The sequence below is a fragment of the Phasianus colchicus genome, chromosome 19 (assembly GCF_987193195.1).
Source record: "Phasianus colchicus chromosome 19, bPhaCol1.hap1.1, whole genome shotgun sequence".
In the NCBI taxonomy this organism is placed as follows: Eukaryota; Metazoa; Chordata; class Aves; order Galliformes; family Phasianidae; genus Phasianus; species Phasianus colchicus.
Window position 1 is genome coordinate 2,250,221 of NC_143454.1, and position 69,345 is coordinate 2,319,565.

At 45.6% G+C, this 69,345-nt stretch overlaps 3 protein-coding genes, 1 long non-coding RNA gene and 1 pseudogene across 37 annotated transcripts; 3 read left to right on the forward strand and 2 right to left on the reverse strand.

Moving 5' to 3' along the window:
• Positions 1 to 15,413: 15,413 nt before the first annotated feature.
• Positions 15,414 to 20,385, reverse strand: LOC149915434 (uncharacterized). 2 transcript variants are annotated; one of them, XM_090121368.1, is made up of 3 exons: positions 19,636 to 20,219; positions 18,571 to 18,655; positions 15,415 to 17,189 (listed from the first exon to the last, which is right to left on the reverse strand). In XM_090121368.1, the coding sequence occupies exons 1-3, from the start codon at positions 19,716 to 19,718 to the stop codon at positions 17,070 to 17,072; spliced, it is 288 nt and encodes a 95-aa protein (XP_089977494.1). In that variant the 5' UTR covers positions 19,719 to 20,219; the 3' UTR covers positions 15,415 to 17,069. The 2 variants fall into 2 exon arrangements, with proteins under 2 accessions (XP_089977493.1, XP_089977494.1); XM_090121367.1 differs by lacking the exon at positions 18,571 to 18,655 and having other exon boundaries at positions 15,414 to 17,189; positions 19,636 to 20,385.
• A 2,896-nt stretch (positions 20,386 to 23,281) lies between these two features.
• Positions 23,282 to 27,480, forward strand: LOC149915435 (RANBP2-like and GRIP domain-containing protein 8). Its single transcript, XM_090121239.1, has 5 exons — positions 23,282 to 23,476; positions 25,098 to 25,196; positions 25,961 to 26,113; positions 26,764 to 26,994; positions 27,374 to 27,480. Exons 1-5 carry the CDS (start codon positions 23,402 to 23,404, stop codon positions 27,410 to 27,412), a joined length of 597 nt encoding a protein of 198 aa, XP_089977365.1. The 5' UTR covers positions 23,282 to 23,401; the 3' UTR covers positions 27,413 to 27,480.
• Positions 27,410 to 43,886, forward strand: LOC149915436 (E3 SUMO-protein ligase RanBP2-like). 15 transcript variants are annotated; one of them, XM_090121235.1, is made up of 18 exons: positions 27,410 to 27,534; positions 27,821 to 28,013; positions 28,604 to 28,694; positions 30,180 to 30,358; positions 30,448 to 30,623; positions 30,928 to 31,051; positions 31,306 to 31,464; positions 32,180 to 32,317; positions 32,405 to 32,542; positions 32,751 to 32,930; positions 33,018 to 33,101; positions 33,590 to 33,728; positions 33,902 to 33,999; positions 34,518 to 35,754; positions 37,092 to 37,265; positions 37,981 to 38,115; positions 39,034 to 40,753; positions 42,134 to 43,007. In XM_090121235.1, the coding sequence occupies exons 1-17, from the start codon at positions 27,485 to 27,487 to the stop codon at positions 39,189 to 39,191; spliced, it is 3,453 nt and encodes a 1,150-aa protein (XP_089977361.1). In that variant the 5' UTR covers positions 27,410 to 27,484; the 3' UTR covers positions 39,192 to 40,753; positions 42,134 to 43,007. The 15 variants fall into 15 exon arrangements, with proteins under 15 accessions (XP_089977361.1, XP_089977362.1, XP_089977363.1 ...); XM_090121236.1 differs by having other exon boundaries at positions 30,928 to 30,970; XM_090121237.1 differs by lacking the exons at positions 27,410 to 27,534; positions 27,821 to 28,013 and adding an exon at positions 29,458 to 29,665 and having other exon boundaries at positions 28,606 to 28,694.
• Positions 43,887 to 50,849: 6,963 nt separating this feature from the next.
• Positions 50,850 to 67,633, reverse strand: LOC149915437 (uncharacterized). 19 transcript variants are annotated; one of them, XR_016458855.1, is made up of 6 exons: positions 65,967 to 67,633; positions 64,945 to 65,058; positions 63,822 to 63,899; positions 59,899 to 59,942; positions 58,652 to 58,824; positions 50,984 to 51,207 (listed from the first exon to the last, which is right to left on the reverse strand). It is a non-coding gene; the product is annotated as an uncharacterized LOC149915437 (long non-coding RNA). The 19 variants fall into 19 exon arrangements; XR_016458853.1 differs by lacking the exon at positions 50,984 to 51,207 and adding an exon at positions 57,093 to 58,006; XR_016458852.1 differs by lacking the exon at positions 50,984 to 51,207 and having other exon boundaries at positions 57,093 to 58,824.
• Positions 55,102 to 57,083, forward strand: LOC149915438 (olfactory receptor 4M1-like; annotated as a pseudogene).
• Positions 67,634 to 69,345: the final 1,712 nt, after the last annotated feature.

Consider the following 69,345-nt stretch of genomic DNA (forward strand, 5'->3'; position numbering starts at 1 on the left):
TCCCTGCACACAGACAGCAGCCCTGGCAGGAACGCAGCGCTGTGGCAATTTGCAGAGCTTAACATGCAGTTCCATCAGCGCATTGTGTTTTCGCACTCAGACGTTACTGGCTGCCGAGCGGAGCGGCTGATAAGGCCATAGTGAGCCACTTTTTCCTAGCAGTGTATGTGGGACCCGAGGAAAATGTCCTCGCGCGTGTTGAGACAAAAGATAAAAGTATTCTACTGGGACTCTGGTGCTTCTCGTGAGGCACAGTCATGGAGGCAGAAGGTAGAAGTATTCATTTGTGTCCCCATGCAAAGTTATTGAGGAGGAACGAGGCTGTTCTCCCACTAAAGCTGAAAGTTTCAGAACGATCACTCATGGATTCCTTTTGCTAAACTCATGCGCTGGTTCTTAAACTGATGTGCTAATCCCTACTGCTGAACAGAGCAACCCACATCAATCCCCCCTTTTCCTTTGAGGATTACGATGTTCACATCCTAATCCTCACCACCTTTGACCTTTCATACTTAGAGATACATCTCCACAGTCCAATCACACTACAAGGAAGGATGCATACATACAGCGATTACACACACCATCCCCACAAACAACTTCTTTAACCAGTGCAATTTGGGAAGCCAGGAAGTCACGCTGGTTTCAGCTCACATCGTCTTATGTTGTGCAGTATTTCACTTTGGTGCCATATCTTATCTCCATCTGCTTCAATTCTACCACTCTGACCTACATGAACACAACAATATCATTTATTGCTGCATGAACTCCTTCTTGTGCATTTAACAAGATACCTGAAGCCCTTCTACATTGCAATACCACCCAGGCCAAGCTCTGGACTTTTTCCCTTTTCTTCTTCCCTTCTGCACCTCTTCCCCTCTCTCCTTCTTCCTTTCCTTTCCTTCTTTTCCCTTGTCCCCTTTTTTTCCCCTTTTTCCATTTCCCTCCCCACTCTCCATCCCTCCCTCCCTCTCTCCCTCCCTCCCTTTCTTCCCATTCGTCCCTCCCCCCCTCCCTCCTCCCCCCTCCCTATCAGCCTGGCTCTCACGCTGTTGTCCAGATGCCCGTCTTCCTTTTCCCACGCCTCCATGCTCTGCCCACATCCCCCTGTTTGGCTGCATCTCCCTACGGATGTCCCACCCCACAGCCCCACTCACAGCCGCCATCCCCAGAGCTCTGCCCTCCCCCAGTCGCTCCCCCACCTCCCCAGGAGATCCCTGAGGGCTCTCCGTTCCCCCCCTACCCTTCTTCGCCCCCCGCTGCCCCTCGAGCCCCACTCGGGCTTCAGGCCGTGCGTGCAGGCCGCGCTGCCACGGCGACAGCGCGCCCTCCCTCCTTGCGGCGCGGGAAGCCGTCCCCGCGGCGACAGCGCATGCGCGGCGGCGTCTCCATAGCGACAGCGCCCCGGCGCGGCCGTTGCTCGAGCGACGCGCCGTCCCCGCTCCCCGCGGAGTGACGTCATCACGCGGCGACCCGAGGACGCGGCCATGCGGAAGCGGAGCGGGGCCCCGCGCTGCTCCAGCGCCGCGGCGCAGCCCCGGGACTCCGAGCGCCGCCTCAGCTTCTACGAGTGGGTGTTCGGGGGCGGCGGGGGCACCGGGGGGCATCGGGGCTGGGGCCGTCCTGTCTTGGCCGCGTGGGTCCTCTGCTGCTCAGGGCCTCTGCTCGGCGGCGGGAGGTGCCCTGTGCCCCCCGCCCTTCCCCCCCACCCACGGTGTTTCACTGCCTTCCCCCCACCCCCCACCCCCCCCGCCGCGGGTCGCCCACAACCTCCCGAGTCCCTCAGTCTGACCGCTGGGCTTACGCTCTCCCCCCCCGTTCCCCGCCTCCACTTCCCCCATTCTCATCGCTGGAGTCCTCTTCCACCCGTCCCCTCAGTTCCTCCGTCACTGTCTGCCCCTGTTCCCCATTCTGACCCCCAGGCTTCCGTGTCTGTCTCTCACTGATCCGTTGTGTCCCCATTCTCTCCCCCGACCCCCCCAAGTCTTCGCATTTTCTCCCCTAGATTCATCCCCCTCCCCCGTCCATTCTATCTGACCCCCAGAATTCCCTGTCCCCTCAAGTTCCCCTGCTCCAATTCCCCCATTCACATCATAGAATCTCCTACCATTCCCCAGTCCCCTCTGTTTGCACCCCCAGGGTCCCCTGTCTTCCCTTCCTCCCCCTGCTTCTGACCCCATTTTCTGACCCCTACAGTCCCCTGTACCCCCATGCCCTCCTCCCTGCCCTCTGGAGTCCGTTCCCCTATGTTGACCCCAATTTCCCCCAACTGGACCCCCTTTACGTCCCATAGAAGCCCCCCCACGACCTCCAGTTCTCCCCTCCCACCCCTCCCTCCACCCCCAGAACCCCTTTCCACTCATGTGGTCTGCCTCTCCTCCTTACCCCCCCCCCCCAACTGGCACTCTCTCCTCCCAGACTCCCTTTACACCCCACAGAAGCTCCACACAACTCTCCAGTTTCCCTCCTCCACCCCTCCCTCCATCCCCAGACCTCCTTTCCACCCCACAGAAGCCTCACTAGCTCATTTCTCCCCCTCCCACCCCCTGCTGAACCCCCCTTATCCCCCGTTGGAATCATGCAAAAGGATCTGCAGGAGAAGTCCTGGAGAGGTCTGGGGGCATCCAGGGGGTTCCAGACTCATCCAGAAGGGTCTGGAGTTATCCCAGAGTGGTACTGGGGCATCCAGAGAGTCACCCAGGTTGATCCCGTGGGCCCCTGGAAAGATCTGTAAGCTCCCACTAGGAGTCCAGGAGCACTGAGAAGTCTCTGGTTGTGAGAATCTTTCTTTGTTTTTTGGCTCAAAGCTTGCTTCCTGAGGTATTTCTTGTGATAAGACTCTGATTGATTTGTTGAGGAGGCAAGAGATGGGTGCTACCGTGTGACAACTGGCATCCCTCTGGGAACATTTGAAAGCCCCTTCCTCCAGAGTTGCTTACCTCTGGAAGAGAGTGCTCAGAAGTGCTTACTGGTGGAAGATCTGGCCTGTGACTAAATAGCTCCAGCCTTGTATGGGAAAATTGGGGAACGATACCATCGTGTCCTGTGAAAAACAGGATGCAGATGGGCATCCCTGCTCCCTCTTATCTGCTGGCAAGGCCCGGAAGGTGGGAACAAAGGAATTTCTGCTGAGATCCCAGAGCCAGAAACTGCCACTCCAAGGAGAGCTGACTCAACCACTTTGGATTTGAGCTGTCACTCCAAAGACAGCTGACTCGACCACTTTGAAAGCATTGAAAAAGGGCCATCATCACCATGGTCACCGTCATCGTCGTCACCATCAACAACAATGCCGGATGACCCACCACTACTGAAGATGAAAGGCTGAACTACGAACCACGCTGGATCCATGGTGGTGACTATGTCCCTCTTTCTTCCTATAAAGACTCCTTGCTTCTTCTTTCCTACCTTTTCTATCGCCCTCCTTTCCTTCCCCATTACCCTAATTCATAATAGCGTCCGTCCTCCCCTTCCCCATCTCCCTAATTAAGATCTGTAATAAACTTGTCGGACCAACATTTGAACCGTTGTTTCTTAATCTCACGCCAGGTATACAGATATTAAAAGAACCTCCTCTCCCTCCTATAAATCGGAGTGAGACACTGGTCGGATCTGAAGATGTCCCAGTAGAGTCTGGTATGGTGCAGGGAGTCCTCATGAGGGTCTGAATGGTCCTGGAGTCATCCAGAATGGTTTGGGGATGTTCCAGAGAGGACTTGGCGGGTCCGGGGGGTCCTCACGTTGATCCATGGGGTCTGTGGATTCATCCAGAAGGGTCTGGAGATGTCCCAGAAGGATCCTGTGGGGTCCAGGGAGTCCCAGGTGTGTCCAGGACATCCTCAGAGGGATTCAGAAGGGTCTGAGGATGTCCCTGAGAGGACTTGTAGGGTCTGGGGGGTCCTTAGGTGGGTTCCAAGGGACCTGTTGTCAACTGAAAGGGTCTGGAGATGACCCAGAGGGGCACAGGGTGACTGCTGTCACCGTCATTGGGTGTCATTGGGTGTGGGCATCACTTGGGTGTCACCGTTATCACCATCTTTGAATGTCACCGTCATTGGGTGCCTCCAGGTGTCATTGGGTCTCACCATCAACAGCTGTCACCATCACTGGGTGTCACCATTGTGACTGTCTTCAGGTGTCGCTATCATTGGGTGTCACTGCTTTTGGGTGTCTCTGTTGTCACCATCGCTGGGTACCACTGAGTGTCACTGTCCTTGGGGTGTCACCATCATTGGGTGTCACTGTTGTCTCTGTCATTGGGTGTTACCATCACTCTGGTGACACTGTTAAAAAGGTGACTGCATGTGACCTCAGTGTGGAACAGCTGTGGCACAGTGTCCCCATCACTGGCTGTCACTTTTGTCACCATCACTTTTGTATCACCATCACTTGTGTGTCACCATCTCTCGGGTGACAGCATTCCCTGTGCTCTGACCACCACATGGGGGCAGGCACAGGTGGCCCCACACAGTCACCGTGCTGTCACTGAGCCTCACACTGTCCTTTGTCACCCCTCCAGGCCTGCCTACAGCCGGACCCAGTGACACCGGCGCCCTCTGGTGCTGTCACCATCGTCTGTCATGAGGACAGGGATGCACACAGTGGTGAACTCTGTGCCACCACCAGAGGGGACCAGGGGTGACATCAGTGTGGAACAGCTCTGACGGGGTGTCATTGTCATTGGGTGTCATCCTCATGAAGAGGGGACAAAAGGACCCCCCTGGGGACATTCTGTCGAAGTTGGGGACAGCGTGAGCAACTTGAAGACTTTCCAGGGGAAGTGGGGACACCGCATCATGGTGTCACATCCCCAAAGTTGGGGATGCCTCCAGAGTGTGACGCCCTGAAGTTGGGGACTCCCCTATGTCATCCCCACAGTGTCACACCCCAAAGCTGCGAACAAATCTGTGTCACCCCAATGGTGTCACACCCCAAAGTTGAGGACACCCCCACAGTGTCACACCATGTAGTTGGGGACACCTCTCTGTCACTCCAATGGTGTCATACCCCAGCATTGGGGACACTGCCACAGTGTTGAACCCCAAAGTTGGGGACACTTTTATGTCACCTTGACAGTGTCACACCCCAAAGTTGGGGACAGTCCCACAGCTGGGGGCGCCCCCACATCCCCCCATGGTGTCACATTCCAAAGCTGGGGGGCCCCTTCTGTGTGTCCCCCACCACAGACCACACTGTTCCCATGGGGTGGGGGCAATATATATATATATATGTTTTATACGTATACATATGTATAACACATATACAGACCCTCATCTCCATCCCATACCCATATCCCAAATCCATCCCATTATCTACAGCCCATCCCATAACCATCTCCCCTTTTCCCATCCCGTATCTCATCCTCTATCCATATCCCAGACCATATTCATTCCATGTGCACATCTAATCCCAAGTCCATACCCCCGTATCCTATCCCAAATTGATCCCATATCCATATCCCAAAATATAAAGAAACACAACCAACAGAACAGCAAAGAAACAGGATTTAATGTCATGGCAAAGCAGAGATGACAACTGACAAAAAAAAAAAAAGAAAAAGAAAAAACAAAAAGCAAACAGAAAATAACACACAAAAAACACTAAGATGCCATGAAACTACAAGCTGGAGGCATTGGCTCCAGGCCAGGCAGAGCACCAGCACAGAGCACGTCACAGCACAGATGACATCAGCCGGGCCCCTGGAGCCTTTATGCTGTCACAGTGCGTTTCCATGAGGACGGAGGGCCCTGCCCAAGGCAGCTGGGTGCAGGCACCTCCTCTGTGAGCTGCGCTGCCCGCAGCCGCTCGCCGTGCCCTGTGCCTCAGAGCAGCCCCAGCAGCAGAGAAGCTCAGCCTCATCCCGCTCTGGGTTGTGGCGAAGTGTTACCGTTTGTGTGATTGGTGAGTGCTGAGTTACCCTCTTGGGTTTGGCTTTCGGCTTAGGGCTTCCCAGATGGGGTTCTGCTTCAGGGTTACGTGTCAAGCGTTCTGCATTCGGGTCAGCTTTAAAGGTCACCCTTTTGGCTGAGGGCGAAGCGTTAAGGCAAACGGTTTGGGGTTTGTGTTACCGGTTTCTCTCTGGGGTTAGGCTTGTTATCAGTTTGGGTTCGGGGTTGTGCCGTTACGGAAGGGTAAAGGGTTACCGTGTTGGAGAAGCGGTAAGAGTGATGGGTACCCATTTTTGGTTTGGTTTAATGGTTGCCCTTTGAGGTTTGGATTGGGGTTTAGGATTCAGGGATACCCTTTTGCATTAGGCACAAGATCTACCTTTTTTGGATGTGGCTAGTGGTTGCCATTTTGTGTTAGTGATAAGTATTAAGGGTGACACATTTCTGGCATGTATAAGAGTTACCAGATCCACAGAAATTCGTAGCAATATTCATAGGAAAAACAACGATGGAAAGAAAGAAACTGCAAGGAAGAAATCAACAAAAGTAGAGAAAACATTGGAAAGCAGTAGGAAAAACGGAGGGAAAAAAAAGCAAACAAAACCTATGACATCCAAGGGAAAAATGACACAGTAAAGAGAAAAAAAGATAAAAAGGAAAAACAATAATAAAAAAGAAAAATCCAACAACAAAAAAAGAAACAAAAATATCCAAAGCAAACCCAAAAAGGGAAAAACAAAAAAAAAGCAAAGACAACAATATACAATGGCGAATGTAAGGATTTATACAGACAAAGACGGGGAAAAAAAAATGCCAGCAAACAACAGCTAAATGAGAACGCAAAAAAAAAAAAAAAAGCCAAATACATTAAAAAGGGGAGCAAAGAGAATAAAAGGGAAGAAGCAAAGTAGAAAGTAGGAAAAGCAAAGCAAAGCAAGAAAACCAAAAAGCCAAGGAAAAGAAAGAACAACAAAACGGAAAGCAAACCAAAGGAAAAAATAAAAATAAAATAAAAATAAAAATAAAAATAAAAATGAAATAAACTTTGGAAACCTAAGCAAAGAAGCAGTAAAGAAAACGAAATCAAGTGAACAAACGAGAGCAAACCAATGCGACCCAGCGGAAAAAGAGACAAGAAACGGAAACAAAAAGAACCCACAGCAACCAACAGAAGAGCAAAGAAATCTGCTCCTCCATTGGATGGCTAAGCAAAGATGACAAGAGACTGTGGTGCAGCCAGAAGCAAACCATCCGTGCCTGGGAGGAGGAAAGGGTAGCTACTGGGCATGCTGCGACCTCCACCAGAGATGCACTTTCTCAGCTAGCGCCCGTGCAGGAGTCCGCGGCTGCTAATGAGGACAAACCATCTCTCTGGAGGAAGGGAAGGCGCTCGTGGTCATGCCGAGGAGGAGGTAAGGGTAGCTACCGGGCACGGATGTGCCGGCCATCTGATGAAAGCCTCCAGTCCATGTCGAGGCATGAGGCAAGGACACCCAGGAGGCGGGAAGCCAGCTGAGCCACTGAGGAAGCACCAAGCAGAGGAGGAAAGCCGTGGGAGCTGGCTTGAGTTAAACAAGTCAGCAAAGGAAAGATAAAAATGAAGAATCCAGAGGACTAATGTCAGGTAAGTAAAGGCAATGTAAGAGGAAGCAGGCAGGCACGGGGACAAGGAAGGAGGAAGAATGTAATGAGAAAAAAAAAAAAAAAGAGGAGCTCATGGAATGCAAAAAAAACTACATTGAAAAGAGGAGAAAAGAAAAGCAATACTTCTAGAACAGAAAAAAATAATGCAAAGGCATGGTCTGGAAAGAAAAAGAACCAACAACAAAGGAAAAGAAACAGCAGAAAGCAAAGCCAAAGGAGCAGTAAGCAAATGTGAAAAGGAAAAGAAAAGTAGCAAAGTAAACCAAGGGAAAAAAGGACAAACAAAAAGCTAAGGCATAGACTGCAAGAATATGGCAAAGCAAAGAATTCAAGGAAACACTTGAGACAATAAAAAAGCTAACAAATTTAAGGAGAGTACATGGAAAAAAAAAAAGAAAAAGAAAAAAGAAAACAAACAGGAATAAAAGAGAAGCAGCAAAGTAGAAAGCAGTAGGAAAACTAAGTGGAAAAAAAAGCAAACAAAGCCTATGACATCCAAGGGAAGAAAATACCCAACAGAAAATAAATAATAACTAACAAAACGAAAGAAAAACAGGCAGGAGAAAAAAAAGACTAAGAAAAATCAAAGCAAAACTACGAAAGGGAATGGAAAGAAAAGGCAAAGACATACAATGCTGTATCATGGCAAAGCAAAGGATTCAAACAAAAAAAAATAAGCAAACTAATGCAAGAGGAAGTAAACGGAAAAAGAAACAGAAAAGAAAAAGAAAGGGAATAAAAGAGAACTAAGTAAAGCAAGCAGAATGAAAGGCCATGCAAAGGAAAGGTAGGAAGGAAAACCAAGAGCAAAGGAGAGCAAAGCAATGGAAAAAAGAATAAAATGAAAAGGAATATTCAGGAAAAAGAGAAAAGAAATGGAAAGAAAGAAACTGCCATGAAAATCCAACCCAAGTGAAGAGAACAGTGGAAAGCAAAGGAAAAAAAACAACAGGTAAGAAAACTAAGCAACAACAAAAGAAAGCAAACCAAAACAGAAAAGTAAAAACTAAATAAAAAGGCAAAGAAAAAAGAAAAAGGGAAGAAAACAGAAAACCTAAAAAAAAAAAAGAACAAATAACGGTTCAAAAAAAACCCAGAATACAAAAAGAGACAAAACAGGCAAAACATGTAAAAGAACAAAAGGACAAAAAATGAAAACACACACACACACACACAATGATATATTAAAAAAACAACAAAAAAAACCAAAAAAAGCACAAACAGAAAAACACACACAAAAACAAAAAAACCCAAGAAAATAAAAAGCAAAACCAACATAAATTAAAAAACCCCCAAACTAAACACCAAACATACAAAAATTGCAACAAAAACACACAAGCATAAAACAAAAACCACAAATAAACAGAAAAAAATTAAAAAGAAAAGCAAAAATTAATCATAAAAAACAGAAAAGCAAAAAACAAAAGCACAAAAAACACACAAGCACAAAAAACCAAAAAGATGTAAAAACGAAAAAAGAAAAAAGCAAAAAATAAACAAGCATAAAATAGAAACAAAAAAGCAAAAAGGAACGAAACAAAAACCACAAATACAGAAAACAAGAAACCAGAATGAGCACAAATCACAAATCAAAAACCAAAACCAAAAAAAAAACAGAATACAAATACCAACAATGCACACCACAAATACAAAAGTTACAATAAAACACACAACACAAAAATTACCATAGAACACACACACAAAATGAAGAAAAAAAAAACAAAATGAAAAACAAACAGGAAAAAAAAGAACTAAGCATAAAAAAAAAGAAAAGCAAAAAGAAATGGGCAAAAATGACACAGTAAAGAGAAAAAAAGATAAAAAGGAAAAACAATAATAAAAAAGAAAAATCCAACAACAGAAAAAGAAACAAAAATATCCAAAGCAAACCCAAAAAGGGAAAAACAAAAAAAAAGCAAAGACAACAATATACAATGGCGAATGTAAGGATTTATACAGACAAAGACGGGGAAAAAAAAATGCCAGCAAACAACAGCTAAATGAGAACGCAAAAAAAAAAAAAAAAGCCAAATACATTAAAAAGGGGAGCAAAGAGAATAAAAGGGAAGAAGCAAAGTAGAAAGTAGGAAAAGCAAAGCAAAGCAAGAAAACCAAAAAGCCAAGGAAAAGAAAGAACAACAAAACGGAAAGCAAACCAAAGGAAAAAATAAAAATAAAATAAAAATAAAAATAAAAATAAAAATAAAAATAAAAATAAAAATAAAAATAAAAATGAAATAAACTTTGGAAACCTAAGCAAAGAAGCAGTAAAGAAAACGAAATCAAGTGAACAAACGAGAGCAAACCAATGCGACCCAGCGGAAAAAGAGACAAGAAACGGAAACAAAAAGAACCCACAGCAACCAACAGAAGAGCAAAGAAATCTGCTCCTCCATTGGATGGCTAAGCAAAGATGACAAGAGACTGTGGTGCAGCCAGAAGCAAACCATCCGTGCCTGGGAGGAGGAAAGGGTAGCTACTGGGCATGCTGCGACCTCCACCAGAGATGCACTTTCTCAGCTAGCGCCCGTGCAGGAGTCCGCGGCTGCTAATGAGGACAAACCATCTCTCTGGAGGAAGGGAAGGCGCTCGTGGTCATGCCGAGGAGGAGGTAAGGGTAGCTACCGGGCACGGATGTGCCGGCCATCTGATGAAAGCCTCCAGTCCATGTCGAGGCATGAGGCAAGGACACCCAGGAGGCGGGAAGCCAGCTGAACCACTGAGGAAGCACCAAGCAGAGGAGGAAAGCCGTGGGAGCTGGCTTGAGTTAAACAAGTCAGCAAAGGAAAGATAAAAATGAAGAATCCAGAGGACTAATGTCAGGTAAGTAAAGGCAATGTAAGAGGAAGCAGGCAGGCACGGGGACAAGGAAGGAGGAAGAATGTAATGAGAAAAAAAAAAAAAAAAGAGGAGCTCATGGAATGCAAAAAAAACTACATTGAAAAGAGGAGAAAAGAAAAGCAATACTTCTAGAACAGAAAAAAATAATGCAAAGGCATGGTCTGGAAAGAAAAAGAACCAACAACAAAGGAAAAGAAACAGCAGAAAGCAAAGCCAAAGGAGCAGTAAGCAAATGTGAAAAGGAAAAGAAAAGTAGCAAAGTAAACCAAGGGAAAAAAGGACAAACAAAAAGCTAAGGCATAGACTGCAAGAATATGGCAAAGCAAAGAATTCAAGGAAACACTTGAGACAATAAAAAAGCTAACAAATTTAAGGAGAGTACATGGAAAAAAAAAAGAAAAAGAAAAAAGAAAACAAACAGGAATAAAAGAGAAGCAGCAAAGTAGAAAGCAGTAGGAAAACTAAGTGGAAAAAAAAGCAAACAAAGCCTATGACATCCAAGGGAACAAAATACCCAACAGAAAATAAATAATAACTAACAAAACGAAAGAAAAACAGGCAGGAGAAAAAAAAGACTAAGAAAAATCAAAGCAAAACTACGAAAGGGAATGGAAAGAAAAGGCAAAGACATACAATGCTGTATCATGGCAAAGCAAAGGATTCAAACAAAAAAAAATAAGCAAACTAATGCAAGAGGAAGTAAACGGAAAAAGAAACAGAAAAGAAAAAGAAAGGGAATAAAAGAGAACTAAGTAAAGCAAGCAGAATGAAAGGCCATGCAAAGGAAAGGTAGGAAGGAAAACCAAGAGCAAAGGAGAGCAAAGCAATGGAAAAAAGAATAAAATGAAAAGGAATATTCAGGAAAAAGAGAAAAGAAATGGAAAGAAAGAAACTGCCATGAAAATCCAACCCAAGTGAAGAGAACAGTGGAAAGCAAAGGAAAAAAAACAACAGGTAAGAAAACTAAGCAACAACAAAAGAAAGCAAACCAAAACAGAAAAGTAAAAACTAAATAAAAAGGCAAAGAAAAAAGAAAAAGGGAAGAAAACAGAAAACCTAAAAAAAAAAAAGAACAAATAACGGTTCAAAAAAAACCCAGAATACAAAAAGAGACAAAACAGGCAAAACATGTAAAAGAACAAAAGGACAAAAAATGAAAACACACACACACACACAATGATATATTAAAAAAACAACAAAAAAAACCAAAAAAAGCACAAACAGAAAAACACACACAAAAACAAAAAAACCCAAGAAAATAAAAAGCAAAACCAACATAAATTAAAAAACCCCCAAACTAAACACCAAACATACAAAAATTGCAACAAAAACACACAAGCATAAAACAAAAACCACAAATAAACAGAAAAAAATTAAAAAGAAAAGCAAAAATTAATCATAAAAAACAGAAAAGCAAAAAACAAAAGCACAAAAAACACACAAGCACAAAAAACCAAAAAGATGTAAAAACGAAAAAAGAAAAAAGCAAAAAATAAACAAGCATAAAATAGAAACAAAAAAGCAAAAAGGAACGAAACAAAAACCACAAATACAGAAAACAAGAAACCAGAATGAGCACAAATCACAAATCAAAAACCAAAACCAAAAAAAAAACAGAATACAAATACCAACAATGCACACCACAAATACAAAAGTTACAATAAAACACACAATACAAAAATTACCATAGAACACACACACAAAATGAAGAAAAAATAAACAAAATGAAAAACAAACAGGAAAAAAAAGAACTAAGCATAAAAAAAAAAGAAAAGCAAAAAGAAATGGGCAAAAATGACACAGTAAAGAGAAAAAAAGATAAAAAGGAAAAACAATAATAAAAAAGAAAAATCCAACAACAGAAAAAGAAACAAAAATATCCAAAGCAAACCCAAAAAGGGAAAAACAAAAAAAAAGCAAAGACAACAATATACAATGGCGAATGAAAGGATTTATACAGACAAAGACGGGGAAAAAAAAATGCCAGCAAACAACAGCTAAATGAGAACGCAAAAAAAAAAAAAAAAGCCAAATACATTAAAAAGGGGAGCAAAGAGAATAAAAGGGAAGAAGCAAAGTAGAAAGTAGGAAAAGCAAAGCAAAGCAAGAAAACCAAAAAGCCAAGGAAAAGAAAGAACAACAAAACGGAAAGCAAACCAAAGGAAAAAATAAAAATAAAAATAAAAATAAAAATAAAAATAAAAATGAAATAAACTTTGGAAACCTAAGCAAAGAAGCAGTAAAGAAAACGAAATCAAGTGAACAAACGAGAGCAAACCAATGCGACCCAGCGGAAAAAGAGACAAGAAACGGAAACAAAAAGAACCCACAGCAACCAACAGAAGAGCAAAGAAATCTGCTCCTCCATTGGATGGCTAAGCAAAGATGACAAGAGACTGTGGTGCAGCCAGAAGCAAACCATCCGTGCCTGGGAGGAGGAAAGGGTAGCTACTGGGCATGCTGCGACCTCCACCAGAGATGCACTTTCTCAGCTAGCGCCCGTGCAGGAGTCCGCGGCTGCTAATGAGGACAAACCATCTCTCTGGAGGAAGGGAAGGCGCTCGTGGTCATGCCGAGGAGGAGGTAAGGGTAGCTACCGGGCACGGATGTGCCGGCCATCTGATGAAAGCCTCCAGTCCATGTCGAGGCATGAGGCAAGGACACCCAGGAGGCGGGAAGCCAGCTGAGCCACTGAGGAAGCACCAAGCAGAGGAGGAAAGCCGTGGGAGCTGGCTTGAGTTAAACAAGTCAGCAAAGGAAAGATAAAAATGAAGAATCCAGAGGACTAATGTCAGGTAAGTAAAGGCAATGTAAGAGGAAGCAGGCAGGCACGGGGACAAGGAAGGAGGAAGAATGTAATGAGAAAAAAAAAAAAAAAAGAGGAGCTCATGGAATGCAAAAAAAACTACATTGAAAAGAGGAGAAAAGAAAAGCAATACTTCTAGAACAGAAAAAAATAATGCAAAGGCATGGTCTGGAAAGAAAAAGAACCAACAACAAAGGAAAAGAAACAGCAGAAAGCAAAGCCAAAGGAGCAGTAAGCAAATGTGAAAAGGAAAAGAAAAGTAGCAAAGTAAACCAAGGGAAAAAAGGACAAACAAAAAGCTAAGGCATAGACTGCAAGAATATGGCAAAGCAAAGAATTCAAGGAAACACTTGAGACAATAAAAAAGCTAACAAATTTAAGGAGAGTACATGGAAAAAAAAAAGAAAAAGAAAAAAGAAAACAAACAGGAATAAAAGAGAAGCAGCAAAGTAGAAAGCAGTAGGAAAACTAAGTGGAAAAAAAAGCAAACAAAGCCTATGACATCCAAGGGAACAAAATACCCAACAGAAAATAAATAATAACTAACAAAACGAAAGAAAAACAGGCAGGAGAAAAAAAAGACTAAGAAAAATCAAAGCAAAACTACGAAAGGGAATGGAAAGAAAAGGCAAAGACATACAATGCTGTATCATGGCAAAGCAAAGGATTCAAACAAAAAAAAATAAGCAAACTAATGCAAGAGGAAGTAAACGGAAAAAGAAACAGAAAAGAAAAAGAAAGGGAATAAAAGAGAACTAAGTAAAGCAAGCAGAATGAAAGGCCATGCAAAGGAAAGGTAGGAAGGAAAACCAAGAGCAAAGGAGAGCAAAGCAATGGAAAAAAGAATAAAATGAAAAGGAATATTCAGGAAAAAGAGAAAAGAAATGGAAAGAAAGAAACTGCCATGAAAATCCAACCCAAGTGAAGAGAACAGTGGAAAGCAAAGGAAAAAAAACAACAGGTAAGAAAACTAAGCAACAACAAAAGAAAGCAAACCAAAACAGAAAAGTAAAAACTAAATAAAAAGGCAAAGAAAAAAGAAAAAGGGAAGAAAACAGAAAACCTAAAAAAAAAAAGAACAAATAACGGTTCAAAAAAAACCCAGAATACAAAAAGAGACAAAACAGGCAAAACATGTAAAAGAACAAAAGGACAAAAAATGAAAACACACACACACACAATGATATATTAAAAAAAAAACAACAAAAAAAAAACAAAAAAAGCACAAAAAGAAAAACACACACAAAAACAAAAAAACCCAAGAAAATAAAAAGCAAAACCAACATAAATTAAAAAACCCCCAAACTAAACACCAAACATACAAAAATTGCAACAAAAACACACAAGCATAAAACAAAAACCACAAATAAACAGAAAAAAATTAAAAAGAAAAGCAAAAATTAATCATAAAAAACAGAAAAGCAAAAAACAAAAGCACAAAAAACACACAAGCACAAAAAACCAAAAAGATGTAAAAACAAAAAAAGAAAAAAGCAAAAAATAAACAAGCATAAAATAGAAACAAAAAAGCAAAAAGGAACGAAACAAAAACCACAAATACAGAAAACAAGAAACCAGAATGAGCACAAATCACCAATCAAAAACCAAAACCAAAAAAAAAACAGAATACAAATACCAACAATGCACACCACAAATACAAAAGTTACAATAAAACACACAATACAAAAATTACCATAGAACACACACACAAAATGAAGAAAAAAAAAACAAAATGAAAAAACAAAGAGGAAAAAAAAGAACTAAGCATAAAAAAAAAGAAAAGCAAAAAGAAATGGGCAAAAATGACACAGTAAAGAGAAAAAAAGATAAAAAGAAAAAACAATAATAAAAAAGAAAAATCCAACAACAGAAAAAGAAACAAAAATATCCAAAGCAAACCCAAAAAGGGAAAAACAAAAAAAAAGCAAAGACAACAATATACAATGGCGAATGAAAGGATTTATACAGACAAAGACGGGGAAAAAAAAATGCCAGCAAACAACAGCTAAATGAGAACGCAAAAAAAAAAAAAAAAGCCAAATACATTAAAAAGGGGAGCAAAGAGAATAAAAGGGAAGAAGCAAAGTAGAAAGTAGGAAAAGCAAAGCAAAACAAGAAAACCAAAAAGCCAAGGAAAAGAAAGAACAACAAAACGGAAAGCAAACCAAAGGAAAAAATAAAAATAAAATAAAAATAAAAATAAAAATAAAAATAAAAATAAAAATGAAATAAACTTTGGAAACCTAAGCAAAGAAGCAGTAAAGAAAACGCAATCAAGTGAACAAACGAGAGCAAACCAATGCGACCCGGCGGAAAAAGAGACAAGAAACGGAAACAAAAAGAACCCACACCAACCAACAGAAGAAAGAAAGATAAAAATGAAGAATCCAGAGGACTAATGTCAGGTAAGTAAAGGCAATGTAAGAGGAAGCAGGCAGGCATGGGGACAAGGAAGGGCAGAAAGAAGGAAAGGAAGAAATCTAAAAAATTTAATCAAGGTTAAAAATATATATATTAAAAAAAAAATCAGAGCAAAGGAAAAAAAAGAGAAGGAGCAAACAAGAAAGCCAAGGAAAGCAAAGCAAAGAAAGAAAACTAAAAAACAATGATCAAATTTGGAATGAAAAACAAAAGAGGAAACCAAGGGAATGGAAAAACAAAAAAAAGGAACAGAAAGAAAAAAGTAATCAAAGTGAAAGGAAGCACAGAAAAATCTTTTGAAAAGAAGGAAGATGAAAAGGAATTCTCATAGAAAAAGAACAATAATGGGAAGAAAGAAATGCAAAGAAAAAAAAATGACAAAATGAAGAAAACAGTGGAAAGCAAAGAGAAAAACGCAGTAAGGAAAAATAACGGGAAAAAAAAGCAAAGAAAACCAACAACAGCCAAATCAACATAAAAGAAATGTTAAAATGTTTTAGTAAAAATACAAGAGAAAAAAAAGACATGCAAAGCAACAACATCCAAAGCAAAACAATACAAAAGAAACAAACAAAACAAATGTTTGGTTAAAAAACAAAGAAAAATAAAGCAATAAAAAAAGAGCAGAAGAAAAGCACAGAAAAAAAAAAAAGACATGCAAAGAAAAATCAAAACCATAGAATGCAATATCATGGCAAAGTAAAGCATTCAAACAGAGAAAGGGAAAGAAAAAAAAAACCTAACTAAAGCTAAAAAGAGTAAATGAAAAAACAGTGAGAAAAAAATAAAAAAGCAAAGGAAAGAGAACCAGCAAAGCTGAAAGGAAAACAAAGCAAAGAAAGAAAACTAAAAAGCAGTGCAAAGGAATGCAAAGGTACTCGTGACATTGAGACAGAACTGCAACAGCGCCAAGCACAGAAGGAAAGCACGGGAACAGGCTTGAGTTAAACAAGTCAGAAAAGGAAAAAGGACTCAACAGAACATAAAGTAAATTTAAAAAACTAAAAAAAAAGATAAGACAAAAGCAAAGGGAAGAAGCGGGAACAAGCAGAGTAGAAAGTAAAGCAAAGCAAAGAAAGAAAACTAGAAAGCAATGCAAAGCAATGTGAAGCAGAGGTGAAAAGGAAGAACAAAAGAGCAAACCAAAGCAAAGCAAGGGAAAATAAACGAAGCCTCAATTTTGGCAGCTTGATCTTCCTGACGGTTGTTTTGTTGTCCTTCATTGGCCCGACTGCTGAGCACATGAGCATCGCCATGGCACACCTTTACACCCGTATTCTTTGTTTGGGCAGCAATGTCTTTCCACAGCTCAGCAACCCAAATAGATTTAGCCCTATTTGGGCCGCCAGTTGTTTTCTTCCCACTGCTGGAACCACCCCCATAAGGCGCTTGCCACCATCCATGAGTCGTGTAAAGATGGAGCACTGGCCACCTCTCCCGTTCAGCAGCATCTGAGGCCAGCTGAACAGCCTTTACCTCTGCACATTGCCTTGATTCTCCTTTTCCTTCAGCGGCCTCTGCAGCTCGTCGTGTGGGGCTCCACACAGCAGCTTTCCGTCTGCAACGCTTCCCCACAACAGGACACAATCCATCTGTGAACAGAGCACATTTCTTTACATCCCACATCGTAATCTCAATCTCCAATCCCAATCCCGTATCACTAATCCTATATCCCACATCCCAATCCCACATCTTAATCTCAACCCCGAGCCATATTCCAATCCCGATCCCATATCCCAGTCCCACCTCCCAATCCCACGTCCGTAACCCAGTGCCATTCTTAATCTCAATCCCAATCCCACATCCAAATCCCACATCAAGTGCTGCTTGCTCCTGCAGCTCGGAAAGCAAATGGGACCCTGGGCTCCATCAGAAGAGGGGTGGCCAGCAGGGACAGGGAGGTGATTGTCCCTCTCTACTCTGCACTTGCGAGGCCCCATCTGCAGTACTGTGTGCAGGCCTGAAGCCCCCAGGACAAGAAAGACACAGAGCTGTTGGAGAGGGTCCAGAGGAGAGCCACAAAGATGATCAGGGGGCTGCAAAGACAGGCTGAGGGAGCTGGGCTTGTTCAGCCTGGAGAAAAGAAGGCTGCGAGGTGAGCTCATTGCAGCCTTTCAGTACCTAAAGGGAGCCTACAAACAGGAGGAGTCCACTCTTTGAAAGGGGAGATAACAGCAGGACAAGGGGAAATGGTTTGAAGTTGAGGCAGGGAAGATTTAGGTTGGATGTCCGGGGGAAGTTCTTTCCTATGAGAGTAGTGAGGTGCTGGAACAGCTGCCCAGAGAGCTTGTGGATGCCCCGTGCATCCCTGGAGGTGCTCAAGGTTAGATTGGATGGGGCCCTGGGGTTTGACTCTGTGGGGGTGCCCCAACGCTGGGGTGTGACACCATTCGAGTGACAGAGAGGTGTCCCCAGCTTCATGGCGTGACACTGTAGGGGTGTCCTCAACTTCGGGGTGGGACACCATTGGGGTGACACAGGTTTGTTCGCAGCTTTCGGGTGTGCCACTGTGGGGATGACATAGGGCTGTCCCCAACTTCACGCTCTGGGAGTGTCCCCAAGTTTGGGGATGTGACACCACGATGCGGTGTCCTCACTTCCCCTGGGAAGTCCTTGAGCTGCTTCTGAATGCCTCCGAGGATGTCCTGGGCACACGTGGGACCCCCTGGACCCTACAGGATCCTTCTGGGACATCTCCAGACCCTTCTGGATGAACCCACGGACCCCATGGATCAACATGAGAACTCCCCAGACCCGCCAAATCCTCTCTGGGACATCCCCAGACCTTCTGGATGACTCCAGGATCACTCAGACCCTCATGAGGACTCTCTGGACCGTACCAGACTCAACTGGGACCATCTTCAGATCAGCCCGGGGACTTCTCAGTGCTCCTGGACACATAGTGGGAGCTCACAGATCCTTCCAGGGGCCCACGGGATCAACCTGGGGACTCCCTGGACACCCAAAACCCACCTGGGACATCTCCAGACTCTTCTGGTTGAGTCCTGAACCCCCTGGATGCACCCAAACCTCTCTAGGACTTCTCCTGCAGATCCTTCTGCATGATTCCAAGGGAGGATAAGGAGGGTTCAGCGGGGGGTGAGAGGGGGAGAAATGAGCTAGTGAGGCTGGGGATGGAGGGAGAGGTGGAAGAGGGAAACTGGAGAGTTGTGTGGAGCTTCTGTGGGGTGGAAAGGGAGTCTGGGGGAAGAGAGTGAGGGGAATGAAAAGAGGAGAACAAGGCTGACCATATGAGTGGAAAGGGGGTCTGGGGATGGAGGGAGGGGTGGGAGGGGAGAACTGGAGGTTGTGGGGGGGGCTTCTTTGGGACATGAAGGGGGTCCAGTTGGGGGAAATTGGGGGCCAACATAGGGGAAACGGACTCCAGAGGGCAGGGAGGAGGGCATGGGGGTACAGGGGACTGTAGGGGTCAGAAATGGGGTGAGGAGCGGGGGGAGGAAGGGAAGACAGGGGACCCTGCGGGGTAAATTGAGGGGACTGGGGGATGGTAGGAGACTCTATGGATCAGAATGGGGGAATTGGAGCAGGGGAACTTGAGGGGACAGGGAATTCTGGGGGTCAGATAGAATGGACGGGGGGCAGACAAATCTAGGGGAGAAAACGAGAAGACTCGTGGGGGGGTGAGATTGGGGACACAAGGGATTAGAGTGGGAGACAGACAGACACGGAAGCCTGGGGGTCAGAATGGGGAACAGGGGCAGACAGTGACGGAGGAACTGAGGGGACGGGTGGAAGAGAACTCCAGCGATGAGAATGGGGGAAGTGGAGGCGGGGAACGGGGGGGGAGAGCGTAAGCCCAGCGGTCAGACTGAGGGACTCGGGAGGTTGTGGGCGACCCGCGGCGGGGGGGTTGGGGGGAAGGCAGTGAAACACCGTGGGTGGGGGGGAAGGGCGGGGGGCACAGGGCACCTCCCGCCGCCGAGCAGAGGCCCTGAGCAGCAGAGGACCCACGCGGCCAAGACAGGACGGCCCCAGCCCCGATGCCCCCCGGTGCCCCCGCCGCCCCCGAACACCCACTCGTAGAAGCTGAGGCGGCGCTCGGAGTCCCGGGGCTGCGCCGCGGCGCTGGAGCAGCGCGGGGCCCCGCTCCGCTTCCGCATGGCCGCGTCCTCGGGTCGCCGCGTGATGACGTCACTCCGCGGGGAGCGGGGACGGCGCGTCGCTCGAGCAACGGCCGCGCCGGGGCGCTGTCGCTATGGAGACGCCGCCGCGCATGCGCTGTCGCCTCGGGGACGGCTTCCCGCGCCGCAAGGAGGGAGGGCGCGCTGTCGCCGTGGCAGCGCGGCCCGCACGCACGGCCTGAAGCCCGAGTGGGGCTCGAGGGGCAGCGGGGGGCGAAGAAGGGTGGGGGGAACGGAGAGCCCTCAGGGATCTCCTGGGGAGGTGGGGGAGCGACTGGGGGAGGGCAGAGCTCTGGGGATGGCGGCTGTGAGTGGGGCTGTGGGGTGGGACATCCGCAGGGAGATGCAGCCAAACAGGGGGATGTGGGCAGAGCATGGAGGTGTGGGAAAAGGAAGACGGGCATCTGGACAACAGCGTGAGAGCCAGGCTGATAGGGAGGGAGGGAGCGAGGGAGGAATGGGAAGAAAGGGAGGGAGGGAGGGAGGGAGAAGGGGGAGGGAAATGGAAAAAGGGGAAAAAAAGGGAAGAAGGGAAAAAAAGGGGAGAAGGGAAAGGAAGGGAAGGGAATGTTGGTTCTGCATTTGATATTAAAATGTAGCAATTGGTTTGAAGAAGTAGAACATAATGCATTTGTATTCTGTAACTTATCCTTGTTGATCTAAGAAGTAAAATACTGTATATGTTAGCGGCATGTTTTAGAAACATAATTACTGAATTACCTAACAAATTCTTCCTCACAAAACTGCAGTAGATTTTCAATGTTCTGAACAATGTGGGTGTGGAGAGCATGATTGAGACCTGGCTGGCTGAGAAAGGCCACACAGGCAGTATTCGGCTAATGAGACGAGAGTCCTTGAGCAATGTAACAGGATGTAAACAAGGCTAACGAGGAGAGAGTCCTTGAGCAAACTAACAGGATGTGTAGGAAGGTAGGAGAATGTAGAAATAAGAAAGATGAATGGCGTGGTCTAATCACAAAAAGTACAAAGAAGGGCTGGGGCAACAAGTAGCTGAAGAGCCTATCAGGAGCTCGGGCTTTGCAATGTGTATGAGCTTCATTAGCGCCAACATAAATGCACGCAACCTTCTGATTAAAGTTGAGACTTTCTGATCAATTCTGTGGTCGTGTGTTTGTCTCCCGCCGAGCTCCGACAATGCTTGCGCATTGGGATGGCATGTAGCTCAGGTAGTACCCCTTCCTCCGGGGTGGACCAAGGATTCCCAAGGGATGCAATGTATGGTTGCCCTGTACCAGGAGAAAACAGCCTGGGAAAATGAAGCCTGAAAATCACTCTCCCTGTTGTTTCCCCGGATATCAGAGATAGATGACAAAATCCCTCCTGCATTCTCTATGGCCATACAGCTTGTCTCTCAAGGCAGGGTGTGAGGGCTATCAGGCCTATAGGGAATTTCTCACTGTGCAGTGGAACCTTGGATGTTACGAAGGATTTGGCGGGGAACTATTCAAGGCTGGGAATCCCCAGAGCGGATCTCTGGTGGCATTGCGGTGGGAAGATCTTACGGTCCACTCTCCCATCTCATTGGGGAGGTACCTGTGCACTTGTTCAACTGGCTATACCGTTCACTCTGGCATTTGAGAAGGATCTATCACACATTCGCAAAAGGAACAGAAGGAGCCTAGGGGCCCCATTTGATGATGATACAATATATAAAGACTCAATTGGGGTGCCCAGAGGTGTCCCTGATGAATTTAAGGCTAGAAATCAATTGCTGCAGGATTTGAATCTCTATTCTGGTGGGTGACAATTAACAAAAATGTAGATTGTATAAACTACATCTATTACAATCAGCAGAGATTTATAAACTATACAAAGGAGGCAATAAAGGGAATTGCAGAACAATTGGATGCTACAAGCAGGATGGCCTGGGAGAATAGGATCGCCCTAGACATGATATTAGCTGAAAAAGGGTGTGTGTATGTGATGCTGGGCACCCAATGCTGTACCTTTATCGCAAATAACACAGCCCCAGCTAGCACAATAACTAGAGCATTACGGGGGCTTACTACTCTTGCCAGTGAATTAGCAGAAAACTCAGGAATAGGTAATTCCCTCACTGGGTGTTTGGAGTCCTGGTTTGGCAAATGGAAAGGGATGATTGTGTCCTTATTTACTTCTTTGACTGTGGCAGCAGGAGTCCTGACGGCCGTCGGTTGCTGTATTATCCCCTGCGTGGGGGGATTGGTGCAGCGATTAACAGAAACTGCGCTGCCTCAGCAAACAGCAGTGGAACCACCACCGCGCTCGGATAAAATGATGATATTAGATGAAATGGAGAATGAAGAAAATGAAGAAGTTTTTAGAATCATACCTTTAAAAAAAGAAAAAAAGAAAAAAGAAAAAAAGGAATTGCAGAAATCAACACTTTGAAAGAAAAAGAGGGGGGAATTGTGGGAATGGAATGTTGTTTCTGCATTTAACATTAACAAGAGCAGCTGGTTTGAAGAAGTAGAACATCATGCATTTGTATTCTGTAACTTATCCTTAGAAATAGTTGATCTAAGAAGTAAAATACCGTATATGTTAGCGGTATGTTTTAAAACATTATTACTGAATTATGTGATTAATTCTTTCTTGCAAAACTGAATAGTTGTTAAATGGTCCAAACAATGCGAGTATAGTGTGTTAGGGATTAGAAAACATATTTTAGAGTTGTTCTGTTAGATAAGAAACTGCCAGCAAGAGAAAAACAGATGTAGCAAACATCAGAGAAGCCAGGGCCTCTACACAAGGCCGGACTGTCTCACTCCGTGAGAAGTTGGGATGTGACAGGCAGGCGCCAAGATAGCACAGAAACATAAGCTCTTAGTTGTTTAATTACCCCTAGCATTTGTGCCCTTTACACTGGTCACTGTTCTGGTCATCCCTCTGTCCTCGCACAGAGATAAGCTGGGAAGGAGGACAGAGGGGAGTGTCTTGGAGCCCGCCTGCGGCACCCTGAGGTTCCCACAGAGTGGGACAGCTCTGCTTCGTGCAAAGGCCCTGGCTCCTTGAAAGCGTGTTCAATGTGTTTCACTTCTGCTGGCCTAACGAACCACCTCACAGCGGGTTTCCCAGCTCAGAACACTACACCCACATCGCTTAGGACATCTAGAGCCTACCGCAGCTTTGTGAGAAAGGATTTCTCACGTAACTCGGTAACTGCGTTTCTAAAACACGTTACTAATGTGCGCACGGAACTTCTACTTTTCACATCAGCTGTTTCTAAGGATGCGCCACAGCGCGCTTCTTCAGATCAACCGCCCTTTCCAATACCCGACGCAGAAACGACGCTTCCGCTCTCCGCGGCGCGTCGCTACGGGTGAGGAGAGCGGCTCGGTACGCCTCACCGCGCCGAGCTCCGTAAGACGCGCGAGGGCAGGCCGGCCGAGGACGGGACCGGCGGCGCGCGCAGCCCCTCGCGGCGCCCGGCAGCCCGCGCCGAGCGGCCCGACGTCCCGCGGCTCAAAGCGCCGCCGCGCGAAGCGCGAACCGGCCGCTCGGCGCCGCGCATGCGCCGCCCCGCCCCGCGCTGTGACGTCGCGCGTCGCCGCGGTCGGCAGGGAGGGCGTTCCGCCGCGTGCGGCGGGGAGCTCCCTTAGCGGCGCGCGAGCGCCGGCCTTCCGCCGCTCCCTCCCTCTCGCTCGCTCCCTCTCCCGGCCATGGCACGGCGCACGAAGCCCGAGGTGGAGCGGTACGTCGCCTCCGTGCAGGCCGCCGCCTCCTCTCCCAGAGCGGTGAGTGCTGCGGCCCGGCCGGCGCCGCCGGCGGCGCTCCCTCGGCCTTCCCCGGGCCGCGGTGGGGGCCGCTCCCCGCCCGCCCCGTCCCTCCGCCCCTCCCGCGGGTGCCGGGCCCGAGGGCGGGCTCCTCCGGCGGGGAGTCGAAGCCGAGGGAGGCTGCCGGCGGGCGGGCGCGGAGTCGCCTCCTCGGAAACGCGGTTCGCCGCAGCTGCGCGCCTCGGAAAGCCGCTGAGCCCTCGGCGGCTTCGGAAGGAGCCCGGCGGCGGGGCGCAGTTCGGCTCCCTCCCGTTCCGTGGGCACGGTCCCCGGGCTTCCGGCCTTCCCTCTCTCGAGGAGCCGGAATAGGGAACGCGTGCCGTTCGGCTTTGGGTTCGTTTGGCCGCTGTGCGGCTGCTGTTGCCGTGGGTGCGACAGCGTTGTGAAACGCCGGCAGGAAGAGAGGGAGAGGCGGGGGGAAATAGCTCTGCTGCCTGCGTTGGTGGCTGGGCAGCCGGGTGATCCCCTGCTCTCTGGAACGACTGGCTGTGGAGCGCGATCGGTGATGGAAGTAGCTGCTGGTTTTCCTGTTGCGTTGATTTTGGAGAGGAGGGTTGTGCGAGGCTGCTGGCGTTTCTTTTGAAATTCCTTTCCAGCCCCGTTTACGAGGAGGCGGGGCAGGTGAGAGAGGAAGGTGACAGAAGCATGGACAGGAGGAGCTTGATGTGTGGCATTTGTTTTCTTCTGCAACGTAGATAGGTTGCAAGAGAAACAGCTTGTATGTAGCTGACCCCATTCTCCTCTCTTTAGTCGGAAGTGTGCTTGTGAAAAGTAACAAGTGTGAGGACTTGCTTTGCTACTAACCTCAGTTTCGCTTTGGTAGCCTTTGCCAGTTACTGGGAAGAAATGTTATTTTCTTACTCCTGTGTCTTTCAAAAACAAAGCCCAGAGTACAAGGAGTGAACTGGAACTGATAACTGTGAAGACACTTTAGGAAGTATTATGCACCCTTGGAAAGAAGGGTCTCCCTACTCAATTACTTCAAAAGTACTGTATATTTAAAATGTACCTTTTGTTTTTTTTTCTCCAGAGATCGTCAAAAGGATTCTTTTTTGCTAAGCTGTACTTTGAGATAAAAGAATACGAACTTGCTAAGAGGTAATAAACGTTACGTATGTTGTTCTGTTCTTTAAAGTGTGATGGGAAAGCTAAATGAGGTAGAGTGGAGAAATGAAGACCGTTGTCATGCTGTTTTAAGGTAGCAGCAAATGGGAGAATGTGGTGCCATTTAAATCTTCCTAAAACGGCAACTTAAAGCATGGGTAGTTACGTGGTGCTGTAAAAACCCATCCGGTAGAAATGTCTTGTATGCCATCGTGTTACGTCCTTCCTACAGTTTCTGTGAGCTACTGCTTTATTTAATGAAGGCCAGTGCTTGCAGGCAAATATGCAACATCTGTACGTGTAGCAATAATGTTGTGCCTTACTTGAAGATCTAGATCAAGCCCCTTGAACTAAATACAGCTAACTGTCCTGTATGACAGATTAAAGTCCCACGTTAGCTGCAAGGTGTGGGGGGACTTGTAATACTGAGGAATACTGATCCTTCTGGTTTTTCTTTCTTTATTTATTTACTCTGTAGATATACATCTATTTATCTCAGTGTCCGAGAGAGAGATCCCAAAGCTCACAGATCTACGAGGCTCAGGATAACACGGAAAAAGCTTTTGGGTGTTACAAGGTAAGCACCTCCCTCACCTCCCTGATGTCCTGCTTTATTCCTTTGTAAATGGACTTGATCTTTGTGCTTCCTGCTCTGATAGTCTTCTTCCCGCTGCCCTTTGGACTAAGAATATGTGAGCCCTGTAGAATTCTGCAGTAGGGATTATGGTGACAGCAGTAATCCGTCTGCTACTGAAAGACTGGACTGAGAGTGTTTTTCAGTTGCATTGTTTGTTTTCTTGTTAGCGGTGGGCTTTTTGTTTGTTTGTTTCCTCAGAGGTAGAGGGAACGGGGCAAATACAGTTCTGATTAGGTAAGCATATAAATGTGAACTTCACAGTCTGTGTTTCATTATTCAGGCACCGGGGAGGGAGAGGATACACACAAAAGTCTTGTTGCCAGCACAGTGACTGAGTGCCATCAGTCTTTGTGACTTAATTCTGTTTTCCGGAAGCCTCCGTATTAGGTTAGGCTAGAGATACCCCTGGTCTGGCTGTCTGAGTAGAGCAGCAGCGGGTGGTAGAGGAGCTGGTTTTGACATTGTTTCTCTTACGGTGTTCTGAATTCCAGCAGTTGTCTGGGTGTTACAAACCAATGGTGGCCTTTCAAAAGGGAGGCTTTTCTTAAAGCAGTGAGAAAGTATTTATTGATAGTTCTAATTTGACTTGCTGGGTCTGTTTAATGGGGGACATGTTTGACATGTTTTCTTTCTTGTTCTATGTTGACTGCAAGATCAAGTTACTAGTAACCTTTTTTCTTATGTGTATGCATGGGGAAAACCAGTGTTCTGTGGAGCTGAATCCAATGCAGAAAGATCTTGTACTGAAGATTGCAGAGTTACTATGCAGTAACGACATTGCTGATGGAAGAGCAGAGTACTGGGTTGAGAAAGCTGCCAGGCTCTTCCCTGGGAATCCTGCTGCTTACAGATTGAAGGTAAATTCCAGCTTCTGATCTCTGTTCTGTGCCTAGAAGAAACTTTAGTTGCGTCAAGCGAAGGGAAAACCATGGTAGTAATATTATCCAAGAGGTCAAGATTAGATAGGTTAAGTATTGTCTCTATTACATGACTACACTGCTTTCTAGTTTTTTTTAATTTGAGTTGAAAACTGTCAAGTGTAGGAGATGCTGTTATTCCCTAATACTGTGTAAATGCTTTCAGTCATACAATCTCACTTTTGTACAGGTGTTAGTTTTCTGGAGCACAACTGCAACGAAATTGAAGTCTTGAGAGGCTTGTGCTTTGGGATTTTTTGTGTGGTTATGTTATTTTATTTTATTTTTTTAGACAAGCTGTTCTGTATTGACGTGTGGCATCTTTGAACCAGGTGGTTTGACAGTCTTAACTTAGCATCTAACTTAGCATCTACAAGATGCAAACTCTAAAGCTTTGGGTTTTGGTTTTGTTTTTTTTTTTTCCTCACTTCTAAAATGTTTGTCAAACTCTCTGTAGCACCTACCAGCTTTCCAGAGCAGTTTGAGTAATGTAGTCTGTAATGGCAATGAGAAAACAGTCAGGTAACGTAGTTGCTGAAGAGGCTCTCGTAGAGAATGAAATTTTAACGTGTTGCCTTTGTATGTGATAGGAGCAGTTACTGGAGTGTAAAGGCGAAGATGGCTGGAATCAGCTCTTTGATATGACTCAAACCGAGCTCTATGCGAGACCAGACGATCCCTACCTTAACATCAGACTGGTTGCTCTCTACCGTTCAAATAATAGATTAAGAGATGCTGTGCTTCATTGTCAGGAGGCGGAGAAGAAAATACCTGTAGACTCCAGCTTGGAGTGGTGTTTGTGCGTCGTAAAGACATTTGAGGTATTTAATCATGTTTTGATCCTGTCATAATCTCCCATGTCCTTGAAACCGGTGTTATTCTCTTAGTATCGTTACAATGGCAGCTAATTCTCAAGTGGCTTAACTCCTTTAAATGTAATGTCTGCGGAAACAATGATTTATTTAGGATTTTCTTAAGCCTTAAAGAGTTATTTAGTTTCTAGCTGAGGTACTAAGTTAAATACAGCAGCTCCATCAGGGAGGGAATTGCTGAGGCAAATAGTTCCTGGAACTTTGCTGCTGAAGAATACGTTAACATCTCACCTGGGAAACTGGATTATGTAGCAAGAAGTTCTGGAGAAACTCTTGCCTTCATAGAAGGATCGCGGTTCCTCATTCTGTGATGAACTTTATTCTTCAGGAATATCTTGAATCAGTACGAGACTTGGAGGCTGATTAAAAAAAAATAAATAAATAAAATTGGAGAGCTGTCAAGAAGGATCATCTGCTGGCCTATTCTAGCTTGGTTAAAATGATGCTTGCTTCTAGAGATGTTCGAGAAAGCAGAGGGGCCCTTGAAAGGTACTCTTTTAACTGTTCTGCTTATTTAAAAAAAGAAGAAAAAAAAAGAAAATTGAATATTTTTTCTGGGTCACCGAACTTCTAGCAGGCATCATTTTCAGTGAGTAGCTGTTTTATGGATGGAAGAGGAGTTTCTCTGTACTAACTGCAAAGAGCAAATGTTGCTAGGCTTGATCCGCAAGCTGTGTCTGAGCTAAAGGCCTCAGAGAAGACTCAGTGATAGGGGTCTAGTATAAATCCTGGGAGACCAGGACTTGGTTGAAAATGAATCTTTTCTATGTTCCAGTTTTGATCGTGTGCTTCACTCTGTGAAGCCGTGTGCGAATGGACCTGATGAGCTGTCTCGTACCTTCCTTGAAATGAAAGGACACTTCTACATGCACGCTGGAACTTTCCTGCTGAAAACGGCCCAGAACAACGAGGCACAATGGAGAGATGCATGTGAACTCGCAGCATTGTGTTATCTGAAAAGTTTCCACGTAAGTCACTGTTCAGTTTGTGCCTGTAATTGTTGCAGTTCTTGGATGCTCTCACTGTCCGCGCACTGAATGCCTGCATTCCAAAAACTAACTGCTGTTTTTAAGGCTGTCTCCTGGCCAAATCTTACCCTTCCATACTTGTTTAAAAGATTTCAAGTATTGTGAAGAAAATCTCATCTGTTTCACTTGTCAGAAGTAAAATGACTCTTAAGGGCTAATGAGTGTGTTTCCTGTAGGCTATTCCCTTCTCTGTAGTGCAGCTAAAATAACTAATATTAAGGTTAGTGGTATGGGGGGGAGGGGAATGACCTGAGTAGCTCTCACATACTAATTGCGTAAGCAGCAGAGCTTGATCAAGCTTAATTCTTTGCTTTATGGAATAAAATCAGTTTTCCCTTTTGCACAAGTGCTTGCATTCAAAACATCGCTTTCTCTTGTGTGCTCTTACAGCTATTTGCAATTGTTCAGTTACTCACCTTGTGTCCTTTTCAGGAAAGAAACAAGCTTGTTTCCTAACTTTTAAGACTAAATGAGGGTGAGTTGTTTTTTGTTGAGAAGAAGCTGTAGCAATTCTTTTCTTTCTTTGCCAGATTCCTAAACCAAAGTCAAAACTAATAAGAGGAGATTGTGCTGGGCAAGATGCGCTGGAAATGTTGGCCTGTGACCGAAAAAGCCAGTCTGGTAATAAAAACTAAGAATTATAAATGTTCCGTAGTTCCATTTTATGAGCAGTTAATGGCTTGTTAAAGAGCACACTTGGCGTCTTGGAACATGCTATCAAACGTTCTGTATTTTGGCTACGTATGAAATACAAAAGAGCGGTTTGATCCTGACACGTAACGGGCTTTTTCTTTTTATCTCCAGGACATTAAGATAGAATTTAACTTTCAGTGTCTCCTAGTCTGCTGGTTTCTGCCTACTAATATACTATTTGTAAGCATTGCTAGTCCCAAGTATAAAAGAAAATATTGCTCCTTTCCTGTCACTTTTGTTCCCTTCTTTGTTCCAACAGGTTTGGTTTGGTGCATTTTTTTAAAATTTTTTTGGTGAAGCCGAGGTAGTTGTTTTCAGTCTTCACTATCCTGTGGGCTCTAGATGAAAACAAAGAAAACACCAGGCATCAGGCTGAATTGTTCCTGAATAGATGAGACTGACAGCTACTTATTTTGAAGACAATTGCAGTGTCATTATAATAAAAATACACAGTAATTCTGGAGAACTGGATTTGAAAATGCCTTGGGACTGCTGTCAGCCCATATGCTAAAAGGGTGACTTAATTATAGGGAGAGTGTAAGTTAGAAATTTGTATTTGTAAATTTGATTCCTAAATATCATAAGGGGAAATCTAGATTCCCAGCCTAAAGCAGCAGGAACAGCCCACTGCATCAAATATTGTTGTCCTTGTTTAAGTTGAGTGTTCTTATGTGACATTACGTTTTTCTAGGTCATATGTTGCTGAACTTAAGCCACGGCAAGGAAGACTTCTTGAGAGATTGTGGAAACTTTTGCAAACAGAAGTGGTTTATTTACATTGTTTGAAAGCCTGTTTGGGAGTGGAGCTTCTAAAGAGAGGTCTTTTCTCAGCACAGATGATATGGGAGATGTCAGTCCCCAAGCACCAGAGCAGGGAGAACTGAGTAAATACGATATTGGTAAGAGATGCTACTTAAACTCAACGTAAGCATGACTCTGTATTAGAGGTTCTTCTACAAGTGCTTCATCTGCAACAAAAGACAAGTATCTGTAATAGCTGCTTGTGGTTGCCCTAATCAGAGGGTGCCTTGCAAGAAGTTTCACTTTCAGCTGTAGCTGAAGGGCAGTATCATCATGCCAGGTTCTGAAGAATTTCTCACATACTTCCTGCTTCCACACTGTTGTCTTCTGGTCTGCTCTGACTCATTTCCAATTGAAGCTGGAAAGTGCTTGTATGCTGGTGAGTGCTGATAGGAAGGCCCACATTATTTATGTGTAATCTATGAACACAGGTGACAGGCATAAAAATGAAATAATTCCAGGATGAATTGTGAACTAATGATATCTTCCCATTTTTTGGGCTTAACTTGATGATGAAGTCTGGCTTTGAATTTGAGCATAACAGGAATAGAATGATACCTTTCCTAACTAGGATGCAGATCCTAGCTTCTTACAACCCTTGTTTTTGCATAGGTGCTGTTCGGATGCACAGTGGTAGTCTCCAGCACCTTGCATGGCTTGGCTTGCAGTGGAATTCCATGTCAGTGTTATTCCCACTGCGCAGATCATTACAACAACTTTTTCACTTGCCCCAAGAGACATCAAGACTGGAAACAGATGCTCCTGAGTCCATTTGCCTGTTGGACCTTGAAGTAAGCAAGCTTCCTAAGTTCTTAAATGCATTTAAATGCCTGTTTTTTGCTACCTAATACCTTCTGTTTGTTTATTTTCACCAAAACAGGTTTTTTTACTCGGGATGGTGTTCACTAGCAACTTAGAACTGCAAGAGAAGTTTAATACTCAGCGTGGCACACATCAACCTCTGTTCTTACCGTTGCTGCTGTGCAAACAGTTCTGTACTGAGAAGCAAAGATCCTGGTGGGATGCTGTTTGTGCTCTTATGCAGAAAAAAACAAAGTAAGGCTTCTTCAGTTTGGAAATATTGGAACCAACCTTCTAGATGGCTTCTGAATTGATTCCCATAGGTTGCGTAAAACTAGTTCCTTTTGTTTGACGTCCTTTAAATGTTAAATGTTTTTTGCTGTAGGGGTGTGAGATGCTGAAGAACTTTATAAAAATGGGCTTTACATTTCTGACAGTGCATTTGTAAAGAAGAGCTAGCTTAGGACTGAAGCTGCTTGTTATGTTCATCAAACAAATGACGTGTGAACAGAGGAAAAAGAGGGAATACTAATTGAGGAATATTTCTTTTGATATTCAGAGCAGACTCGGCAACCAAACTGAAGCTTCTTGTACAGCACGGAGTAAGTACTGTGCGAGCCCTGGAGAAACACGGCCTTCAGCCTGCCTTAATTATACATTGGGCAAGAAGTCTGCAAAAAACAGTACGTTAAGATTATCTGTAAATAAGTATCATCTGTTTTTCTCTAATTTTGCAAACTTAATAGACTAAATAAAATCAGATGAGAATGTAGTATTGAGAACTGCTGCTACTAATTTTGATGGGATGTCATGCAAGGCAGTTGCTCTAGTCAAATACTCTTACCTCACTACTCTCAACTGCATCAGAGAAGAATAAGTATGAATAACACTCTATTTAAATATTCTGCGATAGTTTGAATTTCTCTTTCTTCAACAGGGCGTTAGCCTTAACTCCCACGACCAGAAAGAATATATTGGAAGAAGCATCTACTACTGGAAGAAAATTTTGCTTAGCTTGAGAACTATCAAAAAGCACAGAAGTATTCCTGAACCTGCGTATCCTCTCTTCAGACATTTCCATAGTGTGGACATCCAGGTACTGATGGATTATTCAAAGATGAGAGTAAGAGGGGTTGTATGTCAGAGGCTTACATATGAATTGTTAGCTGGTTGGTTTGTTTTTTGTTTCAGTTGGCTTTGTGTGTTGATGGGTTGTGGTTGGTTTTATTTTTTTTGTTTTTTTTGTTTTTGTCATTGTACTGCTACGACTACTGAGATTTGGTAGTATCTTTCTGTTGAACTTCTGAGTTTTAAAACTCTGATTGGAAGATACTGAACTGCCTTAGTACCTCCTCCTATTTGACTGCTGTATGGGAACTGCTGAGTCACGGCCTGAACCTCTGATTAATCACCTGAGGTGAGCAATGAGTCAGCCCTGGGAGCACAGGTGAAAGCAATTCACCTGTGCTGCAGGAAGGGGTGGAGCCTGGCTCCACCTCTCCTAGACCCATTTAAGAGCTGACTACCAGTGGGGAAGGATCTCTCTCTCTCTCTTCAGAAGATCCACTCCACTGGAGTTTCCTGAGTGAGCCCACGATATGGGTAAGCCTCCTATTTATTCTCTTTGTCTCGCTGTGCCTAACTCTCTTGCTTATTTCATTGTTGTAACATCTTAATATTATTTGATTATATAATATTCCTTTATATAATTTTCATTGATTATACAACTACTTACTAGATGCTTACAGTCACTGACTGTTCCAAGTGTCTACACTGTGTCATGTGTGACATGTCTTTTGCTTTGGTTGTAGGTCTTCCAGGTTGCAGCCTATGAAGAAGAGGCACGTGTAGTTTTTGCAATGCTGGATGCAGCTGAAGGCAAAATTGATGATGCTTTACTAGCGTTTGAAGCTATTAAGAATGTGGTTTCGTACTGGGATCTTGCCATTGTAAGTTTGTAAATTGCATTACCTCAAAATGCTTTTCTATTACTTACATTCTGACTGATTATTCCTAATCCATATGCTGTTACTTAGCTTTATCAAAGAAAGGCAGAAGAGGTTGAGAGTGATGATACGTTACCAGAAGAACGCAAAGCCTATCTTGTTAAAAGAAAGCATTACCTGATGAAGATCATTGACGAAAGCTCCTCTGACCCGTCAGTAGCTGACAAAGTAAGTAAAAGAATTAATGCTTGTGTGAGTTGTTGTCTTACGTTAATGTTAACAGATATAGGGCTTTCCTGGGGGAACAAAAACAACAAAAAACACCCAGAATTTCTGTGCAGAAAGCCTTGCAAACTGTTCAGCCGTAGATCAGAGCACAGCCTCTTGCTCTGAGGAAGAATTGCGATCATGACTTGCATTTCAAATACATTTCTAGCTGCCGGTATCTGTTAAAGCTGTAATGGAAATGCTGAATGCAGTGATCCAGGAGCTTGGAGAGAATGGTGAAGAGGGAAGTCTTGCCTCCGGAAATATCTCACCAGCTGCACACGTGGAAGTAAAATATTCAATTCCATCACCCAAGAAGTTCTCTTTCTTGCCAACAAATACCTACCAGGTATATTAGCCGGTTACTCTTCTAGGGAAGTGTTAGATTTGTATAAAAAAAATCCAAGTTCAATTAGTTTTTTTCTTTTCTTTCCAGTTTTCTCCTAAGACTGACTCTCAGTGGGCAGAAGATCACAAGTCCTTACTTCAAAAGCTGTGTCAGCAAGTGGAAGCTTTAACGGTAAGCAACTTGAGTCACTATATTTGATGCAGAACAGTTGATCTTTTTGTTCTGGTAAGTACTTTGTGACCCAAGCATTGAACTTCACTTACCAGGCTACCTCTTAACTCAGTGAAGAGAACTGCTATAAACACCTGCTTAAACTGAGTTCAAGAGTAAAACTTTGTTGCCTACAAACTCTGATTTGGTACTCAGATATGGGAAGTAATCCTGAGGATTGTGCGTGCAGAAAGTTGTGCTTTCTTCAGCTTAGCTACTGTCATCTTTGTTCTGGGTTTATTTCTAGCTTCAGGGAACAGTCTCAGTTTCGTAAAGCATGGGAAGATCATAGATTATTGCAGCACTTAACTCATCTTTTTTTTGTGTGTGTCTCAGACCTTGAACGTGCTTTTAAATAGCAGAGGAGCGTAGGGATCGTTCCTTAGGTTTCCTCCAAATACCGATGTAATACGTTTACATGCTCTCAATTGAAACACTGTCTTTAATAGAATGAAATATGGGAAATGAAACGTAATAGTTCCAGTGTAAATGTATCATCTCACTGCTGGCCTGTTGGAAGCTATGAAACAGGTACAGTGTCAGATGGTTATCGGAGAGCACAAAATCTTCATGAAGCTCCTTTAAGGGGTAAGTTGATGCTGAATTTTTAATTGAACACTTAGCTAAACGGAGTAAGACTTCTTAAAATGTTTCTGCAGTGTTCTGAGATGAATGAGTAAAACTGGTCCCTTGGGAAAGTTCACTCAAGTCAGTAATCACAAAAACTGGATATAAACTCTTTTCTTGGTGTTCCTTTTCAGTTGCTACCTCTGGCCCATCTGTTCACTGTAGCCAGTCACCTGCTTGTAACTCACAGTCTCTTCAAAGAACTGCTGCAACCAGTGTAACACCAACAAAGGTGAGGACATACGAATCCGCTCAAGCCATTTCTACTGATGTGTTGAAAACAACTGGTTTTGATTCTGTGTGTAGCAGGATATAACTGCGGTTCCCTAGGGAGCGTTTACTAAACTTGAGGTCTGCTGGAGACAGGCAGAAAGTTCCGTAATCAGCTAAGCTTTGGGATATTGGGTTTGGGAGAAACAGCCAGCAAAGCATGTTTTTAACCTGCTAACATATGTCCTCTGCTCGTTGTCTGCAATGTTCTTTTCCCCAAAATAGTATGGGGGCTTGATTTTTTTTTTTTTTTTTTTTTAATACTAAAGAAAAATGAGTCTATTCAGCTTACGCTTCTCTCCAGTCTGTGTTTTCAGATACCACTCAAGTTTTGAACGTATGATTTTAGTTTAAACTGATTAGAGTTGAAATGTAATTTTACGGTACGCCTTGCTATTAAGAGTACATGTTGCATGGGCTTTAGCACCCTAATCCCTTTTCCTCCTTTTCCACAAGGAAGTAACGGTGCTTTTTCTTTAGGCACCTGTCTGTGGCATGGATGGACTTGCACCTCAGCAGCGTAGATACGCTCATCAACAAGCAATCCGCACGCCACCTCTGCGAAACACTTGTGCTGCTGTGTTTCCTCAAGACACGTATGGTGCACCTTTGCATTTTGATGCTCCATCTGCTGGAATCATATTGCCTCGTGGTGGTGGTGATCGCTACAACTACAGCCTTCCACAGGCAAGCACAAATCCACCACTGCCTGAACCAGGCTATTTCACAAAACGTGTGGTTTTAAAACCTCTAGAATCCAGTGTTAGTGCCGCACAGGACAAATTGGGATCTGCCTTTGCTAAAAAGGAAGGCCAGTGGAACTCTGACATCTCATTAGTAAGAAATGAACCCACTGCCCCAAAATGTGTTACTTGCCAGAATACAAGCAAAACTAATTCAGAAGTATCTCTTCAAGAATTTTCCTTGAAACTTGAAGGGAAAACACCAGCATGTACCTCTCAGAATCTTGCAGATGGTGAAGCAAAGCCTGCAGAGGAAGGATGTAATTTTTCAATGTGGATGCCTCTCGGTGGATTTAAATTTGGTATGCAGGAGTCCAGTAAAAATACTGCTAAGAAAGATGATCCATCCAAAGAGCGTAAAACTGATTTGACAAACATGGATGAAAAAGACAAAAACGAACTGCCTTCGAGTAGTGGAGTTACACTCCAGTCTCAAGAAACAGCGGACAGGGACAAGAGTGAGCACACCCGTGAGAAAGGCACGTTGGTAACATCTCATGTTTCTCGTACGAATGCAGCCAAAGCATCTCCCTGTGGTAACAACGCTGTAGCTGTGCTGGAGGAAGCTACCAGGGAGAGAAGCGACCTCTGCCATGATGGTGATGCTTCTGATGCCACCGTAGAAGCTTTAGAGGTACCAAGCACCTCTGAAACGCCAGCAAAAATGGAGGTTTCTGCTCCAAAGTTTGTATTTAGATCTGAATCTGTCAGGAGCGTTTTCAGTAACAAAGAGACATTCCCGTTTGGGAATACTTCAGCCCCCGGCTCCCTCTTTGGATTCAGCTTGAATCGTCCAAGAAAGAGCGATGAAGGAACTTCAGCATCTCGGAAAGCAGAGCAGGAAAAAGCGGGAGTAGCTGAACCACCCAAAAGCTGTAGTGCTGCTCAGAAACCTTGGGAGAGCGAGGCATCCCAGCCGGCTCCTTCGGCACAGGGTGGGCCTTCCAACTTCTCGTTTAAAATCCTGGAGAAAGGTGAGTGTTAATTGAACCAGTAATTTATTCAAGTGTGCAGCTTATTAGTCAGTCACTTGTTAATGCTGGTCATTGTGTATTACTTTTTCTGTCTTAATAGTATGTCGTTTCTTTCAGTTCTAATGCACGTCTGTGAATCTTCAAATCCTAGACTTTCAACTTGAGTAAATATGAAGTTGTAGTTCTTTGCACGTAAGAACAGAAGCGTGCCTTATGCAGGACTCAGTGCAACTCTGTAGTGAGAAAGGGAGTTGTGGGTAGGATTTTGGAATCTGTCTGAGGCGTCAGAGTTGATCTTAGTGTTGCTTTTTTTTGTAGGGAAGGAGTTTGGTACTGCTAGAACCAGGAGATGCTAACATTGTTTAAACAACGAGGCGTTGTTTAAAATGTCAGGGTGAAGTGCTGACAGTGCATTTTTTGTGTTGAGCTGGCAGTTATTGTGTTCAAGGCCTCGCTCTGACTGGTAACCTACGAGAACAGCAGTTGTGCTTAAGCTTCAACTTGAATTATCCCTTCAACTAGGAGGCATCCTTCTTGTCTGCTTCCATTCCTTTCCAGTAACTTCACATCTGTCGCTTGAGCCTTTGTTTGTTGTGGTTTTTCTTCTTGTACTTCCCAGAAGTGTTGTGAAATAGGCTCTATACAGTCTCTGGTTAATACCATCTGGAGTTCCAAATGCTCAAAGTTCATCGGTAGCACATGCTGCTGCTGACTGCTTTCTGTTTCTTACTTTCTTTTTCAGTCCTTGGTTTTGCTTTTCCTCTGTAGATGATACCCATATGGCTCTTCTCTGTAGCTGTATTTTGTTTGGCGTATGGCCATCAATAATTCTTGTAACGACATGAAAATGCTGACCTGTTCTTGGTCTGAGACTTGAATTTCAAAAGGAAAGTGTATAGTGCTACTAGAACCAACAGACAACATTTACAATATGTTTACGATATTTAAATTGAGAAAAACTCTCCTCTTCCATTTGGCCAGTCACTCTTTCTGAGGCTGTGAGTGTCTGTGTACTAATAAAAGATGGCACGTATTGAGCTTCCAGAAATATAAGTAAATGTCAAAGGAAGCTAGTATTTGTAGTGGCAGTTGCAAGATTGAAGTCTTCATTATTGCATGGAGGTTCTTTGATAGCAGCAGAAAACCCAAGTGTGATGGATTTACAGTTCCTTGGTTATCATGAATGAGTGTCTTTTTACATAATGATGTTATTTCAAAAGCTCTAAATTTAAGATGTTCTGAATATCGTTAGGTTACTTTATAACGTATGTGCCAAAAATGATCACGGTATTTAGCTGTCTTATCAGCTGTTTTCCACTAATTTTTGTGCTTTGCAGCAAGCCCCCTAGTCAAACGTGAATGTGTTACTGCTTGGGAAACTAAATCTTCTGAGCAGAATGCTAACGGAGAAACTCCACAGGTCCCTTCTACGTCTGTCTGTGGCTTTAGTAGCAGTGCGGAGGATGCCAGTCCAGCAGGCTCTCAGAAAGAAGTAAAAACTCAAAGAAAAAGTACGAGTCAAGTCTTTACGAAAGTTTAGGCAATAAATTTGCAGTATTATTCTTAGACTATTTTCACTTAGTGAGAAATAAAGCGTCCGGCAGATTAGAAACTACTTGACTTGTTTGACTGTGTCTCAAGTCTGTTCTGGCACTGGAACTATGGTACTACTAAGAACTTAAGTTTCTCCGGGAGAGAAAGGAAACAGCTTTGCCTCCTAAAGTAGAAACAGCTTTGGCTAGTAGAATTCCTCCTAGCAGGTATGTAAGAGTTAAGTGATTTCAGAGCAGTTTCCAAGGGAAATGGTGCTTGTTTTGGAATCGTACTGCTTCAAAGGTACTTCAGTCTCTTGTTGAGTCAAAGCTGTGTGTGTTTTAAGAGTGATGAAGAATGTCTGAAACCTTCCAACAACAATTCTTGTTTGTTTTTTTGTTTTTCCCCAGTTGTTCACTTCCCTTAATCCCTGTTAGTTAGCTGTTCTGAAACATTAGTAGCACTATAGGAAAGTTGGAGACTGAGAACTTACTATCATGTTTTTACTGTACTGCTGTTGTAATTAAATGAAGAAATTTATCAATTTCTGGAAGGGAGGGAGGGGAGAGGGGAAATGTGGCTTTTTTGGAGGGAGTCGTTATTCTTAGTGTCCAGACTTAATGTAGTTTGAAGTTTGTATTTTAGGCTCTTATGGCTTATTTGCTTACTGTTTTATTAATCGTACTGACTCAGTCTCTACAAGTAAGGAAGAATTACATACTCCATCAACCAGTGAAGCAACAGCAACAGTATTTGTGCAGTCAGCTGCCAGCAGCGGAGAAGCAGAATCCACAGAAACTGCTCGCGTGTCAGAGAATTTACCAGGAGGTGATGATACAGCTTTTTAGGAAGTAGAACAACTTGCTTGAAGAAGCCTGATGTAGCTTTGTAAGGCTTAACTCAGTTGTTCATGTCTGGATTTCGTGTTTAACCTTAGTATGCCTAATAAGAGGAGAAGCTTGCAATGACTGTAGTCTTCTAGTTTGGCTTCCTGTAAAGAATAGAACTTAATTGCAGGTTAGTATAATGACTAAGCAAGACTGATAGAGCACAAATAAACAGTATGTAGTGTCCTTTAATTGGAACAGTTAATCTGATGAAGTCTGCAAAATGTTGTCTTCCTCTTTCTGCAATATCTTGTCTGCCTTTCCTCATCTGTTAATCATATTATGACGTCTGTTGTTTTCTTTCTTGCCCTGCCTGCTCTTTTTCTCCTTCAGAAATGCTTGTCTGTCACATGTTTCTCCAGTTCTTTCAAGCTTTTCTTTAACTGTGGAAGATGTGTTAATTGAAGGATGTTAAAAGGCAGTAATGTGCACATATAAAGTGAGGAGGATACGCAGCTGTGAGGCCTCCATTTATTATTTTCAGTTGATTCTTATTCTGATCAAATGCCAGTATTAAGTTACTTAGCAGCCTTCATAAGGGGAACACCTGGAATGCTAACAGTGCTGGGTTATCACTCAGCACATCATTCAGCAGACCTGAAATTTCACTGGGAAATATGCCGGCACACTTGATAGCTTAAAAATGAATTTCAAAGGCTGAAATCTGTTGGGCTCTCTCCTTTTGAGAAGGCAGGGCTGTTCGGTCACTTCAGTGCATGATGAGTATAGAGCTGTGGGTACAAAACCACTGAAGAAAGGAAAACATCGAATAATTTTGGATTATGATGTCAGAATTGTAACAGTGTTGTTGGTGACAACAACTTCTGGGGAAATCACGCATTACTGTGCTGTGTTTTAGGTGGAGGTAGTCTGGAGAAGAAGATGAAGGAATTCCCTTCAAAGAGAGGGCGAAATTTTACAATTGGGCCAGAGATGCTGCTCAGTGGAAGGAGCGCGGTGTTGGAGAGCTCACGGTCCTCTTCCATACACAGAAGAAGTGTTACAGGATCCTTATGAGAAGGGACCAAGTTCTTGAGGTGTGTGCAAAGCATGTCATCGCTAAAGAAATGAACTTAGTGCCCTCTGAAACATCAAACAGTGTTTTAATTTGGACAGCTACAGGTGATGCTGGTTAGTCGGTTGAGTGGTTTCTACAGTTCTTTTCAGTATCTTCTGTAGTTTGTTTGGCTTTGTTTTACCCTGGAGATTATACAGAACAAAAGCTGCTGATCTCTGGCTGCAGTGACTAGAGCTAAGGAAATCTCGGATTTGTTTTCAGATGGTGAAGTGAAAATTGAGCAATTTGGGGTCAGTTCAAGAACTGGCTAATTCTTTTGAAAGGAGATTTGAAGAATGCCAGCAAAGCTTGTCAGAGCTGCAGAAGGGCCACCTCTCTCTGGCAGCGGAGCTGTCAAAGGACACCAACCCTGTTGTTGTGTGTTTTGTTTCTGCCAGTGACGAACCTTTAGGACACACAACCACGGAGCTGCTTTCAAATATTGTCCCTCGAACAGCTGAAAATTTCAGGGCCCTGTGCACAGGGGAGAAAGGCTTGTGGGTTCAAGAATACCACATTTCACAGAATAGTTAGTGACTTTGATGTCAGGTAAGCTTAATGTGAAGGCTTTTCATTGAGAGAAAAAACCCATCTGGGCTGCAGCACTCCATGAATCCTGCCTGAAAGTGGGCTTTTCCAGTTCTTGAATGTAGTGAGAGTAGCCGAAATCAGCAGGGCTGCAGTCAGCAGCGATGCCTCAAGCTTTCCCGACACTTCTAGAGACCATCGCATTTTATTCTTGGAAAGCTATGACTTCATGGGAATGCCACAGACTTGCATGTTAGACTTCGTTTTCTTCATACCTGTTATCTGCCTGATCACTTCTCTTTGGCAGCTGTTTGATCTGTAGGCTCTTCAGAGCTGGGTGTCAGCCTTTGGCAGCAGCAGGAGGCGGAGCTCCCGACGTATTGCAGGCAGCGTTTGCGCTGCTCAGGGCCTTGGCTGCAGCGTGCGTGCAGAGAACAGCGTGAGTGTTTGGCATGGCTGTGCAGCAGAGAATATGAAATGGTAGTTTTCTCACTTCCTCAGTGCCTCCCAGCACAGGACTCTGTGGTAGATCAGAAATTGGTGTGCGTGTTGGATTTGCTGTTTAGCAAGTGCATTCTCCTGCTGTATCTCTGTGTGTCTTTGTATTCTACTGTACTTTGACTGCAGGAGTTTTCTCGCAGGAGGGTCAGGGCCATCCAAACTCAGTTCTGTTGTGCTTTGAGTATGGAGCTCTTTCAAGCCTTGATTCTAGGCCTAGTGGAGTAGAAGCCAACACTGTGTGAACAACAGTTGAAAAGTGTCCTTTTCTAGAAGAGGAGCAAGGCAAAAACGGTGATGTAATTCTAGCGATTCAGTTGCAGGCTTCTTTTAACTTTGTGTAGCATGGCATTTTACATCCTGTTACTATGTTTCCTACAGGTGAGTTTGTTATTGGTTGCGTTACTAAAGCTATGAACAACCACTGGAAGTGCTTCTGCTGTGATATCTGCCAACAAGTATTGGCAGGAGTTGGATTCGTCAAGAATGACGGCAGGTGGGTCTTCACCCTTCCTTCTATCACTGATAATGATGAAAATGGAATGACAGTTGGGAGGGATGGTTATGGTTCCTAAGGCTTTCCTGCTGAGATGGAGTAACCAAAGTGTCTTTTATGAGAAAAAGGTCTAAGAATGCATCACGAAACTGAGAGTGGATATCTTAAAATGTGTGCATAAAATATTAACTACTTGTCTACTTCAACACCAGATTTCCTGTCAGGTGTGTTTTGTACCTGGTGATGTTTCAAGATCAGTAGGATACACTGTGGTAGACACTTAAAAACAAATCAGATGCAGAAGTTTTGTCATTTTTAAATAGATTTTTATTTTCCCAACAGGGGTTCCCCAATTTGAGTCCAGTTTATCACCTTTTTCACTAATAAATGCGCTCATTTCAGTGGGATCCTTCATGGTTTTTGTTTTTTTTTTTTAAGTAAACTGTGTAGCCATTGATTTCATGCTTTTAATGCAATACACGTGGTTATGTAGAGAGTTAGGGCCCGTTTTGCCATCCAGCTTCCAATGTAAATTTCTGAAGAGTCTGAGGGTAAAGCATGGGAGTGGGGCAATTTGCAGCACAGGGTGGTACCACAGGAAATAGGAAATCTGGGTGCAAACTTGCTTATAGCAGCAAAATGATTGACATTATTTTTCTAATACAAAGGGCAGAAAATTGGTTGTCTTCAGCTGCTTCAGTCATTATCTTGCCTATGTTCTTTGCTTTTAGTTGAGTTGCACAAAGTGTGTTTTTCTTTTCAGATTTCCTTCATCTCGTTTCATCAGCTTCTGCAGCTGCAGAATACATAGCTGCATGTTTTTACATCCCCCAGTGATGCATGGATGAGGGGGCATTGTAGGATATAACACACGTTACTAGTTGTTTGCTTTTTAGTACAAAGGAAGCTATCATTTCATTATCATGGCAGAGGCTGATTTGAAGAACAACCTGTAGTGTTGTGTCAGCGGTATTGTCAGCTTATATTTTTCTTTCTCTGATGTTTGATATCACAGGGAAAATGCAGAGGAGTGCATTTTTCTTTCCTTCAATTACATTTAAGTAAATCTAAAAGAAACCTGTGCTAAGAGAGCCAGAATGTAAGCCAGGCATGACTACAGCTTTCTAACCTGTTTGAGACAAGCTCCGTAACTATTTTCATAGAGATTTGATGCATCCTACTTAGCAGGCTTTTCTCAGAATCAGTCAAGCTTGTTTAAAAAAAAAATCATATTGAACTGTCGTATTTGATGCTGCTAAAGACATTATTATAGTATAAATCCTGTTACTGAAACAAGTGCTAAAAATTAAATGATCTCTACGGAAGCTCTGAAGTTGAAATTGTTCTATTCATGCTCTCAATTAATGAATTTTTGAACAGGAAGGAATTCACTGCTGATGCTCACGAACCGAAAGGAGAATAATTACATGGTTTACCTGCCGTGACGAAATGGGCGTCCCCATCTGTGGAGCACACAGAAGACCAGTTGAAGGACGTGTGGTGAATGCTATGGGCAAACAGTGGCACGTGGAGTTAAGCATCAGCTGACACGTGGTCTTTCACAAGTGTAAAGGTTAACGTACTTACCTGGAATATCGCTGATCAGCTTCCATGAAAGGGTTAGAAAAGTGTGCAGCAGTGATCAGCAAATGCATCTCCTAATCCCATTTTCAACCTTGATGTGCCTGATCTTCCACTGAGAAAAGACCTCTGCCTGCGGAGCTAAAATCAGGAGATGTCCCAGGAAGCATTGCGAGGTCCTTGCAGAAGAAAATGTCACCAAGTGAGAAGCAGGATATATGGAAAGGCAGTAAAGTTCTGTGACAAACGTAGTGCTAGTGGGCATTATAACGTTTCTATGGCTTCCAGTTACTTGCCACGTAAGTATCTCTAAAGCAGTTTAGGTGACAGTTCATATTTCAAGTCTCTGTACAAGATTTACTTCTTTATCTTCCATTTAAGTTATAAAGATAAGCAGTCTAGTCCTTTTGTTGTGAAAATATCCTGTAGCATGTACTTTCTTCACAAGATGCAGTGGTGCTGAAAATGTAGTCTTTGTCATTAATAACGTATCAGAATCACTTCAGTGCATTTTTTTTGTAACTTTTGGGTTGAAATGTTAAAGACAGTAAAAGGAATGTTATTTTAGTGATCTAAAAGTACAAAACAATAGTTGTAATTCTTATTTTCAGGATAGCTGGGCTAATCAGAATCTAGTTGCTCTTCAAGCTTAGTGTTGCTTATGTTGAGCTGTTTCAAGCTTTTACAGATGTTTAAATGAGAGCAGCTAATGACACCCAGTTTTCCCGAAGAACATAAAGACGACTTGCCACTCAGGAGTAGTGGTTTAACACAAAGCTTTTGAATGGCGTGGTCTTCCTTACAGCTGCAATTCTAAGATGACTGTGTGTTAAGATAAGCTGCATCAAGCAGCTCTTTCATCCGTTTGCTGAAGACTAACAGAGACTAAATTTGTCAGAGGACAGCACCTAGCATTTAAAGAAGAGGTATATGTAGTTGTACCGTTTCCCTCCAGACTCCCTTGACTGTGCAGTCCAGCACCATAATGGATAGACCTTTATTCTTTGGAAGCCAGGTGCAAGGTGTTGTGTACACATCTCTGCTTGGATAAATAAAGGAGGATTACATTTGGGAGTTCTGCAAATTTGCAGGTGGATCCTAAATTTGTCAGCGATGAAGGGCAGGTGATTGAAGTATGCTGGCATCCCTGCAGACAATAAATGCCATGACATGATTAGCAATAGTATTGCAGTCATGATAGAGCAAGAACATACACCAGGGAAGAGTTGTGTGTTGAGTGGATGTACAGATGTTCAGCTGGATGTTTACTAAAAATGTGTATGTGACTCTTCATTGCTGGATTTCAAATGCTCAGATGTTCAGGATTAGGGAAGCAGCAAAACAAAACCATATTTGTAGAGGGTGGAGCAGATGTAGAGAAATATTTTCATTTTTAATATCATGAAGACATTTGTAATTAGATGACGCAAGATTCAATTGGAAACCCAAATCAGACTTGCCATCCTTCTCCTTTTATTTCAGTTTAAATAAAACAGGAAAGCTATTGAGATACATTTGAGAAATTACCGTCAATAAAATCATTGCTTGAAAACTTTGTTGTTTCTACTTCCTCTTCAGCTGTTTTGTTTCCACTGCAGTCGTGATTGAAGGAGATGGTAAGCAGTTCTCTAGCTGTTTTCTTAGCTTAGTTACGTTTTGATGAAAGTTCTTTCTAAAAGTGGAAGGAAGGTCCTTTGTTGAATCCCTCACTGCTCCCATTAGACCGCAAAGAGGCATTCTATCAGACATCAGGATAGATGTGATTAGTCAGAGGCCAAATGGGCAGAAGACCTTACAGCAGCTGTTTTGTGATGATGGAAGATGAAACAGGAGCTAAAGAGAAACCTTTTAGTAATAACCAAAAGCCAGAGATGCTGGGAGATGCAGAGGAGGCTTCCTGCCCCACCGGCTTTAAAAAGGGACTCATACCGCTGTGAGGGTGACCACATAGGCATCTCCCCAAATGAACTTAGGGTTCCATGACCCAGATTTGTAAAATATTTAGATAGTGAACAATTTAGGTGGGCTTTGTGAGGGATTATTTTTTATTAAGTGCCTAGCTTCTATTGTTTCAGTTTGGTTCTTGGAGATATTCACCTATCTGTCACAGGCACCTGTCTTTTGAAAATAGAGGCTGATGATAATTGCACAAAACCAGGAAGGGATTGTACCTGGAAAGATCTGTCCTGCAAAGGCATAAGTGCAAGTGTCTTAATTTTAAGGAGGAGAGATTGTTTGGTGGGCTTTTTGGACTGTCATCAATGATGAAATGCCCTAAGGCAAATCATTTCACGTGCATCATGCCACGTTCTTTTGTCCCTAGCTCTACAGCTCCCTCACCTAACACTGTAATACACATCTTAGCCTCACCTAAGCCAAATCCATTCTCAAAGCGGGAGGAAGCCTCTGGTATACAAAAGGAGCCATAAAGTAGCTCATAGTCATGTGGGTCATGTAGTCATATATGGTGAGACCTACGTTCCAGAAATGCGCTTTCCCCACACTTGGGGACTGGGCTGGACCTCGGCGGCTGCATTTCCCTCGTCCCCCACCAGGGGGCGCTGCTCCCCATCCAGCTCAGCACGCACCCTGCGCTCACTTCCAGGGCCCGTTCTCAGCAGCGTGCGCCCTTTGCACCGGGCAGCCCGGGCTGCGCTTTACTGACGTGCTGCTCGGCCGCGTTCACAACGTGTGCTCCAGTCAGCCCGCAGGCTGTCGGCTTTTCAGCGTCTATTACACAGCCCAGTGCTGGAGCTGGTGTGCGCTAAAGGCACCTGCAGCTGCCGGGACAGCCTGAAGAAAAGCCTCGGGAGGGGTTTGCACGACCCCAGGTGAGCCGTCAGCCCGGCGCTAAGCGCACAAAAGGGAACGCTGGAAGGGCCGCTAGAGGCAGATGTTGCCTGCTGGGTCCCCGAAGGGAAACTGCGGGCTGCCGGGGAGAGAGAGGGGAGTGGAAATTCCCCCGTTGGAGGCTTCACATTCAGACACTCCAAAGGAGGCATCGGGGAGTTGAAAGCTGCCATCAATCCATGCGTGCAGAGCTGTGGAGCGGGATCATCTCGTGTCTGCCGTGGCCCAGAGGGAGAAACGCACTCCCGGCTGGGCTGCGTTACACAGAGCCAACCGGGCAGCAGAGCACGCTGAGCTCCTCTGCTCACTTCCTCACTGTCCCAGCTGCAACCCCTTCCTGTGCCTCTCGGAGCCCAAGCCGGGCTGCAACACGCCTGGGAACCGCTGCTCCCCTCGTTGCAGCCCGTCTGGCCCAGCAAACCTGCCGTGCTGGGCAGGAGCTGGAGCCGGGACCGGGCTCCCGCCTGGGCTACAGCAGTGCCGGTTCCGCCCCGCCCGGTGCCGCTCCCCGCTCCCCTCCCGCCGCTGCTGGCAGGGGGCAGGAAGCATGCGCTCCTCTGCACGAGGCACGAAGGGCTCCTACCTTGGGTGCGGAGCAGGCTGCTCCCACCTCTGGTGCAGGCAACCGGGCTCCTGGGAGTCGCTCCTGGGAGAGCAGGGGATGCCGAGTGCCCGCAGCCCGGAGCTGGCCGCAGGACGGCCTTGCTGCACCTCCTGCCGCCGCGGTGCTGCCCGGATGGCTTCCAGCCAGGCTCTGGCCGCTTCGGCACAGCCTCAGGTGCCGGGCAGCAACTCCCACAGCGAGCACGCCCCGAGCCGGCTGCCAGGCCGTGGGCAGTTTCACAGCTCGTTCTCGTGGCACATCTGCACCCGTGGGAGAGAGGGGAGGATGGGGGCTGTGTTTTGTCACGCTAATGAAGCGTCGCTCTCTGCTCCGTCCCTTTGCTTCCTTTGCTGGGGACATTCGCACATCCTTGGGGTCACACATCCCCACGTTGCTGTCCTGGCGCTCCTTTAACTCCTCTCACCCGTGAGCAGGTCCCAGAAGAGGCAATCTCCGGCTGCCCTGCTCTCGAGGCCAGCATCTCCCTGCAGCTGGCTCACTTCCTCACTGAGCGCTGCCCATGGCACTCATGGCACGTTTCTACTCACTGAGTGAGTGACTTCTATTGCTAACAACTTCCTATCCTGCTTTCTCAATTCGGTCTTCTCTGCAAGGCATGAGCATGGTTAAGCTCTCTGTTGTACGAGGGCTGGCTATGCTATAACTCTCGAGGCCCACACATCATCCACTGTGGGGCAGAGAAAGAGCCCTGGTATGCACCAGGTACATTACAGGTACAGGGACCCGTATGTCTTAAGGAGATGTCCTCCATTTGGGTGAAGGAGCGAGGGTGCTCCCCCAGAGGGTGGATCCACAGCTATAGGCTGTGTGATGGAGATCGGTGTGGGAGCACAACCCTTGAGAGCAGGGTCCCACTTGGGGAGGTATCTCTGAGGTGAAATCTTGCAAGGCACTCTGAGATTGAGGCTATAATGCACTCGGGAATGTAAGCTTTGTAATACTTTGGAGAAATCATCACAACAAAAATGCGCTGGGGGGCATTTGCAGTTAGCTGCCAGGAAGGGGCCTGGTAGGATCATGTAACGAGTAAATGTCCAAACTGGTTTTTCATTGTTGTTATCTTTGTGATTGTTAAGTGTTTCTGTTATAAAATTATTGCTTGTGGAATTCCATTTACAATACAAGTGCTCTTGTTGCTGGGAGACATTGGGTTATAGCTCGTGCCCAGGGAATTTGGTGTTCCTGTGCCCTGGGGAAGTAGGCAGACTCCATTACCCAGCAACGAGACTTTATAAGCGGCTGCTATCTAGTGTGAATGCTAACCTTTGGATCCAAGGTGTGAGTGGTGTGAACGTGGGAATCGAGTTTAGTTGGATATTTGTTTAACCCTGTATTTGTTATCAGAGCCTTGACCTGTAGTACTGCCCAGGAATTACAGTGGAATAGAGGAAACTGGCATTTTGGTTGGCGTTGTGGACTGGGGTTTAAAGAGGAATATGTATTTGGTCACAGTAACTTACTAGCTATAAGGTGTGGACTTTGGGGAACAATAAAGAATCAATGAAATTTAGTATGGAGGAACACGGGGAAAGGAAGTTCCCAGGCAAATTCCACTTGAGATGTTGCTGGAGAGCCTGGGGGCCCCGTGAGCAAGAAAGCTTTAATTAAAAATTGTAATCAGTGGTGGTTGGAAAGCGATGACCATTTAGCAGTTAATATTGTTTTTGCGAAGGCAGGAGATGAGATGCTGGGAGCGAATAGCCTTCATCTGCAGAGACCTGGGAAACTTGATATCCCAGTGTTAGCACGGGAAGCCTTAGGAAGGGAGGAGCTGAGAGCAGGGCTCTAGGACCCAGAGATCTCCTCAGGAAGAGCTGAAGGGGGAGAGCTGGAAGGGCCCAAGAGGGTTCTGCCCCCGTTGAACGGGAAAGCAGTTAGTGCAAAAAGAGGTGCTGGATTTGGTAACAGATGCAGTAACAGTCAAGGGTAGAGAAGATTAAGCTGAGGAAGGAATTGCAGCAAAGTGTGGAATTTGTAGTAACTGGAGCATCTAATTGGGTGTTAAATACTCCAGTGAGTGGTGAATTTGTAACCGTAAGGGAAGACACTGGCAAAAGTGAGGAAGTTTACTTTCTTAACCCTTAACAACTTAGTGTAGGTAAACAGGTAGGGATACACAAATGTTTGTAGGTGCCAAATTCACCAAAGCCTTTTCTAGGGCAAGATTTATTAGAACAACTGGAATCTTGAAATCAAGTTGAAAGGAAAATTGGAATGTAAGGTACAAGAAGAACAGTTAATAGAGGTGCTTAGTTTAGCATTGATCACTACCCCTGCTGGGACCAGGATCCCAGACAAAGGAAGTGATCAAGTCTATCCTGGGGTGTGGGTAGTAGAGACCCCAGGAAGAGCTAAGAATGCAGCACCACTAGCAATCGGAATAAAGCAGGGAGCTCGGCCGGTTCGGATTAAACTGTACCCCCTCAGATTCGGAGATGGGAAAGGAATCCAGCCAATAATTGACAGTTTTCAGAAATTCGGGTTGTTACTGGAGTGTGAGCACAAGATTTAAGGGCCATCAATAGGATAGTGTAGGATTTATACCCATTGGTAGCATACCCATACACGCTGCTTCCAAAATTATCAGGTGAATTGGCATGGTTTGCCGTTCTGGACCTAGAAGATGCCATTTTTTGTCCACCATTGAGTCCAGAGAATCAGCTCATGTTTACCTTTGAGTGGGAGAATCCTGATTCAGGAAGAGCAACACAACTTACATGCACAGCACTTTTCCAGAGGTTAAAACAAATAAACAAACAAACAAAAGTCCCACTCTTTTCAGGAACCAACTTGCCAAAGACTGGAGCAATGGGTATGGCCCCAGGACAAGGAACCCTGTCACAGCACATGGATGACCTTCTGATAGCTACCACAACAAAGGAGATATGCATAGCAAGGACAATTAGTCTACTAAACTTTCTCGGACTTGATGGCTATTGAGTTTCTCCACAGAAAGCCCAGATGGCGTGGCCACAAGTAACCTATTTGGGTTACGAAATTGCTGCTGGATTCCAAACCCTAGAGAACTACAAGGAAGGAAGCGATTTGCCAGACTGTGGAACCTCAAGCAGCAAAGGCGCTCCGGACTTTCCTAGGGATGACAAGGTGGTGTTGCATATGGATATACAACTATGGAATACTGGTAAAAACTCTCTATGCCCTTTTTAAATCCTATCCAGAGGTCCTCATTCAGGTTGAGGAGGGCAAAACAGATTAAGGTTTACCTGTGGCAATTAGACACAGACTCTGTTGTTAGTGCAGAACAAAAACTTTTATTGTGTACAGTGAACTTGAACAATATGCTCTTGGTCAAGTGTCTTATGAATTGTGACCCTCCTGCTGCATGCGGCAGTGCTGGATCTTCCATCCTGCCCTGAAGGAGGTGGCACTAGAGCTGGGCTCGTCCCTCTTGTGCCATCCTGTGGCACACAGGCCACTCACCTCTGTCAGCCACCTCAGGTTTGCCACTGGTCAGCTTGACCTTGATAGCATCTGCTCACTCCTGGACGCCTCGTGATCACGTCCAGAGGCTCGGTCTGGCACAGATAGTTACAATCTTTCGGCTTTCTCCCTTCATTCTGCTGAACTTGTTTACATCTCCCAAGGTCTTTTGCTAATCAGAGCAAGAATGTCCTTCTTTTCTCCCGGCGATACACAGAGTAAAGGAAGCAAAATACAGGACCTGGATAAACTAATCGAGGGGGCTTGGAGAGCATTCAGAAACAGAGGACACAGAGGTGCAGGCTTCAAAACAAGATAATAGTTCCCACCTCCCTATTATGGGCCATAATCATGGCTGAGCACAGGAAAACTCACTGGGGAACCGAGACCCTGTATAAATACTTGAGCCAACGGGTTGTGGCTTGGAATTTATACACCACGACTAAGCAGGTAACACAGCAATGTGAGATCTGTTTACAGAGTAATCCTAGAAGAGGCCCCAGGGTACCCTGGGACAAATAGGGAAGGGAATTTATCCTGGGCAACAATGGTGAATTGATTTCCCTGAACTCCCAAGAAAAGGGGGGTATAGGTATATGCTGGTATTAACAGACATCTCTTCAGGTTGGCCAGAGGCTTTTCCCTTGCAGGACCAACAGGGTGCAGGGAGTAACTAAAGTACTGTTACAAGAGATAATTCCAAGATCTGGGGTTCCAGAACATATCATATCATATCATATCATATCATATCATATCATATCATATCATATCATATCATCATATCATATCATATACAGCGATCAAGGTGAAAGAGCAAGCTTGTGGAGCTACACATGAGTTAAGAAGACATCTCAACCCCAGTGGAATATTAAGAAGACTGGACCATTGGAGCTAAGGATTAAGAGACAGTAAGTTTAGAATGTGTTTATAGATTGCACTTGCTTTAGCCTGGCGTGAAATCACCTATTCAGATATCACTAGCGGTTAGTCTAAAGCTCACTGATTGTTGGATATGTACAGCCTTACCAAGAGATGGAGGAATGGAAATCCCTCAGTGTGGGATTCCCTCCACCAATTGGACACTATGGGTGGAGCAGGAAGTAGGCGTAGGTGTGCAAATAAAATCACAACAATAGGAAAAAGGACCTAAATTCAGTATACAACTATAGACAGGCCTCAATGTGAGACCCTTCCTGAGAACTAGAAAGGACATTATGAGGAGGATACTTAGTGCTTCAATGGAACAGCGCCTCCTCCAGGGATACTGAGAACCTCTTGGAAAAGGGTGAAGCAGGTAATAACCCCCATATAGACAGGCCCAGCTTTTAGTAAATTGAGGCACAGTCCAATAATGTTTGCCTTCTGCCACTATAGCACAATACATTTGATTTTCCCTTACTCAGAGGATTGGCCGGATGGATCTTTTCACACTGTTCCATTTAACTTCCCTAGCTGGAAGGAGATGTTCTCCCCAAATAATGGATTCTACCACAGTTACTTGGCGTGACCTGCACTCGACTCTTTCAGTCTGAGTTTGCCACAGATAATCCAGGACGTTTCGTGGATATCTGGATATCTACTAAGAACCAGGAAGAGTTTCTTGGATTCCAGTGGCCACTTCAACTGTGGATCATCCCCAACGATCCACTGTCTTATTGTGGGGGGGAGGATTTAGTGCCGGGCTGGGCTGCAGTACAGGGACAAAGACAACTGCTAGCAATCAGATCCCTTGAGGCTCTCCTTCCAGGCTCCATCTGCAGTCCCAAAGGGCTCTGGTCTCCTGCAGGTTCTCTCTGACAACTGTTAGTCCCAGGCAGGTACCTCAGGAACACCAGGGCCTCTCGAGATGGCACCGGCTGCTTGTGGTCACACGGTGGAGCTCTGCTTGAAAACCTGAAGTCATCTTCAGTGTTTTTCAAACACTCAGCACCTCCTCATGAGCTGCCCTGGTTCAATCCTGTCAGTGAAACACGCACACAATAAGTGGAATTTCTATCATGAGAAAACGTGACCTTTCAGGATGGATATTCACTGTATGGAAAGAAATACCAATCTTCGGCTGTTCTTGCACTGACAACTCTCTCTCATTCTGTGCATGTAACTGCCCTCATTTTACAGGTATTTCCACCTGCCCTGATTAGGCTGACCACGTTGGAAGCCACCTTTCCAGCTGCCTGTCTCAACCTTTGCAGTTTCTATTGTTATCCCAATTTCCTCTCCCCTTAATCTCTGATCATTTATAGCCCTTTTAATGAGTGCAGTTCTTTGAGTTTCAGGGAGCTAATGTTTGTCCCTCCTTAGCAGTTTGTCTCACTGTGTCCTTAGCCAGCTAACTGTTTAATTAATATGCCTTTCATATTAATATTTATCATTTCCTATCTATGTACGTGACATATTTCTTGTACAGTCATCTTTTGGGAAGGAGAACTTCAGTGGAGGCATACAGCTGAGGAGTACGTTCTATTTCTTGGTAACCTGTGTTACGCTTTGTTACGCTTACTGTTCTTTGTTTAAAGGTAAGAGAAACCCTTCTGCACCCATGTCCTCTGAGGAGAGCAGGTGGCAGCTGCTACAAAGGATCTGAAACATTCAGTGCAGACTTTAAAAGAGAAGTCTGATGTAAGGAAAAGCAAGGCAAGTGCCAGGTGGCATTAAGCAGACAGGGCTGGGGAGATGGGCAGTCACGTTGTCCATGCAGTGTCAGATTAAGCAACTGCTCTTCCTGCCTATGCAGGTCTCCTTAAGGGACACCCTGGATCCACGTCAATTGGAGAACGATGCTCCAGAGCCAATGAAAGAACATTATGGAACAGACACAGCTCACTGTAACCTTCTGCACTTTAGAAAGATCCACGGTATATTTAGTGCTACTTCTGCGAACGTAAGGTACTGAGAGGAGAATCACGGAATCATTAAGGTTGGAAAGCTCATCCAGTCTAACCATCCACCTGCCACCAACACTGCCCAACAAACCCTGTCCTGAAGTACCACAGCTACCCTTTCCTTACGCACCTCCAGAGACTCCACCGCTTCCCTGGGCAGCCTGTGCCAATGCCTCGCCACCCCTTCTGGGAGAAACTTTTCTTAATATCCAATCTGAACCTCCCATGGTGCAATGTGAGGCCATTCCCCGTAGTCCTATTGCTATTTACCTGGGAGAAGAGGTCCCATCTCACTGTAACCTCCCTCCAGGTAGCTGGACGGAGCGATAAGGTCTGCCCTGAGCCTCCTCTTCTCCACACGGAACCATCCCAGCTCCCTCTCCCACTCCCCGTTAAGTCTTGCGCTCCAGACCTCCCAGCTTTGGTGCCCCTCTGTGGATACACTCCAGGGCCGCCATGTCTTCTTGTAGGGAGCGGCTGGGCTGGGCTGGGCTGCAGTTGATGGGACAAGGACAACCGCTAGCAATTTAGATCCCCTGGGGCCACTGGCAAATCACAGCGACGATCGCATCCCCGCTCCTGACTGCCCCATTTCAGGCTGCCATTGGGCTCCTTGGCCACTGGAGGGCACTGCCGGCTGTCACCAGCACCCCAGACCCTTTTCGTCCGTGCAGCCTTACAGCCGCTCTGCCCCAAGCCTGTAGTGATGGTGCCTGGGGTTTCTGTAGCCGAAAAGCAGCACTCAGCTCTTGACGTTCTTAAAGCTCATGCAGTTGCAGTCAGCCCAGTGATTCAGCCTATCTCAGTCCGTCTGTGGGACGCTTGGTGTCATCTGCAAACTTACTGAGGGTGCACCCAATTCCCTCATCCGACTCGTCAGTGAATACACTGAACAGGACAGGCTGCAGCGCCGACCCCTGAGGAACGCCTCTCAGAACTGGACTCCATCTGGATCTCTCTGGGCCTGGCCCTCCTAGCAGTTTTTTACTCAGCAAAGAGTGTACCCATCCCAGCCATGGACTGCCAGCTTCTCCAGGAGAATGCTACAGGAGGCGGTGTCAGAGGCTTTGCTCCAGTCCAGGTAGCTTCCACCCACAGCATCTCATCCACCAGGTGGGTATGTAGTCATAGGAGGACATCAGGATGATCCTTCTCGTAGATGGGCACCACATTAGCAAGTATTCGGTCACCTGGGAACTCCCTGATTGATTAGGGCTGCTAGGATGCCACGTCCACCAACTCCCTCAGTACCCTCAGGTGGATCCAGTCCAATCCCACGGATGTGTGACAGCCCGGGTGGAGCAGCAGGTCACGTGCTGTTTTATTCTGAATTGTGGAGGGTTTATTCTGCTCCCCACCCTGTCTTCCAGTTCAGGGGGCTGAGTACCCTGAGAATAACGGGCCTGACTATTAAAGACAGATGTAAAAAAGGTGTTGAGAACCTGTCTGCTTTTCCTCATCCTTTCTCCTTGCACTGGGGTGGAAGGGGATCCATCCTGTGCCAGCCACGTGCACTTGTGTTAGGCTGTTAGGGTGCCTTGGCATGTTTATACAGATATTTATTTGGGTCCCAGATTGACCAACTGAACCGAGTTAGATTCAGAGAATCATAGACTGGTTTAGGTTGGAGCGATATTAAAGATCATACAGTTCCAACCTCTCTGCCATGGGAAGGGTTGTCATGCAGTAGATCAGGTTGCCCAGAGCCACATCCACCCTGGCCCTGAATGCCTCAAAGGATGGGGCAATCCAAAACCTTTCTGGGGGACCTCTTCCTGTGCCTGACAGCCCCCACAGTGAAGAATTTATTTGATCACCAGCAAAGATATTAAAAACAGCAGTCCCAAGATGGAACCCTGAGGGATTCCTTAATATAACCACTTATTGTTAGCCTCCACCTGGACACAGAGCTGCTGACCACAACCCTCAGGCTGCAATCATACAGCCAGCTACTAATCCACTTTTCAAATCCACATATCTCCAAACTAGAGATAAGGATGTGGAGTGAGACCATATGAAAGCCTTGCACAAGTCCAGGTAGATTACTTCAGTGTATGGGAACTGCTGAGTCACGGCCTGAACCTCTGATTAGTCACCTGAGGCGAGCAATGAGGCAGCCCTGGGAGCACAAGTGAAAGCAGTTCACCTGTGCTGCAGGAAGGGGTGGAGCCTGGCTCCACCTCTCCTAGACCCATTCAAGAGCTGACTACCAGTGGGGAAGGATCTCTCTCTCTCTCTTCGGAAGATCCACTCCACTGGTCTTTCCTGAGCGAGCCCACGACACGGGTGAGCCTTCTATTTATTCTCTTTGTCTCGCTGTGCCTAACTCTCTTGCTTATTTCATTACTATAACATCTTAATATTATTAAACTATATAATATTCCTTTATATAATTTTCATTGATTATACACTTGGCGAGCCAGGCAGGCAAGCCGAATATACTGAAACTTACACTATGTCCTTTCTTTGGAATTTCTGTAAATGGTTCAAGGGGGAGAACACTACCCCCCTAGATAAGATAATTCCAGGGCAGATCCCAGGATTTGCGGGATCCCCTTATTATGAATTGGCAACTATCATTGAAAAATGGGGTCCCCTAAGTGTTGTGGGAAACGTTTCCCCATATCGCCTAGCGGATTACTTTCAGGGACCAGGCAAAGATATATTAGTCACTAGAGAAAGACAATTAGCTGCTTCTACAGTGGCATGGCCGCTATTAAATGCTTTAAACAATGCCAAAATAAGGAATAATACTTCAGTGAATGAAAATGAACTTTTAAAAGATCGTATTGGAAAATTAGAGCAGGAACTTGGCGTATTAACAGGAAAAAAAACCAACTCTACGTCTTCCAATAGGTCAAGTTCGTAGTATTTCAATAAACAATGACCAGGCTCCTGAATCAACGGACTGTGTTGATCAGGAAAATAAACCATCTAAATCGGATCTTGAATCCCCAATTTTGACGGACGCACTAGAAGTCCGTCCTGTTATATCTCAAAAAACAAAAAAGGTGCAGGACAGACCAGCAGGGGTGCCGCCTGATCAGTGGCCCCCCGCTCAAACCCACTTGCACGTAACAGCCCAACCGTACACGGCAACAGAACTGATGGACCTAGTCCAACGATTCAGGCAGAAACCTAGAGAAAGTGTGCCGGCTTGGTTATTAAGACTATGGGATTCTGGGGCAGAAAGTGTTCTGGTGAATGGCCTGGAAATAGCCAAATTGGCCACAATGACCGTCCATCCTGCTCTTAGACAGAGATTATATGCAGGTAATCAATATAATGATGAAAACCATTCAATAATAGAATGGTTAATGGTGGCCTGCCGTATGGTATGGCCCAATAAATCTGATATTCCTTTACATACAGGGATGTGGTCCTCCATAAAACCAGGTAACGGTCACAGGATGTGCATTTTCAGTAGCCTAAGCGTAGCCTAAGTTGCTAAATATTGCAACATATTGGCATTGTGTGTTTATTGCTGTCTGTTTTTCAGGGCTTGCAAGAGTCAAAATGAAGCATGAAAACTGTAGTTAGAGAGTTTATTCTGCTAGGATTGTCTCAATCCCACAAAGTCCAGTCAATTCCCTTCTTCTTCTTCCTCCTGTTCTACATCATAATTCTCCCAAGCAACATCCTTATCATTCTCACAATTCAGGGGGATTCCCAGCTGGGATCACCCATGCATTTTTTCCTGGCTAATCTGGCATTCTTGGATATCTGCTACTGTTCTGTGACCCCACCCAAAATGCTGGCTGACTTTTTCTCAAATCCTAAGATCAACTCCTACAAGGCCTGATTGACCCAGCCTTTGTTTCTTCACTTCCTGGGAGCAGCAGCAGCTTTCCTGCTGTTGGCCATAGCCTGTGACCGTTACGTTGCTATTTGCAAGCCTCTCCACTACACCATGCTTGTGAACAGGACTGTATGCTGTGCCCTGGCTGGAGCTTCGTGGGGCGGTGGCTTCATTCATGGCATCATTCTATTTGCTCTCACCATCAAGCTCCCCTTCTGTGGCCCCAACGTCCTGGACGACTTTGTCTGTGATGTGCGTCAGTTGGCGAACTTGGCCTGTGCTGACCTTACACGGCGGAACTTCTGATGTTCCTCAACAATGGAGTTGTCATTGTCATGTGCTTTGCACTTCTCCTCATCTCCTACATAATCCTCTTGCTGAAGCTCCAGACACACCAAAAACAAAGAACAAAATAACCTCCACCTGCATTTCCCACATCATCGTAGTTTTTGTCATGCTTGGCCCTGCTGTCTACATATATGTCCTACCCTCTGAGGCTGTCCCAATGGAAAAGGTTTCCATTGGGAAACCTTTCTTTTCCATACGGTTGTCTTCCCTTGACTAATCCCATGATCTACATGCTGTAACAAGGAGATCAAAAGCTCCGTGTGGAAGTTGGTCAGCAAATACATATTTAAAAAAAAAAATTTGAAAGAAATAAATGAAAGTTTATTTGTTCCTCGTTTTGTTCATGCAATTTTCTTAGGAACAAGTCCACACTGTACGTTATGTAAAAGCATAATGTACAAGTGATAACCTTCAAGAAGTCCTTTTCTATCAAAAAAATCCCTAGAGTGATACTAAAACCTGTATGGAATAAGTTAAAGAAGAACCAACCTGTGTAAAGGAACCAATTCATGCACTATGAAGTTATCATTAAGAATCTTTTAAATTCATTAGAAAGTATCTGGTAGGTGTTGAGACTTCATAGAACTATTACTGGACTACTGGTTCAGCTTCAACCATGGTAATTCATTATTTCAGTTTATAGTCAAACTTTCACTGTTGATGCTGCCTTCTCGTTGGACTCATTCATGATCCCACCATTGAATGAGTTGATTACATCTCCACAAAGGGAGAGTGTGAAAGCTGCTGGATGATCCAGCTTGCAGGCAAGCTTTGCAATTCATATAGCATAGGCAAGACATTGCAATCTGTTAAGTAAAAATCAAAGACAATGTAGCTATAGCTTTACAGGACGTGCAGATCATAAACTTCATCCATACAGTTACAGACATTTGCAGCACAGATGTCTGTCTGAATTAGTCACTAAGGATTCCAGCAAAACTAACGGGCATTTCTAGGGAGAAGTTCAGCTAATCCTTTCTTAATTTCTACTTTGAGAAGTAATAAACCATGCCTTAGGCGTTTTTGTCTCGCCCCTTGTACTTGCCCTGTAATCCGCTTTATAGTTTGACCCCAAGGTGGTCAGCCAAATAATTCTTCTCAATGGGAAACTGTGCTTTCAGAGAGCATGGTTTTCTTACTGCAGTGTAACTTCCTTAGGCAGTGTAGATGATGCAGAGTGAGCTAAACACGTCTCCGTCCACAAAGTCCTCCAATAATCTCTCAGAAGACATTGCATCCTACAGGTCACGGAGTTCTTGGTTCTCACATAACGCTCTAGCATGCTGTAAATATCCAAATGCAGTTGCCCTTGCAGTAGGGTATTTTTGTTCTTGTTGTTCCTTTCTTCACTAACTTTCTACATATCACTAGGTGAAAGAAAACGCCATAAAGTCAAGAGTGCCTTTCTCAGGAATGCACTCAGCTCTGAGCACCACCACTTATACACGGCCTCCTGTCACACTGCTGCCATCAGCTGCTGCTGTCGGCCTCCCCAGTGCTTCCACCATGGTTACCTGACATCCCTACAGTCCTGCACCCGCTCAGAAGTAATACTTAAAATGCATTCTTCCATACTTCATGACAGAGGACTGAAGAGACTCACTTTTGCGTGGTGCTAAGGATGGTCCATCCCCAACACGTCCCTTTGCGCGCTGCAAGGCCCAGCTGGCATTCTGGCAGCCTGCTGGCTGCTGCTCCCTAACGCAGGGAACCGCACTGTGCTGCTTCTGAGGAGAGAAAGAAAGGAGGGTCCATGGAAATGGGCACCCAACATCTGCAAAGAGATGCAGCGTTCCAGATCGTGCCAGAGACAGGATATCACAGTGCTGAGTCATTAGCTACCACTAAAGGAAACAAACATTTGGGAGAGTATTCACAGCAACTGCTGCAATTTCTGGGCATATCCCAGCTTTCTTACTGTTCAGGTGGAGAAGACTGGCGCTCACAGACATCAGTTCAGTGGGTTAAACCAACACACCTGCAAAATGCCAGCATTATTCAGGAAACAGTCTTCAGGTGCCACAGTTCAATCCACGCAAAGTTATTGTGCAGAGCCTTAGCTCTTGACTTCCATTTCTTCCCTAAATTTTACTACTGCAAGCAGCTAGAACAAACCTTTCAGGTGAAATTCAGGGCAGCAGGGACCTGGCAAACCATAACTAGGTGCAGCTGGCAGGAGGGCAGTTCACGCTCTTTGCTCCCACCCTGCCCCAGCAGGTTAAGGAGCCTGGCAATGCTGTCCTGTTGCAGCACATGCAGAATCCAACCGGTTATGGAGGTAACAAAGGACCAGTAGTGCTCCCCCTGCTCCAGCTTTTCCCCTTCAAAATGAGAGAAAGGAAGAAAACCCAAACAAATAAATCCAGCCATACTTTTCCATATGCAGAGCAGGAATGGGAACTGCGTCTGTCTTCTCATTGAGACAGTGGTGGGGAAGCTCAGTTCCTGGGGTCCTCTCCACAGGGACAGCCCCCTGGCTTCACTCTTTCTTCAACTGCCTCAATCCCCAAAATCTCCTTTTGGAAAGAATCCCTAAAGAAAGAATCTGCAAGTGAAAAATAGTAAGGAGAAGCATTTTTCCAGCTTTCTTCTATCATGCACTCTAAAGTACTCTTGAGTAGGACAGTGTCTTAAAATCAACTGGTTACAAGAACCATCCCCAAAATACAACTAGATTCTGTACAGCTGCCATGATTTCTGACAGCAAGTGTTCTCCATCTCCTCAACATTTATACACCTTGAAGCAAGTGGCTGGTGTTGCTGTCATGAAGAAAACTCCCTTTGTCTTCCACCCCTACTGCAGCTGCAATAGCTGCACTGGTACGATCCACGTGTTCAACAGACCTCAGCTCTGCCCTAGCCAGGCACAGTGGCTGTCCTCCTCCCTCCCAGCTCACACACCAGAGCACTGCTGTGCCACATGGTAAGAGCAGCAGTGACAGTGGGCAGCACCCATCAGCCTCCACCCTGCTCTCACCACCAGCTGGGACAAGGGCTGACACAGCGGGCCCACCCCAGCCCAGCTTTTCTTCTGAGACACCTCCCAGCAACCACCCAGCACCAAACCCAGTTCACCCACTCGGCCTGCTCAGCCTGAGCTGTGCCCAGCTCATGCACATGCTGCAGCAGTGCTTCTGACGGGTTCTCACAGGGCGATCTCTCTCAAGGAAGGCCCAGAGCCCAGTCTCTGCGTGCAGCACCAGCTCTGCTCACCAGCTGTGGGACAAACGCTCCCACCCCAGCAACAGTTGTGACCTCTGTGAGTGCCCACATCACTTCTGGGCCTCCATCAGACGTAATCCAAATTTTAAGAAACCAACAGCAGGGTCACCCAATGGTGTTATCTGAAGTAAAATAACAAAGAAGTTAAGATGACTCTTGTGTAGCCAGCTCAGGTCACCCTCTTGCTCAGGTGCTGCATGATCGGACAAAGGAGATGTTGCCTCTGAGGTGGAGGCTGGAAGGGTCTGGGCTTTCAAACTGTCAGCAAGCATTTGGATGAGCCACCTTCCTGCTGAGGAGCTCCTTAACATCATTCCTGCCTCCTACGGTACCGTACTGGGAGATGCTCCAGAGTTCATTAGCCTGGACTCCCATCAACAGCTGCTCCTGCACTGACCTTCACTCACTCTCTGATACCGTCCACTTCCAGCACAAGCTGACCTGCAAGGAAATGTGGGATTAATGCAAATGCAGAAGCCCACGGCTGTGTCACCACCACGTATTGCAGCCTTGGGAAGTCAGCTACAACTACAACCTTGGTCAGAATTAAAACAGGCACAGTACATTAACTGTGACCTCTAAACTGAAGTAATTGTCACGATCAGAAATACATACTGAAATCACTCACTTAACTATTGGTGGTTACCTCCAAACTCTTTTGCTTTTGGGAGAATATGGACTCAGAATTGAAGGATACAAGAAAAATGACATCTGCTTCACTGGAGGTGGTTAAGCTTGGAAGTAGGATTCCAAAATGAAAAGGTTTTCAACTCCTTATAAGGCAGAAAGCGATGGGATGATTGCTGACACCTGCAGAAAGCCTGATCTGCTCTGCCACAGGTGGCTGAATGACACAAAAGCTGTGCTGCTCATTCAGAAGTGCGTGGGGCATGGGGTGGGCATGGGGCACCAACACACGGGATGTCAACACTCCTCGGGCACTTTCCCATCAGAAGGGAATTCCCTTCTCCCTGCCATGCCATGTCCACACCACTCCTAAGGGCTGTACTGACACAGTCAGCACAGAATCCATGCAAACGTTCTTTTCTCATCGTGGTGGTTTTTAACAGACGCAAGCAATGAGACATCAGGTCACTGTGTGGGCTGCTGGGTGACACTGCCATCATTTCCAAGCCATTGCTTCCTAGGGGCAAATAAAGTAAAATACTTTAAGAAAATTTCACACAGAGATTGCATACTATACTATTCTTTTACACAAAGCAGAAGGACAAAACAGGAGATACGTGCAGCTGCGTCAACACCCCAGTTGCTGAAGGAATGGAAAGACAGATCAAATGACAATACATTATTCTCATACAAGGACTGCTCATCAGCACCCACTGCCCAAGGAGCAATGCAGGGAAGACTTGCATTTCTTCTTCTCCTAGCCAGAAACTGTTTTTCCTACCTTAAAAAGGAAAGGAAAAAAAGCCTGACATAGTGCTGACAGGGCAGGCAGATGTGGCACACCAAGGCATACTGAATCTGCAGAACATTTGAAACTTTCACCTTTCCTCCAAGAGCAGTCTAAACCTTCCATACCCACTCCTACTTTCACCACTATTCTTACCAAAGCTGCTTTTTCAGCTGGGGCTCCTCTCTGTCCTCAGCAGTATGACTCAGCACACAGATGCACCTCAGCTCCATTTCGTTTCCACGCCCACTTTGTGGGACCGTGGGTTTCCCATCAGAAGGCTTCACACACACCATGCGTTCAGCTCAGTGAAAGGAGACACAACTGATACAGGCTTGTTGTGCAAGAGAAATCCAGGTTCTCTTCTCATTCCCACAATCCTTCCAGTAGTTCAGTCCATTTGGTACATTACCATGTCCCGGATTCTCAGCTGTGTTTTCCACACACTAATCTGTCTACCAACAATGCATACACAGGAACCAAGAAACCAATAGCTACACTCAATCATAACCCAGGGCAAGGAAATCTCAGAGCAATCCTAAGTGAAATCACCACTTTTCTGAAACTCTGCCTCAAGCTCCTCACGCTCCCCCTCAACTCTTTTCTCAGAAGCCCACTCCTCTGCTTTTTCCTTTTCCTCTGAATGCTTGCATTTTTGTGCAGCCAGGACTTGGGAGAAAGCTGGGATGCAAACTGCAGAGAACTGTCCCAGCAATGAACAAACAGAAAGCCTGGGCAGAAAGACAGTGCATCAAGTCCAGATGCCTGTTGTGTATCTGTACCTCTCTTTGGTGCTTTCTCCAGCTCTGTCTTCTTCCCCAGCCTTTCCGCACGGCCATGCTGCAGTGGAAGGCCACTGGCGTCAGTTTCTCGCAGAGAGAAAGCAGGAAATACTTGAAGAGCAACTCTTTGGAAGAAGATTTTAGCACAGCCAGCCACTAACTTCAAGTTTTCAAGCACAGTTTCTTAAATTTGCCTTTCCACTGCTCTAACATTATGCCTTCCTTACAGTCAACACGAGGCACTTTTCTCTCTCCTCCATCACACACACCCTTTCACACAGTCCTATTTAGATGAAAGTACCCAAACTACAGCTCACAAAACATTCTTACCCACAGAGGCTTTCCATTTCCCCCTTTCTCAATAAGAGTCAATAGAATCCCATGCTCCATCCCTAAAATAAAGTACAGCCTTTCCATGTCACAGAAAGCAGTTGCCAATAGAATCCTTGTCCTGTTAGCCCACATCCACCAAAATCCCTCCAATACACCATTTCTACAGCCAAAACAAACTCATTTTTAAAACTGAAATGCATTTACAGAAAGTATTACTAGTCTCATTCCTGCTGAGTGAGTGGCAAATGAATCCACATCTGTCTGACAGCTCTACAATGCACAAAGCAAAGCTGCACAAGCAAACACAACGCTGTCAGGTGCATGAGCTGAGAAACACTTCATTCCTAAGTCAAACAACTGTGAGTACAAGTACCTCCACACTGTTCGGCCTCTCCAAGGAACAGACACAGCTCTAAGAACCATTTAGACACAGACTCGGATTGCTCTACTGCCACCGACAGCCACTGTCAGCCTCTCTATTGCTTCCAGTACAGCGCTGCCATCAGTCACTCTTTCCTCTCAAGACTCTCTTGTTTTCTCACTTACCTCCTTAGTTGCACTAAGGAAGTGGTTTTGCCATTAGCTACGGCATCCACCCCCAACCAAACCAACACATCTATCAGTCAGCAGGGTTGCGCCCCATGAGGCCAGGCCTCATGCCATGACAGCAGAGGAGCAAGGTCCAAGGCTGCAGCAAGGGAGAATTTGCTCAAAGGCAACAGCCGTGGGCACAGAAATCAAGGCAAGAAGCTGCTTATCTTCAGAAGGATTCAGGTAGGCAGGGATCTCCTTTGCCTACACTGCCAACCCTTCAATGAGGGCTGGGAAGGGGTGGATCCTGGCTCCACCCCTTCTGTCATTCTGGAACATTGCATGCTCTGGGTTGGCCCTGCCTTTCTACCAGGTGAAAAATCAGGTTTCAAGCCATGTCTCAGCATTTACACTACAGCATCCCTTAGCACTAACTCCACAGGACAACCCTTAACCCTTTACCTTAACCTAAAAGGCTAATCCTTAACACTCACCCCAAAAGATACTCCTCAGCCCTAATCCAAAATGCTAATGCTTAACCCTCATTCCCATCTCAAAAGTGCTGCTGTTGTCCCTAGCAAAAAGGACAAGCCATAAACCCCCAACCAGGTGGGCACACCCCCACCATCACTAACATCAAGTGTTAAGCCTTAACCTTTAGACCTAACAGAAAACAGTAACATGAAACCCTAACCCCAAAGGGTTACCCTCAGCACTTAGCTCTAGCACTAAACACTAACACTTCATCACAATCCACAAGTGTAAACCTTAGGATCATAGGATCACCACGGTTGGAAACAACATCTAAGATCATCTAGTCCAACATTTCCCACTAAATCACATCCCTCGGTACAACACCTAAACACCCCTTGAACACCTCTGGGGATGGTGATTCCACCATTTCCCCTTCCATAAAAACCTAACCCAAAAGGGTATATCCCATCACCATCACCCACAAGGGTAACTGCAGACAAAGGCAATAGCAAATACAGCTGCTTTAAACCAGTCCTAAATTACCCAAGAAAAGTAAAGGACACAAACCTGTAAATACAGAATGAGCCAGCAGGATGAGGAAATGAGCAGAGATTTCAGAAACGCGTCTGCTGTCAGGGAGGGGAGTTCAGGCCTGCCCCAGCACCACAGATCTCCATGACACGACACAACATGGGGAGGTGGCAAAGGTGACAGGGCTAGGAGGAGAGCTGGCGGAGGAGGAAGGTTGGATGCCTGGCAGTTTGAGAGGGACTGAGGTAGCCTCACCCATCACAGACGTGGTCAGCGCAGACACTTTGGTGTCCGACATGATGTAAAGTGTCTTCGTAGGGCTGGACGTGGTCACTGCAGAGAAGGAAAGAACGTGGTCAGCAGTTGTGGGGACAGGGTGCCTACCCTGGGCTGCAGCCCTGGCAGCAGAGTTGCAGGGCTTCAAACTGCACAGAAAACCCCCTTGTCTCATTTTGTTTTCAGACTGACTCCAAAATAAACCCCAGCACTGCCACAGCCTGCGCAGAGCACAGCAAGGGAGCCCCAAACCTTTCAGCTCCCTTTCTAGACCCCTCAGAGTCTAAGAATCCTCCCTCCCTTTAGTGATCTCACTCTCTCCCCAGGGGGCTAGGACCATAGGCTTCTTCCTTGGCCATCCCACTCTCAGAGCTGTCACACAGCTCGTGCATCTTCAACTCTGACCCACCAGCACTGAAGCGCACACACCACCTGACATGGCTTCACAAGCAACCATCTGCCTTCGCATCACATGCCTCTACCTGCCTTTGCTAAGCAAGCACGCACCTACCTGCCTTTGCTTTGGAAGCATGCACACGCTTCCCTTTGCTAAGCAAGACCACAGTCCCTTTTAATCTCAGGAGGGAATAAAACTGCCCGAACAAAAAGGGTACGGCGAGGCTCTCTCTAGGACGCCTGTTGTCTCAGCAGAGTTGACAGTTACTTAAAATGCACAAAGTACCTACAAAACCATCACGCTCAAACAAGGAAAGTAAACAAGTCCAGGATGCCGTGAAGGGTTCCTAGCTCTTTGTAGGTAATACCTGCTCCGTGGGCACAGGATGCGCACAAATTGCCCCTCATCTCTTCCCCATCCCCTTGCCCCCCCCACCCCCCCGTGATTTCCACAGGCATTTAGAGACTCTGTGGAAAGGCAACATAAGGCTCATGGAGAAGACTGGATGTACATGAGGTTTTTCCCTTCCCTGGTGCTAGAGCACTGCTTGTCTAGATGATGAATGTTTTTCATACAAGCACCAACCAAGCGTGGCAACAAACAGCTGAAATGGCATTTCCCCTGCAAAACAACCAGCCTGTCTAAAGACCTCACCTCAGAGACTTGCCAAAAAGGCCAGAACTCCCTTTTGGCAGGCTTACTCACAGAACAGCAGGCTTCTCTTCACCGTGCATCACATGGACACAAACAGGCTGTTTGTGCAAGGAGGGCAATTTCACCTGAGCACCTCACCATATGTGTTCCCTCCACCCTGCTTTTCTGCAGAGATACAAGGATAAAAACCTCAGTTCCTCTGAGCAACGACTGGAAGGAACTCTGGAAAATTCTCCATTCAAAAGCAGCTCCTTTGTGGTCTTGGTTCCTGAGGGCTCCTTTGGATCACCTTTCAGGCAAAGTGTAGGAGGTTCTACTGTACAAACCTATGTACCTTGGTACCTTTTTCCACCCCAAAACTAATTCTGACAGAGTTGTGATGCAGACATTGGACACGGAGAAGAAGAGAAAAAGAACAGAAGAGAGGATAAAATTAAGGATACCGGTAAGGAAGAAGCGCAGAAGATGAAAAGCACAATAGGATACAGGCAAGACAGCAAAAGAGATGAGCAGTAGCGGAGAGAATAAAGGGAAGAGACGCTGAGAAGGATAAGAGCAGAAGGAGAACAGACAAGAAAGAAAGAAGAGCAGAGAAGAAGAAAAAGGATGTAGGTAAGAAAAACAAGCAGACAAGGAGAAAAGCAAAAGAGGTATTAGCGTATACAGAGCGTATACAGAGAAGACAAAAGCAGAAGTGGAGAGAAGCTGAAGAGGAAAAGCGAGAAAGGAAGTCTGGCAGAAGTACAAGAGACGGTAAGAGAGGAAAGTGGCAAATGAGAAGAGCAGAAGAGGAGTGAGTACAGAAGAGCAGGAAACGAAAAGAGCAGTAAAGAAGAGCAGATCGTGCTATGAAGAGAACAGTAAAAGGAGAGCACATGAAGAAAGAGGAGAGAGGACAGTGAAGAAGGAACTGCAGAAGAGGACAGTAGAAGAAGGTGTGAGGACTGGAAAGAAAGAAAGTTAGTGTAGTAACAGGACACCATTTCCCTTGGGACTCTGCAATCTCTTTCACTTCTGACAGACGGAGGCGCTGAGAAGAACAAGAGCCATGTCTGTGTTCACCAAGGACTCACCTCTGCACGTGCAGCGGCAGCTCTCAGAGAAGCCTTCTTTAGTCCCACTTTCCTCTCTTCAGGTCCTGGCAGGCATGGGGAGGAGCCTGACCACCAATGAAGACCGAGGCAAGACACTTATTGAGCACCTCAGCTCAGCTTTTTCCATGTCTGAGGAAGCCAGTTCTCTGTCCTCATTTATCAGAGGGGGAACGCTCTCCTTGGCCTGTCTTCTGCCTGCGTACCTGTAGAACCCCTTCTTGTTATTTTTCACATCCCACACCAAATTTCAGCTCCACCTGTGCCTTGGCTTTCCTAATCCTATCCCTGCACACAGACAGCAGCCCTGGCAGGAACGCAGCGCTGTGGCAATTTGCAGAGCTTAACATGCAGTTCCATCAGCGCATTGTGTTTTCGCACTCAGACGTTACTGGCTGCCGAGCGGAGCGGCTGATAAGGCCATAGTGAGCCACTTTTTCCTAGCAGTGTATGTGGGACCCGAGGAAAATGTCCTCGCGCGTGTTGAGGCAAAAGATAAAAGTATTCTACTGGGACTCTGGTGCTTCTCGTGAGGCACAGTCATGGAGGCAGAAGGTAGAAGTATTCATTTGTGTCCCCATGCAAAGTTATTGAGGAGGAACGAGGCTGTTCTCCCACTAAAGCTGAAAGTTTCAGAACGATCACTCATGGATTCCTTTTGCTAAACTCATGCGCTGGTTCTTAAACTGATGTGCTAATCCCTACTGCTGAACAGAGCAACCCACATCAATCCCCCCTTTTCCTTTGAGGATTACGATGTTCACATCCTAATCCTCACCACCTTTGACCTTTCATACTTAGAGATACATCTCCACAGTCCAATCACACTACAAGGAAGGATGCATACATACAGCGATTACACACACCATCCCCACAAACAACTTCTTTAACCAGTGCAATTTGGGAAGCCAGGAAGTCACGCTGGTTTCAGCTCACATCGTCTTATGTTGTGCAGTATTTCACTTTGGTGCCATATCTTATCTCCATCTGCTTCAATTCTACCACTCTGACCTACATGAACACAACAATATCATTTATTGCTGCATGAACTCCTTCTTGTGCATTTAACAAGATACCTGAAGCCCTTCTACATTGCAATACCACCCAGGCCAAGCTCTGGACTTTTTCCCTTTTCTTCTTCCCTTCTGCCCCTCTTCCCCTCTCTCCTTCTTCCTTTCCTTTCCTTCTTTTCCCTTGTCCCCTTTTTTTCCCCTTTTTCCATTTCCCTCCCCACTCTCCATCCCTCCCTCCCTCTCTCCCTCCCTCCCTTTCTTCCCATTCGTCCCTCCCCCCTCCCTCCCTATCAGCCTGGCTCTCACGCTGTTGTCCAGATGCCCGTCTTCCTTTTCCCACACCTCCATGCTCTGCCCACATCCCCCTGTTTGGCTGCATCTCCCTGCGGATGTCCCACCCCACAGCCCCACTCACAGCCGCCATCCCCAGAGCTCTGCCCTCCCCCAGTCGCTCCCCCACCTCCCCAGGAGATCCCTGAGGGCTCTCCGTTCCCCCCCCACCCTTCTTCGCCCCCCGCTGCCCCTCGAGCCCCACTCGGGCTTCAGGCCGTGCGTGCGGGCCGCGCTGCCACGGCGACAGCGCGCCCTCCCTCCTTGCGGCGCGGGAAGCCGTCCCCGAGGCGACAGCGCATGCGCGGCGGCGTCTCCATAGCGACAGCGCCCCGGCGCGGCCGTTGCTCGAGCGACGCGCCGTCCCCGCTCCCCGCGGAGTGACGTCATCACGCGGCGACCCGAGGACGCGGCCATGCGGAAGCGGAGCGGGGCCCCGCGCTGCTCCAGCGCCGCGGCGCAGCCCCGGGACTCCGAGCGCCGCCTCAGCTTCTACGAGTGGGTGTTCGGGGGCGGCGGGGGCATCGGGGCTGGGGCCGTCCTGTCTTGGCCGCGTGGGTCCTCTGCTGCTCACGGCCTCTGCTCGGCGGCGGGAGGTGCCCTGTGCCCCCCGCCCTTCCCCCCCACCCACGGTGTTTCACTGCCTTCCCCCCACCCCCACCCCCCCCGCCGCGGGTCGCCCACAACCTCCCGAGTCCCTCAGTCTGACCGCTGGGCTTACGCTCTCCCCCCCCGTTCCCCGCCTCCACTTCCCCCATTCTCATCGCTGGAGTCCTCTTCCACCCGTCCCCTCAGTTCCTCCGTCACTGTCTGCCCCTGTTCCCCATTCTGACCCCCAGGCTTCCGTGTCTGTCTCTCACTGATCCGTTGTGTCCCCATTCTCTCCCCCGACCCCCCCAAGTCTTCGCATTTTCTCCCCTAGATTCATCCCCCTCCCCCGTCCGTTCTATCTGACCCCCAGAATTCCCTGTCCCCTGAAGTTCCCCTGCTCCAATTCCCCCATTCACATCATAGAATCTCCTACCATTCCCCAGTCCCCTCTGTTTGCACCCCCAGGGTCCCCTGTCTTCCCTTCCTCCCCCTGCTTCTGACCCCATTTTCTGACCCCTACAGTCCCCTGCCCTCCTCCCTGCCCTCTGGAGTCCGTTCCCCTATGTTGACCCCAATTTCCCCCAACTGGACCCCCTTTACGTCCCATAGAAGCCCCCCCACGACCTCCAGTTCTCCCCTTGTCTATAAATCTTGTCTATAAATAGTGATAAGCATTTTCAGCATCACAGTGCATGTGTAGGCTTGTTCAGTCAAGAAATCAGACGATAGGACCAGCAGAATATATATTAACAGATAATTAATCTACTTCCTATAGTAACTTTTGATGAAGTAATTTCTTGCTTTCTTCTGATGTTTTTATTTTGGTAGTTTGTAATATATTATTAAATAGCTATTATTTTTGTCTGTATTTCCTATGACAAAAGTTCACTAAAAATGGAAATTTTTCTAATAAAGAACTGATCAGCAGTCTCTTCAGATAGAATCTGAACAGAAACTTCAGTGCTTTTTTTTTCCCTGAGAGTCAATACAGTTTAGAACCTGCTAATCCTGACTGCATCTTTCACTAATGTTTGAGGTCAAAAAGCTAAATCTTGAGGGAAAAAAATAAATAATACCTGAAAGCTTACAGTAACTAATACACTTTGAAACAGCAATGATAGAATATGCTGAATAAATGTATCTTCCACGTGAAGATTTTTATATCTTCTGATGAGTTATGCAACTTATTAGAAACAATGTTAAGAAAAACAATTGTAATTTTATTTTATGATTTTTAATATTGTGCTTGCTTCAAGCTGTGAACTACTGTTGTTCTCTTAAAAAAAAAAAAAAAAAATCAAGGAAAATTGCACCTAGGTATGTATAAGGATTTTTTTTAATGCTAATGTGTGAAGATTATGCAGAAGCATACTTTAGATATGATCCCACTGATTCTTTGACTCACAAACATCCATTAAAATTGAAAG

Excerpts from the sequence above, each read along its gene's own strand:
- LOC149915434 (XM_090121367.1), bottom strand. The coding sequence starts at position 20,143 with ATGCCCGTCTTCCTTTTCCCACACCTCCATGCTCTGCCCACATCCCCC. Across the intron at positions 17,190-19,635 it reads CGCCGCCTCAGCTTCTACGA|ATGGATTGTGTCCTGTTGTG; the intron begins GTGGGTGTTCGG and ends CTCTGTTCACAG.
- LOC149915435 (XM_090121239.1), top strand. The coding sequence starts at position 23,402 with ATGGCACGGCGCACGAAGCCCGAGGTGGAGCGGTACGTCGCCTCCGTG. Across the intron at positions 25,197-25,960 it reads AAGCTTTTGGGTGTTACAAG|TGTTCTGTGGAGCTGAATCC; the intron begins GTAAGCACCTCC and ends GGGGAAAACCAG. Across the intron at positions 26,114-26,763 it reads CTGCTGCTTACAGATTGAAG|GAGCAGTTACTGGAGTGTAA; the intron begins GTAAATTCCAGC and ends TGTATGTGATAG.
- LOC149915436 (XM_090121235.1), top strand. The coding sequence starts at position 27,485 with ATGATGCTTGCTTCTAGAGATGTTCGAGAAAGCAGAGGGGCCCTTGAA. Across the intron at positions 27,535-27,820 it reads AGCAGAGGGGCCCTTGAAAG|TTTTGATCGTGTGCTTCACT; the intron begins GTACTCTTTTAA and ends TCTATGTTCCAG. Across the intron at positions 35,755-37,091 it reads GTTTAAAATCCTGGAGAAAG|CAAGCCCCCTAGTCAAACGT; the intron begins GTGAGTGTTAAT and ends TGTGCTTTGCAG.